The sequence below is a fragment of the Parasteatoda tepidariorum genome, chromosome 2 (assembly GCF_982258835.1).
Source record: "Parasteatoda tepidariorum strain Cologne lab strain chromosome 2, Ptep-v5.0, whole genome shotgun sequence".
Lineage (NCBI taxonomy): Eukaryota > Metazoa > Arthropoda > Arachnida > Araneae > Theridiidae > Parasteatoda > Parasteatoda tepidariorum.
The window spans coordinates 124,957,918-125,018,865 of record NC_141756.1 but is presented as its reverse complement, the minus strand read 5'-3'; the positions used below and the strand labels follow the sequence as shown (position 1 = coordinate 125,018,865).

General features: G+C 31.1%; 1 long non-coding RNA gene across 5 annotated transcripts; it reads left to right on the top strand.

Moving 5' to 3' along the window:
* The first annotated feature begins 19,665 nt into the window (after nt 1-19,665).
* On the top strand, nt 19,666-36,347 carry LOC147816169 (uncharacterized). 5 transcript variants are annotated; one of them, XR_015431851.1, is made up of 5 exons: nt 19,666-19,762; nt 22,217-22,333; nt 25,642-25,838; nt 31,862-31,924; nt 35,842-36,347. It is a non-coding gene; the product is annotated as an uncharacterized LOC147816169 (long non-coding RNA). The 5 variants fall into 5 exon arrangements; XR_015431853.1 differs by having other exon boundaries at nt 19,668-19,709; XR_015431852.1 differs by lacking the exon at nt 19,666-19,762 and adding an exon at nt 19,775-19,955.
* The last annotated feature ends 24,601 nt before the right edge of the window (nt 36,348-60,948 follow it).

Below are 60,948 nucleotides of genomic sequence, written 5' to 3'. Positions count from 1 at the left end.
CAAAAATTATAAAAAATTATTAAAGTGTCCACCATATTATCTCCTTACTACCAGCTATTAATAATAATTTGAATGCAATGGAGAGGAATGCCCCCAGTCGTAATAAACGATAGTACACATTATATGTGGGCTATACAGAAATTGTTTTCCTCCTCATATTGTATTTTAGACCATCATCGATTTTAGAGACACCTGTGCTAACTATTGTTAAAAGAGTGTCGTGGGCAGAATAAAATATTTTTAAAAAATGCTTTATGCATATTTCTCAAAATATGTATATATTTTTCGAAATTTTGCCACCTACCCTTTGATTTGGTATTAGTATGAAAGTTGCCATTTGAAACCAAAAAATTATAAAAAATTATTAATGTTTCCCCCAAATTATACCCTTAAAACCGGCTATTAATAATTATTAGGTGTCAAAATTTCGAAAAATATATACATATATTGAGAAATATGCATAAAGCATTTTTTAAAAGTATATTATTCTGGTCATTAAAAAACGACAGTGTGTCTAATAATTTGGTCTAATTATTATAATTTTTTAATATAATACCTGATATAATAAATATTCAATATATGTATAGCATATCGGCTAAATCATCCTATCGTCAAATTTATATTATACAGGGTGTTTATAAAATCTCCGACTCAATTTGATGTTTGATAACTCTTAAAATGATAAAGATAGATTTAAATTAATAACATAAATAATTAGATAGACTCAAAAAATTTTATGACCCTTGTCAATGAATTTCCACGTGTGCCCCCTTCGTCGCACGGAGAATATCAAGTCAATAGTCAATTTCACGCCAGGTAGCGGCAAGCATATCCACAGAGGCTATTGCTGTTATAATTCTGGCTTGTAGGTCATCAATGTTCGACACGATCCACCGGTAAACATTGTCCTTTATAAATCCTTAAAGAAAAAAGTCCTGCTGGGTTATATCATGTGATGTGGGTGACTCAGGAATTGGACCTCCTCGCCCAATCCATCTTCCTGGAAAATGGTCATTCAAAAAACTACGAACGATGATACCCCAATGACGTGGTGCACCATCTTGTTACAAAAAGACATGTGGCTGAAGCTCTTCTAGTTGTGGAAGTACGAAGTTTTCCAACGTGTCTAAGTACACTATCTGGCCATTAATGACCGGACACCTCTCATTTCGGATACATGAGGTGCTAGTATCAAGTCAGTAGGGCGTAGGGCCGCTACGCGCCCGAATCACAGCTTTAACCCTTCTAGGAAGGCTATCCACTAGGTGTTGGTACACGGCGGCAGGTATTGCCCACCATTCCTCCTGTAACATGGCGAAGAGTTGAGTGGTGGTTTTGGGGCGTTGTAGTCTGGCCCTCAACCGGCACTCCAACTCATCCCAGAGATGCTCAGCTGGATTGATGTCGGGACTTTGAGATGGCCAGTCAAGTTCATGCACCCCCATTTCATCAAACCAGTCCGTGATGGCATGTGCTTTATGAATGGCAGTGTTATTGTGTTAAAACACAAACGGGCCATTACCGAACTGTTTCCACAGGGTGGGAAGCGCCGAATTGTCCAGGATGTCTCTATACCCTTCTGCGTTCAGGGTTCCACTCACTAACACCAAGGGTTCAGGCCAAACCATGAGAAACAGGACCACACCATAATTCCTCCACCGCCAAACTTCACAGTGGTGACAATGCACTCCTGTAGGTACCGTTCTCCGGGCATTCGCCAGGTCCACACCCGTCCATCAGAGAGCCACAACATGTAGCGTGACTCATCACTCCACATAACGCTTTTCCATAGCTCTACTGTCCACTGGCGACGTGCTCTGCAACACTGAAATCGGTGGCGGGCGTTTGATGGAGAGATGTTTGGCTTATGTGCTGCTGCTCGTCCATGGAATCCTTGCGCAATCAGCTCCCGACGAATGATACGTGTACTGGCAACACTGCCAGATGCAGTCCGGATGCTGGTAGCGACAGTGTTCAACGACATTTATCGGTTTGCCTTCACTACACGTCGAAGAGATCGTCGATCCCTGTCGGACATTATTTTGGGCCTGCCGGTTCGGGACTGTGGTTTTATCACTCCCTCTCGTTCCCATTTCAACACGACGTCACCAACTGTTGACCGATGTATCTGAAACTTGTCGGAGATGGCACGTATGGAATGACCAAATCGGTGGGAGCCTATGATCATGTCCTTTTCCGCCTCATTCAGCTCTCGCCGTCCACTCATTTTCACTGTTAACGCTCGTATGGCCGTCGCCTGCTTGCGAATGGTCTTTCCCCCACCACAGGTTGCGTATTTATTCCGCCAGGACGAGTCCACCTGCCATTCAAGGGGTGTCCGGTCATTAATGGCTAGATAGTGTATACGACTGATGAGACTGTCGTCTCTGTAAAAAAGAAAGGCGCAATGACTCGGTCGTGCATTAATCCACTCCGCACGTTAAATTTTGGGGAATACATTTGTGTTTCATGGTATTCATGGGGATTTTCAGATCCCCATATGCGCACATTATGGCGATTAACAATGCCAGAAGCATGAAAGGATGCTTCGTCGGAGAACATTATGCGCTTCAGAAAATCAGCAGCATCTTCTATCCTTCCTACCATATCTGTTGCAAACGCCATCCTTCTAGGCCTCACAGATCTTCTAGGATTGTCTAAAAATGTCTGTATGACACGCTCAACGTCAAAATCACTTGTGCAGGGACGTCCGGAACGTTTGTTACCTGCGATACTTCCAGTTTCTAGAAAATTCTTTTTCCACCGCAAGATCTTTCATTTTTTGGATGGAGGATCTTTTCGGTAAATTCTTCGGTATTTTCTCTGTGCTTGAACTATTGATTTCGTTTCTATGAACCACCATAAAATCTGTGCCTTCTCTTGTGGTGTATGCATTCTCCTTAATATCCGCTCGAATAAAACATCACATAGAAAAGTACAACATAGAACAAACACATCAAAAGTAAACATAACATTGCAATAGTTGCCAAAAACAAAAGAGAGAAAAATGCAATTAATAAGCAGACGATGTTTAGAAAAGTACAGATATTTAGACGGGAAAATGAAATTATCTGAAATTAGCCACACGCGCAGACGTTATTTACAAAAGTAAAGATATTCAATCCTGAAAAGGAAAATATATGAGTTATTCCATCAATAAATGCCATAAGTTTGTTCATATCTTCATTATTTTATGAGTTATTAAACATCAAATTGGGCCTGGAAATTTATGAACGCCTTGTATATCGTCTAATATAACCCATTAATACACGAAAGTAAGCAAGTGTAAACAGTCTCGTAAAAGCAATAAGGCTGTATAGCCTGAGAATTAAGAATTTTCATAGGATCTTAGAGTTCGTCTAATAATTTGACCAGGAACTGTAGTGTCTGATTAAAAAAGAAAAAGAAAAAAAAATCCATAAGGGAGGGTCAGATTTTCTCAACTAGAGTTTTATGAAATTAACTTTAGAACTTTTACAAAATTAAAAGTTTTTCTTTATCGTTATTATCAGAAATGGATGTTTATCAATGATCCGATTATCGCAAGTGCTACTCGTCACGATTCGAACAAAACTGATATAAAGAATGCTCTCAGATATTAAACGCATGATCCTATTTATAGATCGCGCGTGTTAAGCTGATCACGTTCTTAATGATGGGTTGTCTGCTTTTAATGAGGCTACTGTGTTTCTTGATTTCAAGTGATAACTGCTATGCGAATAGAAAAAAAAACAAAATGTTATATGTCATCGATAAAACAGATAATTTAAGTCTTATTCCTCTCATTTATATAAAATTGATTAAAATATATAGATTTTATTATAACTAGGAGGCTTATTTACAGTCCCTGGTATAAACTCGTGCAAATCATGTCATTATTAAAGCACAACAGTGAGTCTAATCATTTGGTCTAATTACTATAATATACTAATAAAGTGCATGATATAATAAATATTCAGTAATTATGTAATATATATTCTAATTCATCCAACTGAAATTACATAATATAACGTCTAATTTAAACCAATTGATACAAGAACGTAAACCGGTTTTATATGCAATACTTTTATGCAATATTCTAAACATACAGTCAATGAGTTTTTATTCAGGACATTTTATATATGCTACTTTCTAATTGTATTTATTGTTAAGCTATTGTGGAGTGGAAGTTGGAAGAGAGTAATCTCCTGATTACGTTTGGAAATTCAGAGAGTTAGGAGTTTTGCAAAATGGCGACTTTATAAAATAATACTTTTTTCCTTTTAATTCTACGAAATTTTACAAATTAAGTTTTATTAGTAGAGGGAGAGGGTGAAACGCGAAACGGTACCGTTTTTTCGAAGCAAAAACTTATTAATTTTTCTTTTTCTAATCAGTTCTGTTATCTTCATTCACGTCTACTTTAAAGCACTCGAAACATGGCTAATTTTTCTTCCTTAACTACTTTTAAAATGACTAAGGATCATCAGGTATATATATTTATTATTATTTTTTTAATATGATGCACGCTCCCAACAATTAAAAACCCTTATGAAAATTTAAGGTATATTTAAGGTTGATTTGAGGTATTTTTGAGGTATTAAGGTTGTTTTGAGGTATATTTGAGGTATATTTAAGGTTGCAGAGAAAACAGAAATAAAAATTATACCTCGTAAAGGTTGTAATTAAGGTGTACGAGGTTGATTTATATATACTTCAGCTTGTTTTGAGGTTGTTTAAAATTCACTTCAAATCATCCAGACTGATAAGGTGATTTTTAAGGTATACCAGGTTTATTTTCTTACATTTGTAACAAAAGAGGTATTTTTGAGGTGTAAAATTTTTTACCTTATTTCAACTAAAAAGAGTGAGATATTTATTGAGGTATATGAAGTCATTTTATTTATACCTAAGCTTATTTTGAGGTTGTTTTAAATTCACTTCAAATCAACCAGACTGATAAGGTGATTTTTAAGGTATATCAAGTTGATTTTCTGATACTTGTAATAAAAGAGGTATTTTTGAGGTATAAAAAAATTGACCTTATTTCAACTAACGAGAGTGAGATATTTATTGAGGTATATGAAGTCCTTTTATTTATACCTAAGCTTATTTTGAGGTTGTTTAAAATTCACTTCATATCAACCAGAATCATGAGGCAGTTTTTAAGGTTCACCAGGTTGTTTTTTTTACACTTGTAACAAAAGAGGTATTTACGAGGTATAAAAAATATAATTTTTTTCAACTAAAGAGAGTGAGGTCTTTATTGAGATGTATGAAGTCATTTTATTTATACCTAAGGTTGTTTTAAGGTTGTTTAAAGTACACTTCATATCAACTAGCTCACTTCCCAGAGTTCCGTGCTAGCCGGCAAATGGCGTGTGTGTTTACAATCGAAAGTTTCTTTAAAATTCGGTAAGTGTGCTTGACATTTATTAATTTAGCTTTGTCACTTTTAATCAAATATGCCTCAACTTTCAAACTTAAATTTCATTATTTTTGTTTTAAAGACGCGTCCTGATCTTACATCATTTAAGTCGGAGGATATTCTTTGAGGCTATTGTTGTAGGCTTAGCAATAAGACAGATCAATCTAAATATTTCTCGTCGCTGTTTAGGGTAACGTTACTGGTGAATCGTTACAGCAGGTTACGCACAGTATATTTTATTGTTTGTAATTTATTCAAATATAACTATTCTTTTTGTTTTGCTTAAATGTATATGTTTTAACGTAGCAGTATGCAAGCTGATTGAGTAAAAGGTTCATAATTTCTATTATAAATAAATCACTGAAAATTGAAAGTTAACAGTTTCTATATATTGCAGGTAATAAAACAAATAAACAATACTATTAAGGAACGAAATGCATATTTGTTGCCTTCAACAAAAATCTAACATACATATTTAACTAATAAAATAAACATATACAATAAAAATTGCAATCAGGGTAAATACATCACACAAAAATTTTAATATTTCTTCAAAAGTTGCATTTTCATAAAAATATATATTTACAAACATGAAGAAAAAAAACAATCCTGTTTTTCGAAGTAAATATTCATTTTTTTAAATTAATGTTTACTATTAACAGGTGATTCTAAGGTAGGAAACAAGTTTACCATATCAAATCAACAAATTTCATTAAAAAATATATGAGAATTCCTAATAAAATCTGAAATTTTTTTTTAATAAAAATATATGTAATATGAGATAAGATTCAAGCTAATTTTAGTGAACTAATTTTTTAACCCCCCTCACAAATTAATAAAGCAAACTTCATAAATTTTCATAATCTGAAAAATATTTTGTTTTTAAACTCCAGAAATGATGAGAAATTGGAAATTCTAACATTATCGCAGAGAAAGAAAAGAATTTATTTTATTTTTAAATGTGCAGAGTAAATAAAAATATAACGCTAATAAATAAAGAATTTTGAAAATTAAATTCTAATAACATTAAATTATGTAAGGATCACAGAAAACTATAATATCAATGAAAAAAAATCATAACCGAATAATTTCGGTAATAATAAGTGATTGATATTAGCAGCGATTACATTATATATAAGCGGGGATTACTGAACTTACATATACATTGCCTCTAGAGAGAAAAAAGTTATTCTAATTCTAGATTGTTCACCACATTAGCAAAATAAATTTTTCCAGTGTCATCGCACTGGATGGAAATAGAAACAGAAGATATATTTGTCACAGGAATTAAGTTAAAGTTGCCAGAATTAGTTACTTGTGTAATATGGCTTAGTTCAACATTAAAATTAAGATTAAGAGAACGCATCTTTTCACCAGAAATCATTTCTTCAATAACACCATAATAATTCCAGCAACAGCATATTGAATTCTGACAAGTACAAGTTACTAAAATTTTTACGAAGAAATTAATGCAGCCTAGTTTAAGTTTACTTGCCCTTTTATACATAAGCTTGGTTTAGTTGAGTATCTTAAAAGTATTTGTATGTGTATCACCTATTAAATAATATCTGAAGTTAGTTAGCAAAAAGGCAACTATAGGTAAAGGAAAACTGGCATCCACTTAAAAAATTCTCATGAAAAATTCAAACTTTTTGTCCGTTTAGTCCACTAAGGCAACGCTCCGCTCTTCCGTGCCACAGGTCCTGGGTTCGATCCTTGGGCCGGGCAAGGTTGACTCAGCCTTTCATCCCTTCAGTGGGTCGATAAATGAGTACCAAGCATGCTTGGGAACTAAACACTGGGGGTTCCGCGTTCGGCTGACCACCTAACCGGAACATCTGCTCCTGCATCCCAGAGCCCAAGGTCAAGAAAACTGAAATGGGCACAGTAGACCTTGGCCCTCTATGGGCTGTCGCGCCACTGTGTTTAGTTTTATTTTAGTTTTTAGTCCGCTAAGGCAAAATCTTGAATATTATTCTAGATCAACATGATGCAGTTTAATATTTTGGAATGATTTTCAATTTATTTTTAATAAGACTCGTGAAGACTCGTAAAGAGACTAAAAGAACATGAAAACTTTTCGTATAAATAGTGTGCTCTAATAAAATAGTTTTTATCTTTAATCCACAAAGAATATTGTATAAAACAAATTTACTGAGACAGCTATTCCAAAAAAATAATTTTATTATTTCAATTAAATATTAAAATCATTTTGGTGAACCTATACTTAATCTGCTTATATTGTAGTTAAAAAAGTTTAAAAGTATTATTGACTCTGGATTTTTGTTGTCAACATTAGTAACTTATCAAAGTTATATAAATATATATTTCAATTTCCTTCAATTTCTTAAAAAAAAATCTCATCTGAAAATTTCCAAATGAAACTTGCTATGCAACTTTTATATAACTTTATTTTACTCAACTTGAACATGCAACTTTTACAGAGCTGCTCCGTAAATGGCATCCAGAATTTCAAGGTTTGAATAAGGCTGTCAATAATACGTGCTTTGCAGCTAGGAGGAAGTGGAGACTAGTAACTGGAGAGCCTTCCCCTGGGAGTAACTCTAAATATACACCAAAAAGAAAAAAGACAAGTAAATTATTCTCCTTTGATTCAATGAAATCTTTTCACCTAAAAAATTACTGATAAAGTTTGCATGATCTTTGATTTTTGAAAACATTATTTTATAGCATTATCTTAAATTATTCCCTCAGGCAAGTAAACATATAAACTTAATGTTGCTTTTATTTCGATGGGGCATGAAAAACACAAAACATTGATGTTCTACATTCTTTTATTAAAAGATGATTGATTCTTGATCACATTAAATAAAAGGTTGAAAATGACCTTTTGTTTTTAAAAACCTTACGTGATAGACAATTATTTTCGGAATCAGCAGCATTGAGAATTGGTTTTAGTACAATTTCTTTTGCGAAATTGGACTAAAAATTTAAACAAGCAGGCCAGTGTAATTGAATTTATTCAAAATTTGCTGAGAAAAAAATTTAAATATCAGCATAACAATCCATAATTAAAAATGGTCGGTTGAATTATTGGAAAATTAAGAATTTCAATAAGCGTGTTATTTCTACAGCAGTTTTTATATGCATCTTATAGAAAAATTAGCTTTTTTAAGTGATATGTTTAAACAGTCAAAATAAAGAATTGAAATATACTGGGAGGAGAGTTTTGCAGGTCATTATTATTATTCATCTGCTGTTACTAAAGAAACCATTTATTTATTCAAAATTGAATAGAAATAATAATAAAAGGTGATTTATGCAACGAAATAAGCTTTAAAATATTATTCTAATCTTTTAAAATTTGTCATTATCAATGTAAATATGACTCTCGCTAATTCAAATTTTTTATTTATAGGTTCCAATGCTCCAAATAACGTAAGCACAGCAAACTTGCAGAAGAAGCAGAGTAACTGTCAAGAATTTTGATTTCTTGAACGAAAAATTAATTTTTTTTTGTTAATAAAAGTTTTTATTTGTAAGCTGGCTAAATTATTTAAATTTGCTGTTATTTCGCTTTTACAAAAAATTAGCGCCTTTAACATCTGTTCTATATAAATGAGTTCCCACATTTTTCTGAAACAAATGTATCCTCTTTTCACGATAGTTTAATTGAAATTATTAAAATTACAGAAACATTTGAAATGTTCTTTTAAGGTTTATGAGTCAGCATACTTAACATTATTCAACTCTACATGTTAATTCAAGATTAATAAATTTTATGAACTATTTAATTGCAAATTAGCACAAGGTTCACAAACTATAAATTAAAGGCGTTAAGTGAAAATTCCTATTTTGAATTGTGTGAGGAAGAATACATTCCAATGGGTTGTATTTCAAAATTAAAGGAAGATATATTCTTTGCATTGCATTTTACTTTTCTTCACACAATACATGGAAATCAGTCGAAAATTCTTTCGAAAGAAAGATTCATCCGTATTCCGCCTATGTGTTTAGAAAATAGTTTCTTAGCATCAGGATTAGCAGTGAAAATTAAGACAGACCGTAAAAAGTTAATAAGTAATTACCACCTAATGTGTAACATTAAAAACTCCATCAGAGTGATAAATACCTCTACAAGTGAAAAGATATATATTTTAGGTTAAAAATTAGCAGTCTAAGGAGAAACATTTTAATTATATTTAATTACCAGCATTAGCATAAAAAAATATAACCTGAAGGGAAAAATGGCATATTTTAGTTTGATTAAAAAAATTTCCTTTACAAGCATAAAAACTTATATTTGAGGTGAAAAATAATACACCTTACGTTAGTAAAAAATCACCTTTCCAACTATCAAAAATTACACCTGAGGTAGATTTGAAATAACCTGAAGAGTAAAATGACATGCCTCAGGTTGAAAAATATATACCTCTACAAGCATAAAATTAGATACCTGAGGTTGAAAAATAATTACCTGAGGTCGAACAACATACACCTGAGGTTGATTTATAATAACCTGAAGTGTAAAATGACCCACCTTAGGTTGTTGAATAAATACTTCCACAAGTGTAAAAAAATATATTTCAAGCTGATAAGTAATAACCTAAGGTCGAACAAAATACACCTGAGGTTGATTTGAAATAACCTGAAGTGTAAAATGACACACCATACGTTGAAAAATATATATCTCTACAAGCATAAAATTAGATACCTGAGGTTGAAAAATAATTACCTGAAGTGGAACAAAATACACCTGAGGTTGATTTATAATAACCTGAAGTGTAAAATGACACACTTTAGGTTGTTGAATAAATACTTCCACAAGTGTAAATAAATATACTTCAAGCTGATAAGTAATAACCTAAGGTTGAAAATGAAACACTTTAAAGTAGTAAATATCTACCTCTCCCAAGATGTAAAATTAAACACCTCAAGTTGAAACATATATACCTCTGGAGGTATATATTAAGGTATATTTGAGGTTGGTTTTGAGGTATTCATTTGCACCCTTTTCAACCTCAACGACGTCTTTAAATAACAACCTCCTTTATACCTTTAAAATATACCTTGTTTATACCTCATTTATACCTCGATTTTTTCATAAGGGAAGTCTTTTCGGAAGATTTTCAAATGCCTAATAAAAATGTTTGTGAAGCTTTTTTTTTTTTTAATATTTCAAGCTAAAACACGATTAAATTGTAGGAAATAGCAAAATGCTAAGTGAGCTGTGTTTAAAATTTTGCTATCCAAAAGATTTTCCGAAAACTTCTGAGCTCACTATAAAGGTTACAGAAGCCCTAAATGAATTTCTTGATGAAAAATGTAGTAAAATAAAAATATAAAAATTTTATTTTAACAAGATGACGTTTTGCGTTTCACCCCTCACTCTACATATGCTATTTAATTTGTAAAATGTCGTAAAATTAAAAAGAAAAGAGTATTATTTTTAAAAAATCGACGTTTTACAAAACTCCCAGATCTCTGAATTTCCAAACCACAAAAAGGAGATTACTGTCTAACAACTTCCATTCCACAACATGCTCTTCTCTACACCAACAAGCGGACTTTCAGTCATGACACTCTTAACGAAGATATTCTGCGTACACGCACCAGATTCGAACTCACTAACTTCTAGCTCTTCAACAGGCAGTGTGTACTATTATAGTAATTTCAAACCCCGATTAAAAGAGAATGGGTTCGAGTACCGATGTAAAGATAGTGGTTTCAAGTTTTAAACAAAAGAGAAAATATTATAAAAGTTGATCCAATGATAGTGGGTTCAAGCACCGATTAAAGGAGAGAGGGTTCGAGTAACGATGTAAAGATAGTGGGTTCGAATATTAAACTGAAAAGAGTGGATTATAAAAATTGAACTAGTGATGGCGGGTTCAGACACCGATTAAAGGGGAGAGGGTTCGAGTAACGGTGTAAAGATAGTGGGTTCAAATACTAAACTAAAAAGAGGGGATTATAAAAATTGATCAAATGATAGTAGGTTCAAGCAACAATGAAAGGAGAGTGTTTCGAGTACCTATGAATAGAGAGTGGGTTCAAATTTTAAACAAAAGAGAGAGGATTCTAAAAATTGATCAAATGATGCTTTGGTCAAGCACCAAAGAAAGAAGAGTGAGTTCGAGTACCAAATTAAAGATAGTGGTTTCAAGTTTTAAACAAAAGAGCTCGGATTATAAAAATTGATCAAATGATCGTGGGTTCAGGCACCGATGAAAGAAAAGTTGGTTCGAGTACCGATGTAAAGATAGTGGGTTCAAGTTTGAAACAAAATGAGAAAGTATTATAAAAATTGATTAAATGATAGTGGGTTATTTCTCTTTATTGGAAACTGCATTAGTATATTGAAAAAGGAAGAAAAAATGCGAAACAAAACTAAAATGTCTAATATATATATATATATATATATATATATATATATATATATATATATAAATAAATAAATACAAGAAAACACTAAGAAAGTTAAGAAAAACAATAAGTATCATTTATTGCGCTTAAGCTGCAAGTAAACAGCACTCATTAGATAAGTTCAAAATGAAGAATAAAACAAAGAAAAATAATAGACATATGAAAAAAAAAAGGGGTTGGGAAATAATAAGTAAAAAAAAAACAAACAACATTTTATTAAAAAAAAAAAAAAAAAAAAAAAAAAGTGAAATGTTAATTAAAAAACCGGAGAAAAAAACCGGAAAAAAAAAAGATATAATCTTTTCTTCAGCCCACACGATTATATCCGCAAAACAGAGTGCTTTCTGATATTGTATCAATAAAGCCAAAGCAAAATATATTAATACAATAGTGTGAGGAGCACTCAAATTTTTTTTTTTTTTTTATAAAATAACTACATAAAAATAGATCATAAAAAGTAAATATAACATGTAAAAACAGATAATAAAATAAAATAAAAAGAAAAAATAAAATAAAAAGAAAAAACATTAAAAAGGGGGGACTATAAAGCGAGTAGCAAAATCATAACAACTTACATGGACGGTTATTTTTCAAGAATGATTTAAAAATGTTTTCGCAGAAAGACTGCCAGATTACAAAATATGAAAACAAAAGATGAAAACAAGATGTTTTCATCTTTGATGAAAACAAGATGTTTTTTCTTTTTATTTTATTTTTTCTTTTTATTTTATTTTATTATCTGTTTTTACATGTTATATTTACTTTTTATGATCTATTTTTATGTAGTTATTTTATAAAAAAAAAAAAATTTTTGAGTGCTCCTCACACTATTGTATTAATATATTTTGCTTTGGCTTTATTGATACAATATCAGAAAGCACTCTGTTTTGCGGATATAATCGTGTGGGCTGAAGAAAAGATTATATCTTTTTCTTTTTTCCGGTTTTTTTCTCCGGTTTTTTAATTAACATTTCACTTTTTTTTTTTTTTTTTTTTTTAAATAAAATGTTGTTTGTTTTTTTTTTACTTATTATTTCCCAACCCCTTTTTTTTTCATATGTCTATTATTTTTCTTTGTTTTATTCTTCATTTTGAACTTATATATATATATATATATATATATATATATATATATATATATATATATATATATATATATATATATATATATATATATATATATATATATATATATATATATATGTATATATATATATATATGTATATATATATATATATATATATATATATATATATATGTATATATATATATATATGTATATATATATATATATATATATATATATATATATATATATATATATATATATATATATATAACAATATTGAATAAAAATGTTTTAGAGAAGGGTGAGCCAAAAGGCGGATTGCCATAGGCACCATTTTCTCTAGATACTCCTCTGACTAATATGTAAAAACTCAAACGTTGAAGGGTTATGTAAAAAATACCAAATATACTAATATAGGTATAAAATATTATATTGCTACATCTGGTGATTAATAAAACTGATAAAGTGATAAATTTTAAATATCATGAATTGGCTTTCAGAAATAGCATCATGCCATGTGATGCTAAATGCATATTATCTTTATACCAATTATATGAATTATAAACAACTATTTTTGCTTACGTCAATAACGTAAAGCCATCATGGATTACACTCTCTATGATATTAAATATAAAAAAATTGAAATTATATTAGATGTATTAATAGAAAAGCATGGTGGAAGAATCAGGTAAGTGACATTTTCAGAATGAAAAAAGAGGTTGTTAATTATTTTATTACCAATTTGGTTTCAAAGTTGGCAATTATTTTGTTACCAATTTATTACAAAGTGTGGCAAATAATTCTTTGCTTTATTTGATTTACCACTTCTCGCTTTTTTAATTTGAAATAAAAATCATGCAAGCATACTAAAAACTAATATGGATTAGTTATGTTAAGATAAAAGTGAAAACGAAAACAGTTCTGATACATTAAATATACCCATATTGACTCAATCACTTTATGTAATTTTCTCTAATTCATTAATTCCCCGAAAAATTTCATTCGCCTGATTCATCCATCAAGCTCTTTAATTGTGTCGGTATTTGTCAGCATCAGACATTACGAAATCATATGCATGATTTCGTAATGTTTCTCAGTACTGATTTATTGATTCTTTGGTTATTTTTTATTCACCTTGTGCGAAGAACGGGTATTCAGCTAGTAATAGATTTAAAAAATATGAATTCCAGCTCTATTAAGCCTTTAATAAAACAATAAACAAATTCCTGAAAGAAAAATTAATCAAGAAAAAGAAAATATTTAACTGATCATCATTCGAGGACACTTTGATAACTGCAGCAACATATAAGTCGCATAAGATTGAATCATATCTGTTGAAGAATTCGGTTATTACTTATTAGATTTGCAGGCTTTTTTGCTCAATTCAGGCTGGTAAGATTTCCGTATCGTTATGTGTGGCCGAATAATAGTCAAGTCTTGCAACTTCAGATGAGCTGACGGCGAGAAACTAAAAGAAACGTCACAAAAAGAGATCAGCTCGAAGGGTGTAACTCATAGCCAGGGCCGTCTTAATAGCAAGCAGGGCCCCCGGGCACAGACATGTTTTAGGCCCCTATTACATTTCATACTGTTTAAAATAGAACTAAAAAACTTCACATGCATAAAATTAAGCATTTTTAAGATATGCAATAATTTTAACAAAGATAAAACACATTTTTATAGCCCCAAAAACTCAATACACATAAAATAAAGCATTTTTGAACTAGGCATAATTTTTCTTAAATAAATGAGATGCTAACAAATTGCAATCCTCAAATAGTAAGTAATTTTCAAAACGAAGAAGCTAATTAAAATAAGTAAATTAAAAAGCATAGGGATATAAAAAAAAGTTTTGTATTTTATTTTGTAACCGTCGCTGAACAGCCAACCCAATTTTTGGGTTTACGTCTACCAATGTTCAATTCCGCAGCCTTGTAATTTTGAACCAATCCAGAAGACAAGGAAACTCCTGGATCAGTACTCCCAGAGGTATGACTTGATATGGGAACATGGAGGACTTTGTGACTCGACAGACTTAACGTGCATCAGTCACCATTTACTACACGGGGAGTTTTCGCCGGCAGAGATCGAACTCACGTACATGGGCTCAGTGCCCTACAAATCAGGCTATCCCGGCCAAAGGTTAAACAGTTGTTTCATTTTTATTATAACCGTCATTGAACAGCCGACCCAATTTTTGGGTTTACGACTTCTAATGTTCAACTCTGTAGCCTTTTACTTTTGAACTCAATATAGAAAACAAAGGAGCTCTTGTATCAAGTATCGGGAGAAATTTTGCATTCGTGGAGTACTTTTTCAGTGGAACTAACCCGTATTTACATTACATGGAGATGAAGACCACGAGAGCCTCCCACGGTTAGTCTGACGGCAAAGGGACTCTAACCCATGATCCGTCTGCCACTGAGGATATTTCACGTCAGAACTGTGGTCTGTGCAATCCGGATGCAGATTCGTATCGACCAGCCATCATTGAATTCGAACCCGGTTCACCTCATTGGAAGGCGAACACTCTATCACCTGAGCCATCGCGGCTAGGATATAGCAATTAAAAAAATTCAAAACGTATGAATTGTTTCGTCAAACTATTAAAAAGTCAGTTATTATAATATCAATATTTAAACATCTTTCAATGCACATCAGACATAACCAGTTTAAAAGTTGCTGTCGTATGATTCGAAACACTTTCAATTATTACTTTAATTAACTATAAATACTAAACAGAGTTGGTTGTCAACCAGATTTAGTTGTTGTTGTAGTTCATTTACGTCACACTGGAGCTGCACAACGGGCTATTGGCGACGGTCTGGGAAACATCCCTGAGGATGATCCGAAGACATGCCATCCCAATTTTGATCCTCTGATGAGGGGATGGCATCCCCGCTTCGGTAGCCCAATGACCTACGCGAAGTCGAGCACTTTACGGAAGAACAGTTTAACGAGGACCCATACCGCACATCTTCGGTCCCTACGCAGACTGATCCAAGTGGTTACCCACCCTCACACTGACCGTAGCCAGTGATGCTTGACTTCGGTGATCTCAAGCATATTAAGAGACATTATCGCTTAGGGAGTTGAGCACCTAAAAACTTCATTTTAACGAAGAAAAATAGATTTCGGCTGACTTTTTATTTTTCCTAGTGATAAACTATTCAAACTATTGGTGTCTGCATGGTAATCAATCACTATTCTTAGAAAAAAAATGCGCACTTTTTACACTAGTATATATCCCAGAAAGCATGCAACCTTACGGCTACCTTCTGTCAGAATTTTCTTCTTATTGTCGAACGAAAGTGTTTCTACTAAAAAGCTTTTTTTAATAGGGCAAAAATATTGCAGTTTTTAAACCTTTCATCCTAAAAGGATTACAAATTATTTTTTAAGACTTTTTTTTAAAATAAGGTCACTTAGGTCCATAATGACGTTTCAGCTGACGTCACACACTAACGATAGGATCAAACTGCATTGCTCATTAAAATTTCATGACAAGGTGGATTTTAGCTGAGCATGCAAGACTTTGTGCAAAGAAACCTTATAATGACCTAGGTTTAAGAGTATTTTCACTTTGAGACTAGCTTTATTAAAGGATTTTTTTCAAGCTTGAAAACTCTAAGTCAACCTCGATTTAAGGTTTTTATATAGAAGGTTGTTATCCAAGGTTTTGGATGAGGGTAATGTGCGTAGAATAGAGCAGATGGCCACTGATCTCGTTTTAAGGTTAGAAGATTTACACGTAAGCCGCATAACCAACCTTTTTAGGTTTACATTAAAAGGTTTCTGCTGAGTGAAAAATAACCATATTTTGCTATTTGGGATTTATTTTAAAAATTATATAATGCAAAGTTGTTTTTTTTTTTAAATACAATTTATAAAAAGTAAGATTCTCAAGGGCCCCTGAGTGCCTGGGGTCCCTGGGCACTGCCCGGGTGTGCCCATGCGTAAAGACGGTACTGCTCATAGCCAGTCTCGAGCAAACATCTACACGTTGTTAATTTTTTTTTTTAAAGTTTTTCCCTTTTAAAATCAATTTGGTGCCTTGGAGATTGTAGGTAAAGATACAGAAATATCCTATATAAACTATATGCTTTTGTCAAACAGAGAGAGATGGTGGAGCATATTGACTCAGGGGATAGAGTGTTCGCCTTCCAATAAGGTTAACCGGGATTCGAATCCCGGCGATGGTTGGTTGATTCGAATTCCGCAACCGGCTCGCACCAACTACAGTGTTGATGTAAAATAACCTGAGGGGTAGATGGATCATGGGTTAGAGTCCCCTTGTCATCAGGCTAACCATCAGAGATTTTCGTGGTTTCCTCTCCATGCAACGCAAATGCGGGTTAGTTCCATCAAAAAGTTCTCCACAAAGAAAAATTTCTCCCACTACTAAGGCTAGGAGTTCCCTTGACTTCTGGGTTTGGTTAAAAATTACAAAACTACTGCGTTAGTTACATTACAGAACATTAGTAGTCGTGAACCCAAATAAATTGGGTCGACTGTTCTACGACGGTTTTAAAATATAATAAACGCTGTGGAAGACGAACTATGGGTTAGAGTCCCCTTGCCGTCAGGCTAACCAAGGCATGTTTTCACGGTTTTCCTCTCCATGCAACGCTAATGCCGGTTAGTTTCATCAAAAGAGTCCACCAAGGAAGCAAAATTTCTCCCAATATTTGATCCAGGAGTTCCCTTGTCATCTGGATTGGGTATAAAAATTACAAGGGTGCGGAGTTGAACGTTCACAGTCGTAAACACGCCAAAGAAATTTGGATTGGTTGTTCAACGACGGCTATAATACAGAGAAGGGTATCTGAGGGGATAGAGCACTTGCCTCCCAATGACCTGAGTTTGAACCCAATGGTAGCTGGTCCATCCGAATTCCGCTCCCTGCTAGCACCGACCACTGTACAGACGAAAAATATCCTCAGTGGTAGACGGATCGAGGGTTAAACTATTCGCTTGCTGTCAGGCTAGCTGTGGAAGGTGCTCCTCTCCATATAACGCAAATACCGGTTATTTGCTTCAAAAAGTCCTCCACAATGGCTATTTCTCCTCAATACTTGATCTAGGAGTTCCTTTGTCTTCTGGATTGGGTTCAAAATTTCAAGACTACGGAGTTGAACATTAGTAGTCGTAAACCCTAAAATGGGGTTGGCTGTTCAATGACGGTTATAAAATAAAATACAGAGCAAAGAATTGCAAAGAAAAATCCAGGGTTAAAGCGGGTTTCGAACCCGCTACTTCCACTAATAGAACTATATTATTATTTAAGATGTTTACTATATAGTCTGCTGCTCAAGGTTATCTTACCTTTTATAAAATTTACATTCCAAAAAAAAAAAAAACACCCAGTGGACTAACTGTTAAGAGATAGTTTCCAGCAGATCACCGAATTCAAGCTTCACTGGCTGCTGTCAGTGTGCTGGTGGGTGATCACTTGGCTCTGCCTGCGTAGGGTCCGAGGGCGTGCGATATTGGTCCTCGTTAAACTGTACTACCGTAAAGTGCTCGACTTCGCGCCCAGGTCGTCGCTCTTCCGAAGCGAGGGTGCCATCCACACTGCAGATGATCAAAAATGTGATGGCATGTCTTCGGATCATCTTCAGGCAGAGCCGGATTATACCTTTCGAAGGCCTTAATAGGCATAGCCGTTTTTGGGCCCTCCCCTCCTTCCCCCACTCCTCTCCTCTTTTCAAAATAGATGCTAAAATTTTCTTGCATATTTTTTTTTACATTTTTATTAATATGGATTTTAATTTACAAATTTGTTTATCGAACTTTATCTGCAATACCGACATACTGCCGATATTGCAGTTGATATCGATAATGCCATTATGATTAGTTCGATCGATAACTATGTAAGCACTTCACGTCAACAATACAACAACAAACCAGCAAAGAAAACAGTGAAATTGATAGTGAGATTAATTACAAGAAATATTTATACTACAAATAGCTTCATAGTTTTCATGATACTACTATGATAACTAATTGAAGGAAATTATCATTGACAAAAGTAAATGTTTTGAAAATATGAAGACTCAAATTAAGATTCTGCAAAATAATTTATTACCGAAAAATATTATATTTTTATTTGTTGTTGTTGTTAATTTACGTCGCACTAGAGCTGCACAATGGGCTATTGGCGACGGTCTGGGAAACATCCCGGAGGATGATCCGAAGACATGCCATCACAAATTTGATCCTCTGCGAGGAGGGGATGGCACCCCCGCTTCGGTAGCCCCACGACCTGCGCGCGAAGTCGAGCACTTTACGGTAGCACAGTTTTTACGAGGACCAATACCACACACCCTTGGTTCCTACGCAGACTGATCCAAGTGGTCACCCACCCGCACACTGACCGTAGCCAGTGATGCTTGACTTCGGTGATCTGCTGGGAACCGTGTCTTAACGATCAGTCCACTGCGGGACTATTTTTATTTGTATCTTCATAATTTTGCGCAAAATACACTTGTTGTTTTTAAAGCTAAAATATTTTTGTCAACAAATTTTTTTCTCCCAAGTTTTTCGTAGGCCCCTGAATTTCGCAGGCCCTAGGCACGTGACTAGTGTGCCTATAGGTTAATCAGGCCCTGTCCTCAGGGATGTTTCCCAGATCCATTGTGCCGCTCTACTGCGACGTAAAAATGAAACAAAAAAAAAAACAACCACAAAACGAAAACCTACAAACGAAACCTACAACCACAAAAAAAAAAAAAAGAAAACCACGAAAAACAAGTAAGCTAAAAGCGTGAAAATGTTTTTTTGCACAATTCTTGGAAAAAGGTTTGATTCCAACAATTGTTTATAAACAAGAAATTTACTCATTAGTAAGAGACAAATTACTAATGAGTAATTAAAGCTGATTCACTCAAAGTCATTAGTAATTAAAGCTGAAATAATTCCTTTGCTAGTTTAAGACAATGCTTAATATTCAAGGAACCAGTTCATTTGTTTATTTATTTCCTTGATAAATTTATGTTTATTCTGTAATACGTAGCTTTGTTAATCTGAAATGTTCTAATGTTTTTCAACATTATTATTTCTCAGAATTCCAATTGCGATTTTTAATTGAAGTATTATTTTTATTTCTTTGCTTTGTAACTTTTATGTTAAGAAACTAAGTTTGCAGTGTTCATTCCTGATCTTAAAAAGGGCAGGGCACTGGAAACTGAAAAAAGCTCTTAAAAAAAGGGCGCCCAACACAAAAAAGAGCATTATTTACAAATATTTGCTTCACTTTTATGACACCTAATATATACAAAATTTTTAATTTTATCAATAAAATTTTTGTTAGAGATAATTAGTTTAAACTAAAAAATAATTCCAAGGTTAAATTGGCACATTCTATAAATTGGTTTTAAAATGAGTGTAATCCTCAAATTTTGAGAAAGTTGTGTATCATAAAAATAACTTATTAAATATATCGAACACACGTTTTTTTTCCTTTTAATATATTGGGGTGCAAAATCAGGTTCAAAAAGCATTTGGGACAAAATTTTTTATTCAAAAGGCAAATGGGACCCCTTGCAAACCTTGCCTAGAAGTTTATATGAACAATAATTTCCCTGATTGGTGTGTTTTTCTTTTAAAAATTGCCATTATGTGCACCAAGGGAAACAATTAATTTGGATGAATATTACAAATGTTGTCTACAATAATTTTATGAATCGCACCTAACAGTGGTTATGTGTTTTTCTTCTTTTTGTTGTTAGTTGCAAACTTTTACTAATGAAAGTTAAATGTTAATAGTTAAATGTAAATGAAAAGTTCAGTAGAAAAAATTTTTGAAAGCAAAAATTTTAGTTCCTTATCTACTACATATCTAATTAATTAGCTTATTTAACAATGATTGCTTATATATTTTTAAATTGTCATTTATATTGGTTATAAGTTTGTAAAGACAAATTTTATTGCTATTGGTAATATTTGACAAAATTATCTTAGAAAACAGTGAATTGAAAATTTATTTCGAAAGCTCAATTCATTTTGTTATCAATTGCATGTACTAATGTTAATAAAATTGTTTTCTTAAATAATAAAATTAAAGTCAAGTTGCCATTTAATGAATTTTACGTTTAAGATTATGTTTTTGTTCTTCTGTGATGTAGTTCATTTATTGTACCCTTATTAAGTAAGTTTGGTTTAACAGAAAATGAACGCATCATTTTTGTTTATTCATTTTCCAAATTTTTTAGTACTGTGTATTAGTTTATTTATTTTCTTTCTTATCTATCATAAGGGTAAAAAAATAAGGAACATTTTAATGCATTGGATTTAATAGAGTTCTTATTTCCTGTAGTATAAAATTTATCCTGTTATTTCAGTCTAAATATCCGATTTACTATTAGTTATATGATATATATTTACAGAATTTTGTTCTAGACTGACCTTACTCTTTGATCACCATAATAGTAAGGCCGCTTTTGTAATGACATTTTTTATTGTTTTCCAGTGTTTAACTATAATGAAAAGATTGCAATACTTTAATAGAAATCCATAACAACTTTTTTAATTCTTTAGTGAAAACAATGAACTTTTCCATCTTCTATACAGTTTGATTATGAGGTTCCTTACAAACCAGACATGTTAATGACAATAATAGAAATAAATTGTAACTAATGATATTTTATTATTGTCTATATGCTTAATGCTAATACATTTACATATTTATAACTGCCAGCTCTAGACAAGTTTTCGATAGTTTACTCGATTGTCCAGTAGGTTTCTGGATTTCAACAATTCATTTCATTGTTTTGTTAAGAAAATTTCGTAAAAACTAGTTCAGTTAACTTTTTGTTCTCTGCACTTTTTTTGTATTAGTTCTTTACAACTATTTAAAATTGATTCAGTATTGAAAACTAGAATTTGTAAAATATCAGCATAATAAATACTTATTGAGTAAGTATTTATTATCAAATCTTGACTGTTCCCTTTCAGTAATCCTTGACACCATTAATTCTTTTAACAACATGCATTGTAAACTTGAGTTTTCATGCATCGTAAAGTAAACTCTTCTCATTTGCATTCTAGGGTCCAAGTGAGAGCAGCATACCTTTTTTTCTCTAGCCATTATTTGTAAAATTATAAGTGCAAGTAATATTTATGTTCATTTAAATACAACTGCAGACTAAAAGCATGCAGCTAATTTAAAATAGCGGTTTCCTTAAATTGTTCATAAAATCTCTAAAATTTCCTTTTTCTAGACAGTTATCTATAAGGTTTGAGAGTTGATGTGAAATTTACATTTTTGTAAAATTCTTAGATTGATTTTCTTTTCATGTTGACAACTATGCTTATTTATGTACTTAATTTAAAATTTTTTTTTTCTATCTAGATGATGAAAATGTTTGAGGTGCTTGAAATCTTTTAGGAAACTGAAGGTTGCAATCATGGATTGATGGTGATATCATTAGTAGTCAAAACAAAAAGCTATCAGCTGATCTGATCATTAGTTAGTAATTAAACTACCCTTCTATATTTAGAAATCTATCTTTGCATGTAGCTAAATAAAATTATTGCTTCTGCATCATCATGTTTTTGGTAAAGAAATGAAAAAAACCTTGTTTAGTGTCAATTTTTTAAAGCTATAAAAGTTAATATTGGGTTTTTCATTTAATGCTCATGTACTTTGATGCCCTACTGTATAAATAATTTTATTTATTAAATAGTGTTGTATAAGCTTAAAAGTAGAAATAAATCTATAAATGTAAAATACACATAACAAAATTAAAATAAGTTAAAATAGCACACTGTCACTAATACATATTTGAATCTTTATTGTTAAATACATAAGACTTCACAGTTTTTAACTCTAGCGTTATAAAATATAAATGCAACAGTAATATAAAAGGAACAAATTTATTAATCTTATCTTTTAAACACACATCTATTTACTATATTTATTGAGATTTATATATATATAAAAGTTCAAAATGTAGAGAAAACAAGGGAAAGATTACAGAACAATGAAAGAAGGGGAAAAAATAATAATAAAAATAACGAGAAACCGGAAAAAAAAAAAAATCCGAATTTTCAGATTGTTTCCCCTACCCCTTCCGGTTTCTTGTTATTTTTATTATTATTTTTTTCCCCTTCTTTCATTGTTCTGTAATTTTTCCCTTGTTTTCTCTACATTTTGAACTTATTTTATGAGTTCTATTTACTTGTAGCTTATGCATAATAAATAAAACTTATTGTTTTACTTTATTTTCTTCGTGTTTTTGTTTATTATGCTATATATATATATATAGTACCCATTATAAATTTATAATCAGTAAAAACTAACAATTTATTTGACTTTTATTTTCACTAAAATTAAACTGAAATAAATATTTAATGGTCTTCCATATTTATATAATAAGATGAATAAAAAGTGAAATTAAAATTACATATAATTATAAAGAGTATCAGTTACTTATCCCATTTTTCAAAGATTTAACCTTAGAAAAAAATGACTTCATTTTTAGATAACTAATTTTAACTTTATATTTTTATTTCAAGAAACCAATTGGTCTATAAAATTATGAAAAAAAGCATGTATAAACATTTTTAGCTTATTTTTTTAAAACTAGAGAATAAAACTTTAAATTTGTTAATGAACCGCTTAGTAGAAAGATAAAAAAATTTTTCAATTTTTTTTAAACCTATGTTTAAAAGAAACAGTATAAATTATATTCAAATGAAATCTTAAAAATAATATTTAAAAAATCTTAAAAACAATATTTTATTCTTCAATTATTTTATAATGGTGATATAAACTTTCTCAAAATATTTAAAAATTGGCAGCAAATGTTAAGAGTTACCATAAAAGTCAAAAAAGTTTTAATTAATGAAAAGGTTACTTTTTTAAAGGTTAATTTTTCTTTATTATTGTTATCATACACCAGATTCAAAGTGTCCACATTTCTTAGATGGCTATTCACTTTTATGAGTTTTGTAGCTTTATCTATTTTATAGTTTACTCCAAATAAAACCGAAAGTTGAAAAGTGTCTTTCAATGGAAGCAGAAGATGCTGGTGCTGAGTGTAAGGAAGAAAAAAAAAATGTCAGAAATTTTGTGTAAGCTTGGAATTTTTTTCACTTTTTTTTTTGCCATGATTTTGCACTATTTTTGTGTTTAAAACTGTTGAATACTGTCAAGATTTATTGATTTTGGAAAGTATTCAGAATCGGAAGTTATGAGGGCCATAACACCTGGAGGAAATTCTGGATGATGATTAGAAAGCCAGTTTTCTGCTAATTGTTCATCATTTAAAAGTTGTCCTCTTGTTTCGATATCCATGATGTATGCTAATAAATGAGATGGCTGAAAGCTCTGTTGAGATCTTTTAACAAAATGTGGTTCTGATTCATCCATATTTCAACAGCTTCTGAAATTGAAGTGTTTTCTGATTGAAGCGTATTCAAAGCTTTAGAAACAATTGATAAACGTTTTTCCAAATTTATAGCTTCTACGTAAAGCTCAACATTATTTAATATTTTTGACATATTTTTATTGAATCTTTTTTGATGTTCAAGAGCAATCTCATGATTTCAATGGTAATTATCGGCAAAAGGTTTTACACAGTCACAATATGAACTCTAACTAGAGCCCCATCCAATAAAACACAGGCAGGTTTTATCAAAGTGGGCCCACTTGGCGAGCCCTGACTTGTATGAATGGAAACTATTAAAATTCTAAAAAATTTATGTTTGTCATTCTTGTTCAAATTTATTACCTTATTAAAGGAGAAGCTGGTAAGTTAGTTTGCAATGAATGTTCATTAAGTGTCTTATTTATCTCATTATAAAATTTGTAATGCTCATAAATTAGAGTATTTAAAGATAATTATAATGCTGTTCTAAACCGTTAAAAAAATGTTTCATTTCCTTTAAACTTTTAAGATTGTTCAACACAAAAAGTTATGCCATTTGACCTGGCTTTTTTCCTTTGTCACTTTCTCTTTATGCTGTTCTATCAGGAAATATTTATGGGGTTGTTTTTCATTCTAACTTGCTTTTGTATGTAGAGACGCCAACCATTAAGATTTATCTATAATCATTTATCTCATTTATCTTTAATCATTGATTTATTATCAATAATCATATATAACGAAAAATTGAAGATTTTTCTTGACAATTTCATCGTTCAGATGACAGTCTTACAATCGAGTAATAAAAATTATGGTTTTTAGAAAAAGTAATCTGTTTAAAATGTCATTTTTTTCTTAAATATTAGTAACAGTTAAGAAATTTTAGTGTAAATAGATATTCTATGATAAATTGCCTCTGCCTCTCTCAAAACTATTGCTAATAGCAAGAAATAGTAAAAAGATATCTAGAAACAAGAAAACAAAAATTGATAGAAGCAAAAAAGCAGGATATCTAATCACCCTTTCACAGCTTTTTTTTTTTTTTTAACTGATTAAAGTAAAAAATAAAAGTGCTTGATGTATCACATGAGACATGTTATTAGTTAAATTCATTTTGTTTTCTAAGCTAAAAATGTCAGTGATATATATTTTTTAATTTGAAACCTTTACTAAAGTGTTATTTTTTTCATTTAATCGTAAATAACAATTTTATAATTCATGTACCCTTTATGTACTTTTATAAACTTTAGTAATAAAAACATCTTAAAATTGTATTAGTGTTTAATTTCCATAAACTTTCAGTGCTATTGTACTTCTGAATACTGATAGCCAGTGTATAAATAATAGCTAGTGTACCTCTGCAAGTGTATAAATAATTGTTTTAAGTAAAATCACATTGATTCAATAGGAGCCTGAAGGAAAAGTTGAATCTTTTGGTTAAAAGAAATTATTATGAGCATCAACAAGAAGGTATGATATGAGCTTTGGAAAAAGGCAAAAAGGATCACAAACAAATCAAGTAAAACCAATCTGCATGCATACAAGATGATTCAACCAGGCAGGCTACCATGTCCGACTACAATTCTATCTTCACTGTTTCATCTGGTAAGTAAGATTTATGCTGATAATTAGTGTAATATTTTTAACATATTGCATTAGTCTATACAATTTAAACATTTTAATTTTAGTGGAAAACATTTAAGAATAAGAATTTTTCAAAGTATTTTTTTTTCAAGAAATAAAAGTAATTTTTCTTCATTTCAAAGGACATGTATTGTCCTAAATTCTTATATATCAAGAGATCGTGTGAAGTCATTTTAATTGACAATCACAAATTTTTTTATTAAGGTTTTTTAACTGTCCAAAAAAATTAGACCGATTGCAAATCTTAAATAATAAAAACAAATATATGAGCAACATAGCCTTCAAGTGAAAGGAAGAAGCACATTATGCTTCAAGTTTAAATGTTTATGAGCTTTTCACACATTCTTCCATGTATACAAATATTAAAATGTATTTATATGTTGCAACTATAAATGTAAAATACCTGGTTTTTTATAACTTGGGGAAGTTTTACAAAACTATGTATATTTTGAGGCACAATTGAGCTTTATTTGCATTGTCAAATAGTTAATTCATTATTAACTTTGAAGAAAAACTCATTTAGTCAAGCCTTTTTTATCTCATTCAGTCAAGCCTTTTGTATCCCATTCAGCCAACTTTAAATTCACATTTCTGTTCATAATTTCCAATATTTGTAACTTATGATCACCAATGATCATCATTGATTTCATCAATGATGAAAGTTTTGCCAGAAATATATTTCTGAACTACAAAATTTATTCAAGTTAAGTAATTTGTTTTGAAAAAGTTAATCATGCAAATCTGTTTTGGAATATGAATTATCCAAAATGCCTTATTTGATTCATTTCTGTTGTGATACCTTTCTGAATAATAAATGTCTGTGTTAAATTGGCTATAAAAATTTTTGAGTTTCTACATCTTTATTACTAATAAATTAAAAGAAATGTAGCTTAATATAAGTATGATTTTCAAAGGGATATAAAATATATGCTACATGTTTAAATATTTCTGTATATCAAGTTTAAAAGAGATCATGAAATTTCTACCCCATTGAGATAAAACTAATCTGGGGGAAAAAAACTTTGCCCCCTATTAAAATTGTATGTTTAGCTTATTGAGTTACTCTAAGCAAGGATTTATATATTTTACTATGTAAATAGCATAATAAATAGTTTTTTATATTTAATTTTATTATTTTATTCCTAATCTTTCAGAAAGAGAGAGAAAATTTAATAATTCTTACAGGAATGAAGAAAGAGTATTTAATTTTTTATTTTATTTAAATACATATCATTTATTGCTTTTCTCTTGAATTTTTTATTTTATTTCATTTCATAGGTTAATTGCTATAAACTTAACTGTGATTAGGACATAAAAAGTGAAATTGCATATAACAAAAGCATTGAAATCAATAATAATTAATTGGAATTAATTTTATTTGCATTAATATCTTTTATGCCTTTGTTTAGAATGAAGTATAGAATAAAAAGATGCATGTTTGCCTTTTCTTCTTATGCTAAAAATTATGAAATAAATCATATTACCAATTACAAGATGTATTTTTAATACAAAACACAAGATATTTTAATTTTAAAAATATTTAATTACAATTTAATATTCATTACCGCAAACTTTATTGAATTTACCATTACATTTCTGGATCTTATCAATTTCTCCTGGTCTATTGGTTTAAGGAAAATTCTCTTCGTTTTTGAATATAATGAAAACTCCCTAAAATTGAGTAAGTTTCCCTAAAAAAATCCTGATGGAAATAGAATTTTTACACAATTCATTGCTTACTTGAATATTCAAATAAGTATTACTTACACATAGTGAAGTGAATCTCATTCTTAAGTATTTTGTTTATTTTAATTCAGAACTTTCCTTTTAAATTAACTAAAAATCTTTTGACTATTAATAATAAATTACTTGTCTATCACTATTTAAAATTCTACTAAAAACATTTCAAGTTCATTTAATATCAATCATAACTGGAAAATATTGTAGACCATTTATAGCTATAAGTATAATAAATTTTTTATATTTTGATGTCAAAATATTTCTAAAATTCTTTATATGTAAAATATTTAGTATCTTATGCAACAGTTATCATAAAATTTAAATTTTGTGAAATCTATTGGATTTTTTTTCTATCAATGTTGGTAGTTATGAATATTTTAAATTGAAAATAGTAAATGAGATTTTAAAAGATACTAGCTGAATTCCCGTTCTTCGCATAGGGATATAACAAAATATATCTTTCTTATAACAAAATATACTTTTTTTCTCCTAAAGGAAAAGAATCAATAAATCAGTACTGAGAACACAACGCAATCATGCTGAAAACTAAATGGCATATATGACACAATTAAAAAGCTTAATGGAAGAACCAGGTGAATGACAATTTTAAGGGAATTAATAAATTAGAAAAAATAGCAAAGTTTTTGTGTCAATATGGGTATGTTTAATGTAACAGAACTGTTTTTGCTTTTTTCTTACGAAATTAATAAATATTAGTTTTTAGTATGCTTGCATGATTTTTTATTTCAAATACTTGGCAATGGTCAATAAAAGGAAGCAACAAATTATTTGTCCATTCATACCATTGTAAACCATACCATTGAAATAAAAATAAAAAGTACTTAGTATACTTAGCACTTGGCATACACTATCTTAGCTACCAGTGGAAAAATATTTTCTGAAACTATTGAAAATCTGTTGTAGAATTTTTATCAAAACCACTTCACCAATCACCATAATACCAGTAATACACATTACCGTCAGTGATAAATATGTATTAAGCCTCATTTGTGAGAGGTTATTTTTTACAATTTTCTTAAATAAGTTTTTCTTTTAATCTTCCCTCCATGAGCTTGACTTTTTTAGCACATAGCTTATTTTATTTTATTTTAATTAATACACATTATTATTAATTAAGCACATAGCTTATTTTATTATAATTAATACACATCAATATTAATTGAGGATTGGTGCCAATAATAGCATGCTGATTTTTTACGGTTGCTCAAAACATGAATAAATATCTTTTCTCTTTATTTTTGCTTTTTAGTTCATAAGTTATTATTTTTTTTAATTTCAGTTAAAACATGTTACCAACATTAATTAAGCAATTATTGTCATCAATGATAGTATGATGATTTGTTACGTTTCTTCTAGAAAGCTAGCAATTATCACTAATGTTATCTTTTAAAATATTTGAAAAATTGAATCGTTAAATTTATGACAATGGTTATTGCTTAACAAATCAAAAAATTCAGTTTTGTTCTTCATCATCCCACTCAAATGGTTTGTCAGAGAATGTTCTAATGTCAACATTGACCTTCCTCAATCTTTGAACTATCTGTATCCCAAGTTTCATAACTTTCGGTCAGATGGTTTAAGAGTGTATAAAGGACACACACACACAATAATTTTTATACATTACAGAACCCATTATCCGGAAGTCAGAAAACCGGTAAACCAAAAAACCGGAATGAAATTCGATAAATTTTCCTACCATTTAAAAAAAAATTTTTTTTTTCCTCATAAGATTTCAGGATTTTTCTTTCTATTTTGAAAGATGTTTACCTTACCATCATTTTGCAAATAATCATTAGTGTATTACTTCATAGTTTTTTCTTCTTTTTAAAATTATTTCCAAATATTTTTTTTAGTAGAGTTTGACAGTAAAAAAACGGCTTTTTGTAGCGATTCAGAAAACCGGAAAAATCAGTTATCCAGAATAGCTATTGTCCCGATCGTTCTGGATAATCGGTTCCCCACTGTATATGCAGATGACTACCTTCAGTAAATTTAACTACCTTTTGGTTAATTTTATGAATTGCCTTTAGTTTGACGAAAAACTCTGTAATATATTAAAGCTATCTTGCATAATACAATATTTCTTTTGACTGAATTGAAATTTTGAAATTTCACAAATATGACTGATGTTTAATAATATAATTATTCTCATTATTTTAATAAAAATAGAATTAATACAGATGAAAGCTAAATATAATCTTGAATTTTTTTCTTAAAAAAATAATAAATAAAAAACTGCAAATTTCTTTTAAGTGAAATAATTTTATGAATAAATTTAAAATGAAATTTATTGTTTTAGTTATATCACTTATATTAAATTTACAAACTCACCCTAAATAAACAAAACCTGTTTAAAAACTTAGTTTCAATGAATTTCATAATTCTCTCTAATTAATTCTCTCTAATTAATTCTAATTAATTCTCTGTGATAATTGACAATCTCTTCCATTTAATAAAATTTATCTAATTCAATTGAATAAAAAAAAATTTTCCTCAAAATGTACCAATTTTACTTTATTACATTACACATTGCTAACCTTTTTACATTACTTTTTTAATGCAAATATGAATCATTTTAATCAACATTGTATCATATAGTCTTTTGAAGTATTTATTCTGAAACTCATATATAAGTTTCAAGTTTATTTGTGAAAATTAAATATAAAATTATATTATTCTCAGAACTATAAGCAAAACAAATCTTGTTTACACACCTAAAAATAAAAAAAATCTAAAAACCCCGGTTTTGGGTATTCATCCAATGCGAAAGTAAATGCTTGGGTAAATACCCTACACCTTAGGTATTTACCCGACCCACATCTATAGTTGCAGCCTCAATAAATCAAACCTCATCTCAAATATAAAAGTATTTTTAAGATTTTTCTTTCAATTTTTTATTACAAAATCAAAAGATTTATCCCTTGTTATAAATTTAAGAAAAAATCATTTATTGCAATTTTTTTTATAAACTATAAATCAGTTAATTTGAAGGAAAAAAAATAATGTAATTTTTTTAATGAAACAAGAGGGAAAAAATATTTGATGTTTCCTTTCATTATTCAATTTAGTTTATGCTTGCTCTATTAATATATTACTACCTAATTCATACACAGTTTCAATGGTCTATTTGCTTGTCTCTATTTGAATTTTTTTTTAAAATTAATAGTGTGAATGTTAAATAGTGTTTTCATCATAGATAGGATAATATAGTGTTTTCATCATAGAAAAAAAATGGGTGAGAATTTCTCACCCTTTCTTAAAAACAGGGTAAGATTTCTAAAAACTAAAAAAACACAAAAACTCTTGAAAAAAAAATCATTTCTTTAATTATAATACATTTTTAACGTCTTCTATTTTTTAAAGCATTGAATATTTTTGATAAAGCATTGAATATTACATGAGGAAACCTAACCTACGGTAAACACGTGGTTGCAGAAAAATGTGTTCTGAAAGGAGTTCTGTGGTTGTGTTCTGTTGTTGGAAAAGGTTCTGAACAATACTGGTAAATAGGGAAGCTAGATAACGGGGCAGATGTTGAAAATAATGAAAGATCCAGGAAGAAAAGTGAAACGGATTATATTCTAAATGGCGTAATTCTGAGCTTTTTCCAAAATGCGAGAAATTCGCGAATTTTGAAATTGATGTATAGAATGCTTGAATTTCTAGCTGTAATAATTTTTTAATGCGAGAAAAGAAAAAAATGCGAGATTCTCGCTTTGTAGTGGAAACACTGTAATGATATACTATAGAATATGGACAATAATAGAATATGGAATTGTCAAGTGGAACTTCATTCCTAACAATGAAGAAATATTCTATTTTGCACTATATGCTATTTTTTATTATTTCAAATCATATAACTAAAACAGCTTACCGTTCGTTAACAATGATTGCTGCTCAGGGAGGCCATGGATTATTTATTTTATGATGGTTGGATTTATGATGATGGTCTCGGGCCATCATTAGTTTTGAGCCCTGGTTGTAATTTTTTCAATTAAATATATCTTTCTGTTAATCTTAAATTGTTGACAATAACTTAGAATGTTAAAAATTTTTGCCTTGTATAATTGGAAACTCTGTTGCTTTGTCTCCAGTTCAAGTTCAGATTAATTTAAATTCTATGGTATTAATTATTTTAATTAAAAATAAAAAAATAAATTAATCATATTTTCATGTTTTAATCAAATGTTTTGGCCTTTTATTAAAATTAAATTTCTTTTCAGGTTCTGCTCATTCAGTGCTTGCTCCATATTGGTCTAAAACTCTACAACAGAATTCTTTTTGTGGTATGTAAAATGTGTATTTGTAAAATTTTTTTTCTTTAGTCTAATTATTGGGGTGCACCACCTGCGATCCGCTGACTGTTGATGTGCGGCCTGCAAGAGCTTCTGAACGCAATAAAAAGTTTCTTTTAATTTGGTTTTTGCTTAAACATTATGAATTTTCTTTAATTAAAATATTTAATTTAAATTTATATTACTCAATAAAATGCATATACTTCTTGATCTTTCATTCTTTAAGCTTCTTTTTGTTTAGAATTTGTATTTCCCCCTCCAATATTTATGTATGCATATTTATTTGATACATTAATTATTGTGAAAAATGGAAAAAGTTTTTTTTTTTTAAAAGTATTAGTTTTTTTTTTTTTAGTTTTAAATAAATTAAAATCGTTAAAAGTATTTAATTTTCTGCAAATATGTTATTAAGTTTACTGATAAAACTATTTAGTGCTTCATAATGCTTAGATTAAAATCATTATATATCATACCACAGGGGGAAGTGTTTCTGAATAAGCGTGAAGTTCGCACACCTCTTCCTTTTGACTTTCGATGAGTTCCTATACATCACTGTCAAGCAGCTCATCCCCTCCCAATCACTACTACCCATTCACCCTTCAGAGTTCCCCACTGACCCCAGTCGGTCGTTAAGTAGTCCGGACTTCTTCAGGCCACTTGGTCTTTAAAGAGTTAAGTAAACTAAGTACAAAAACACCTTGTTTAAATTTTTTTCTAATGTTTTGATTTAAACTTTTTTTTTTTTTTACTCGATAAATTTTCCGGAATTTTGACTTGGGCTCACAATTACCCCTGTGGTCAATAACTATTTAAGATGAATACAAAAAATTATTTAACCCTGATGGTTACAAATTATTGTAGCGATTTTAAAAAATAAAATGATACAAAATGCAAAGGTATTAAAAATACTTAAGTACATTTTTAATGAATTTCCATTTAACATTAAATAAAATATTAAAATTCAAAATTATTACACAAAAAACGGCCAAAATTTTAGCATCTAAAATTGTGTATACAATTCAATGTACTAAATTTAAATTAAGATTGTAAAATAAATAAAAATTACATTGTATTATTCTATTTTCATTTCTGTCATTAGGAATCTCAAGCTGTGATTACAATTCTTATACATATTTTAAGATGTATGCGCTTAAGATGTATTTTCATATGTTTACAAATTTTAAGATGAATGGTAATAGTATAGTTTAAGATGTATGGACATTTTTTTTATTTTACCCTGCAGCATAGCTGCCAACTCTACTGGATCTACCAGCAGACTACTGGATTTTGCCATTTTCTTCTGGCTTTTCTCCTGATTTTTGTACATTTTAGATTTATAATTGAGTTTTCAAAAAATCACCCATTAAAATAGAGATTTTACTCAATTTATTGCTGGGTTGAATATTTTAAAAAGTATTACTAATACATAATGAAATGGACCTCGCAGGAATCAGTTCAAGGCTTTTCTTTTTCTTTGCTCTAAAAATTTGTTTCTTTTTTTCAGAACTCCCTTTTTAAATTAAATCTTTTAACTATCAATAATTATTTACTTGTCTACTACTATTTAAAATTTTGAGTTAACATAAAAAAATTTCAAATTCATTTAATGCCAATCATAAAGAAAAAAATATTGCAGACCATTTATAGACATTATGGTAATAAAGTTTTTGTATTTTGATGACAATAAAAATCCCTAAAATTCTCTATATGTAAAATATTTAGTATATTATGCAGCAGTTACCGTGAAATTTATAATATTTCTTATCCATCTTGATTGCTGTTCTGCAGGAAACGAAATATTGTTACTGTTGTAAAAACTTTTATATATTTTGTACAAAGACTTATCTAATATAAACTAATCAAGAACAAAATTTTTCAATAATGTTAAAATCAACTCATAAAGGGTCAGGATGGCAATGACAGCAATAAAAATAGTTCAACTTACTTTACTTTTTTTGTTCTAAATCAGCTGCTACTGAGAATAAGTGTTATATGAGTTACTAGTGGCCATGAAACTGTTGAAAAGGCTAGGAAGTCAAACTCAGTGCAAAAATATTTTTAAAATGCAGTGAAACATAAGGAAAAGACTTAAAATGTTTAATATTTGTGGTAATCATAGTTTTTTTTTCCTTCATGATCAATTTTTATTTAAAGAATGGATAGAGCATGAAAGACCTTTTAGTATTTATATTTATCCTGATTAAAGGAAGGTAGCATGTAGCTCTGTAAAGTGCATGCAAATGACGAATAAATACAAACAGAAATTAGATGAAAATACTTCCTTCTGTGTCTTCTGTTAACAGGACATTAAATAGCACAATTCCAGAAAAGCCAGCCGTTCCCAATTTTTTTTTTTTGGCTATGAAGCCCTAAATGATTAAATAGTCCGGTAATAATTAGGGTAAAAAACTTTATTTTTATTTTGAACTTTTAATATTTAAAAGGAGAAATAAATTTTTTTCATCGTTTTATATTTAATAATCTTAATTTAGGTTTTACTCGTATGTTTAACAGTTGAATATACACTGTCTTAGAGATGAATCTAGTCTAACTGAAGATTTGTTTTTATATTGCTATTAAAAACTGTTTTTAAATGTTGAAAATAGTTATTAGGGAAACATATTTCTTTATTAAAAAAAATTCTGTTATTTTATTTTGATTTGAAAAGCGCAATGTTAAATACTATTGCAAATTCTTATAAATGCATGTTTTTTTCATACTTTTATAAAATTGTTGTTAGAAAAATTATATATTTTTTTAAAAATTTTCATTTCCCATTTTTTGGCATATTACTTTAAATATAATTACAGATTTCAAAAACTGTTCAAAAAGTCTCAACTGTCAGAACTCTTTCACAGAACCCCTAACATCTTTTGGAAACCGTTGTTCTAGAGTGTGATCCATATATATATATTTGAATTTGCAAACTATTTTTAATGTATTTTAAGATATTTTAATTGAACTCCAGCCAACTGAATCCATGAATTGTATCATTAAGAATGAGCCATAATTACGTTATTAAATAATATTAATTAATTAAAATAACTTTCATCTTGAATCGAAACAAAGATATCTCACTTGTACAATAGCCATCCTTGTACATGAAAATATTCATTTTTATTTTATTTTATTTATTTATTTATTTCAAATGATTGACTGTGAACAATTTTGGTTATGGATAACTTGAGCTGAGATCCTAAAGTATTTGTACTCAGTTAAAACTTTTCATAGTACTGCCCTGATATCTTGTGTCCAGTCATTCTAGACTAGCTCTCTGTCAATTTACATAAAGGAAAGTCTGGCATTTCAATATTGAACAAAATTAGTCGAAATTTCATGATTTTAACTATTTAAAAGAAAAAAAATCATGGAAAGTTCATAGATTTAGGTGGCCAAAAAATCTTATTTTTTAAAACGGAATCCCCCTTCCCCAATTTCACAGATTTCCTATGCTCCAAATATCTGAATTAGTAACAAAATCCCCACTCACAGTCAGATTTCAATAAGATATAAAATGTTTTTTTTTCCTTTCCTGTTCTTTATTAAATTATGGTGTTCTTTCAAAAAATGAAAGAAAGAACAACATTTCTAGAAGGAATTATCTTTTAAACTCCAATGATTCAGAAGGGCTTAAGGATTTTGAACTATAATTTCTTTTTAATAAAAAATAATTAGGAAAGAATAAAATTATTACTTAAGAGTGGTTATAAATGAAATATTTTTCGACTCTTGCTCAGTGATACTGAGATTTTTTGGTTTAGGTATTGTTACAGAAATCTACCTATTAAATTTTAGACCAATTAAAATTTTTTTAAATGATTTAAGTCTTAAAGAAATATTCAATGCTAATAGTTTTAAATTTAGTGTTTTCAATGTAAAGTTTAACTTTTTCTCTCTTATAATTTTAGCTTCGCCTGGGCTGCTGGATAATGCAAATGGAAAATGACATGTGTATATGCTGTTAGATTCTCTTTAAATCTGCCGGAGCTGAAAGTCCTCTTGTTGTTGTGCAGAAGTTTGAAGAAAGGCGTATCTCTGTGTGATTCATCCCTGCTGTGTGTTTGTGTGGTTGCTGACAATTTTATAAAATCTTTCAATAAAGCAGATTCATCAGTTTATTGTTCTGATATATAGTTGCACATAAACAAAAAATTGCAATTGCAGGGAAGAGAACTGCATGAAATAAATTACTGTAAAGTTTTGGAATTCTTTTTATTAGAAAATAATAATAAAAATGATAACACATAGTCCAACTGTTGCTTTTTGCAATAAAAATTATTTTATTTAATGATAAATATGTGTTCTTACGGATTATATGTTTATATTAAACAATGACGGTAAGAATATATTGCTTTTATAGTTGAGTGAAGTTTATATTGTGTTTTGTTTTAAAATAAAAAATTAAATTGTGAAATAATGTTTGTCATGAATTGGTTTGATAAATTTTTTTTATTCTTAACTACTGCATTGGGTAATTTATACAGCAACTTTATAATAAATCTTCAAAATTTTAGAAAATGGGGTAGGCAGATATGTGTTCATTAATAAAACTTAAAAAGTTATAATGTTGGAAATTTTTTTATAGTCATGATAATAATGTTTAAGTATTTTGAAATTGGATGAAGTTAAAATTCGGTTTCTTTAAAATTTGCAACATATCGGAAACAATTTAATTTTAACATCCTTGTTAAACATTAACTCCAGCTTATGAGCATTTATACTACTAGCATTGTATTTTTCACTTAATTTTGAATTATTTAGTTCAAATTTAAGATAAGAAGTGAATATTTTTATGATGTTAAAATAACGATAATAGTAAAAATTTCTTTGGCTTAATATTTAAAATTTAGCTGAACATTTATTTACATTATTGTTAAAGCAAACAATTTAAACCAACGTAGAGTAGAATCTTGTTTGTTTAAGTTTTCATCAGTAAGGTTCTTTGCAAAGCAAGTTTTTACATGCATAATATAGTTTTTTTTATGACTAATTGATCAATACCAGAAAATTGACTCTAGCATCTGCTTAATTTTTTAAAATTTATTTTCTGAAAAGCTCTGTTTAAAATGTTTACATATTACACCTGCTTTTTTCTAATAATCATCTATAATCAGCGAAATAAAAGCAATGGAATTGTTTCAAACAAAAATCTGAATTTGTTTTAATTTGAATTTTCAAACAAAAATCTGAATTTTTTTATAGCAACGTTCTCAAAAGAGTAATGGATTGTAGTCAAATTTTGAATATTCATGCTGAAAGCAACTTTTAAAAAATAATGTAAAAAATTTTATTATATTTTCGTCTTATTCTTGTATGCAAGTATATGTTAGTGCAAATTTAATTTAGATAAAACATAATATTTACTGACAGTTTTGAAATTAAATTGTTATGTAAATTTTTTGCAAAGATTGTTGGTTTAGTACATAACACCTTTAAATAATTATCAAATTGATGAAAATTTCTGAAGTGCCCATAAAAGTTATTTTTACATTATAAAAAAATATTTACAATTTTCATAGTATTAGTTGCTTTCCTGGTTTCTCTCCGTGGAAAAATTTCTAGGTTGCGTTTGGGTTTTGTTTCAGGTGTTTTGTTAAATAAAATTTCAGATACTGAAAGAATAAAGCTACGTAAGTATTTCTACAATTAATTTCTATAAAAGAAGAAGGGACAGAAAATGTGTAAATTTGTTGAAGTAAGTAATTTGAATATTTTTAAATTTTATTCTTTATTGTGTCAATTATTACAAGAAATGACCACTTAAAAATTGAACAATTTTATTTTAATATTATAAGAAGAAAAAAAAATTTAAGTTTAAATTTCCACTCAGTTCAAATGTAAATATATAACTTTATAATTATGTAGTGTGGTTTTTATTACATAATTTCAGAATATAAATAATTAATGTTAATTGTGAGATTAAAAATGGCTTAAGTTACAGCTTTTATAAACAAGTTTTACAAACTAACAAATTCAATTAAAATTTTATTAAGAAGGGTTCATTTCTAAAAAAAAAATTAAGAATACATTTTTAAATTAATGATTTTAAAATTATTAATGATACAAAATTCATCAAAAGACCCATTGTATGAAGAAAAGGAAAAAAATAGCAATAAAAGTTGCAATATAGTATTTCTTAATTAAATTTGAAATATTTAAAAAAATCAGCTGAACATAAGATATACTTTGGAGTAAGAAGGAGGAAAATGGATGGTTAGCAGAATTCGCTACAATTATTTTATTTATTATTTCTGTATCGCTAGGAAAATAATTCATGGAATGACATTATAAAACTATTGTTCTATGCTTTACTGCTTCACAGCAATACAGAAAATTAAGTAAAATTATATCTCCCAATTATTCCACTACCCAAGGGCGCCGGCAGCGGGGTGCGAGAGGGTGCGCTTGCACCCCCTAGCTTTTTTTTTTTTTTTTAAATACTTAAAGAGATACAGAAAAACAATTTTGTTATAAAAATGTTTTATTAAAAATATTTTTATTGAAAAGCAAATAATTAAGTAATTATTGATACGTAACAGTTAAAATTTTTTTTAATCAAACAAGAATTGAAATCGTCTTGTTTGCTCTCCAAACCTGTTTATAACTTTTTCAACAAATTCTGAGTCATCTTTGATACTTTTCTTATGCACACTGAACATGCACAAACTTGGCAGATATCTAAGCTATAATTTTAAATTTCATTTAATGAAATATAAATAATATTATATTTTCTATTAGTTATTTAGTTTAACAAAGGTGTATAACACAAACTGACTTATCACAACTGTAAAACTTCATCAACACAATAAATACCAATGTTAAGCGTGCACAAACAAACACGTTAGTATACGAAACTACTGTTTGTAGTTATTTGTGTTTCAAACTCAGTAGCTAAGCCAGCACCATCAATACAGTTTTTCGCGGCAAAATTTGCAAGTACAAGAAATTCGTACTTTTATTTTAAATATCTTGTTAACAATGAAGAAATGTATCTTGAAAATAATTAACAGATTAAAGTATATGTAATAACAAAACAAAATGTAATAACAGAATATTATAATTTTTTTTGGGGGGGGGGATAGTTTGTTAGAGGGTTGCATCCCCTTTTATATTATTCTGCCGGATCCCTTGCTACTACCTCTTACTTACTCCAAAAAATAAAAAGCGACGCAAGATAATATCAGAAAATATATATTCTAATATTATATAGCATCAAAACTAATGAAAAATAATATTATGGCGAACGCTAGATAATATTAGTTCGCATAGAATCTAATATTATAAGGTAGAGCAAACAGCGACCTCTTGTATCTTTCTAATATTAGAAGTTGTACAAGATAACGTTAGATTTTACCGATTTTTCTGATATTAAATATTAGGTGCTACTTGGGTTGTGATGTCAAACTTTTATCGTTGGCTTCAATTCTAGAAGTCACAGTTTTTCGCGATAAGCTTACAGCCTCAAAATTATTTTTCATATCTGGACATAAAACATCACTAACTTGGAGCATACATTTTTTAACAAACTCCCCATCACCTAGAGATTTACTATTTTTAGCAACATTGTATGGTACAATACAACTTGCATGCGTAGCTGCTTCTTGGACAGAGTTTATCATCGAAAAAATTCTGTCCGCCTCATAATTCTCTAAGAAGACTTTCCGTATTTTGTAGTCTTTCACATTCAGATATTGCTTCGTAAATGGCATTCTTCTGTTTGACTGTAATATGCCGGTCAATGTTGTATTCGTTAAAAACTGCTACATCTTCATTGCAGACAAGAGATACTGGTTTATCTTTTGCAACTGTAGAAAAATATTTCCAAGTTCACTCATCATTGAACTCACAGCACTCTGAATCAACTTTGCGTTTTTTCACAGCCATTTTGGAGTTAAAAATGTTTGCAAATAACTCAAACAAGCACTATTGTTTATATATTTAATAATTTCACCATTATTAACAATAACGTTATATGTGTTCAATCTTTCCACATGTAATTAAGAGTGTTAGAACTCGCGCCGGGAGTTGTTGTAGTTAATTTACGTCGCACTAGCGCTGTACGATGGGCTATTGGCGACGGTCTGGGAAACACCCCTGAGGATAATCCGAAGACATGCCATCACAATTTTGATCCTCTGCAGAGGGAATGGCACCCCCGCTTCGGTAGCTCGACGACCTGCACGCGAAGTCGAGCACTATACGGTAGAACAGTTTAACGAGTTAACATACCGCACACCGTCGGTCCCTACGCAGACTGATCCAAGTGGTCACCCACCCGCACACTGACCGTAGCCAGTGATGCTTGACTCGTGCCGGGAGAAAAATCCACTCGTTGGAGCTTTAACTGCGCAGTGTGCCACATCTGAAGTGCGATTCACATATATTAGATTCCGTATGTTTGCTCATCGATTAAGACAAAAAAAATTCAAAAAATTTTCTTATTTTTTTAAGTTTATTTTAAATTATATTATTTTTTTAATGTGTTTTTCGATATTCAGGAGGGTTCTGAATATTCCCCGAAGAGAATTTTTATAGGCCAATTAGGGGGGTCAAAGTAGGCCCCTCAAGGTATATTACGAAGAAGAGAGGAGAGAGCTTTTGAAGTGAAACTGCGGTAGCCTTCACGTGGACAGGAAGGAAGGCCATCAGACAAGCAAGTTGGTTGCTGGAGGGAGGGGTCCTGGGTGCGAATCCCAAGGACGGACAATTTTTCAATAAATTTTCTTTCTTTTTTTTGTTTATTTTAAATTATATTATTACACTTTATTCGCTTTTAAAATATTGAAAAGTAGTTAAAAAGATAATATAAATTTAAATAAATAAATAAATAAAAATTATCCGAAATTTATCCGATTATTAGCTATTATTCGCAATTTCCCAAAGAAAAAATAGTTTTTTTTTTATATACAGAACACTTGATTCACGCTAAAATATCACGAAATATATTTAAAGAAATAATATAAAGAAAAGAAAAAATTTGAATATCGACCTTCGCAGGGTTTCGAACCCATAGCCCCCGGGACAACAAATCTAACTTGCCACACAGCTTTACCAACTGCGCCATGTATCACATGCCTACCCCGAGAATATTTAGCTTGAAACACCTCCTCCCGGTTAGTAAACAAAACATATTTTGGCAGATTGTGTGCCGACTAATTGGTATATAAAAAAATCCTTCGGTACAATTATTCCATACATTAAATTCTAATTTTGGGCGGAGTTTGAAATTTATAGGGTAATATTATAGGTAGTTACGGGGTGCGATGTGTGCGTGTCTCCTGACATGACTTCTTTCCCTTTTTCAGCCATTATTCTCTCTTTAGCAAAGAAAAATATTTCTTTTCACATATAGAACACTTGATTCAGGTTAAAATATCAAAAAATATATTTTAAAAAAAATAAAGAAAAGAAAAAAATTTGAATGTCGACCCTCGCAGGGTTTCGAACCCATGGCCCCCGGGACAACAAATCTAACTTGCCACACAGCTTTACCAACTGCGCCATGTATCACATGCCTACCCAGAGAATATTTAGCTTGAAACACCTCCTCCCGGTTAGTAAACAAAACATATTTTGGCAGATTGTGTGCCGACTAATTGGTATATAAAAAAATCCTTTGGTACAATTATTCCATACATTAAATTCTAATTTTGGGCGGAGTTTGAAATTTATAGGGTAATATTATAGGGAGTTACGGGGTGCGATGTGTGCGTGCCTCCTGATATGACTTCTTTCCCTTTTTCAGCCATTATTCTCTCTTTAGCAAAGAAAAATATTTCTTTTCACATATAGAACACTTGATTCAGGTTAAAATATCAAAAAATATATTTTAAGAAAAATAAAGAAAAGAAAAAAATTTGAATGTCGACCCTCGCAGGGTTTCGAACCCATGGCCCCCGGGACAACAAATCTAACTTGCCACACAGCTTTACCAACAGCGCCATGTATCACATGCCTACCCCGAGAATATTTAGCTTGAAACACCTCCTCCCGGTTAGTAAACAAAACATATTTTGGCAGATTGTCGGCCGACTAATTGGTATATAAAAAAATCCTTCGGTACATTTATTCAATACATTAAATTCTAATTTAGGGTGGAGTTTGAAATTTATAGGGTAATATTATAGGGAGTTACGGGGTGTGATGTGTGCGTGCCTCCTGATATGACTTTTGTCCCTTTTTCAGCCATTATTCTCTCTTTAGCAAAGAAAAATATTTCTTTTCACATATAGAGCACTTTATTCGCTTTAAAATATTGAAAAGAAGTTAAAAAAATAATATAAATTAAAATAAATAAATAAATAAAAATTATCCGAAATGTATCCGTTTTCTAGTTATTATTCGCTATTTCCCTAAGCAAAAATAGTTTTTTTTATATACAGAACACTTGATTCAGGTTAAAATATCAAAAATATATAAAAAAAAATAATATAAAAAGAAGAAAAAATTTGAATGTCGACCCTCGCAGGGTTTCGAACCCATGGCCAGCGGGACAACAAATCTAACTTGCCACACAGCTTTACCAACTGCGCCATGATTCACATGCCTGCCCGCGAATATTTAGCTTGAAACACCTCCTCCCGGTTAGTAAACAAAACATATTTTGGCAGATTGTGGGCCGACTAATTGGTATATAAAAAAATCCTTCGGTACATTTATTCAATACATTAAATTCTAATTTAGGGTGGAGTTTGAAATTTATAGGGTAATATTATAGGGAGTTACGGGGTGCGATGTGTGCGTGCCTCCTGATATGACTTCTTTCCCTTTTTCAGCCATTATTCTCTCTTTAGCAAAGAAAAATATTTCTTTTCACATATAGAACACTTGATTCAGGTTAAAATATCAAAAAATATATTTTAAAAAAAATAAAGAAAAAAAAAATTTGAATGTCGACCCTCGCAGGGTTTCGAACCCATGGCCCCCGGGACAACAAATCTAACTTGCCACACAGCTTTACCAACTGCGCCATGATTCACATGCCTGCCCGCGAATATTTAGCTTGAAACACCTCCTCCCGGTAAGTAAACAAAACATATTTTGGCAGATTGTGGGCCGACTAATTGGTATATAAAAAAATCCTTCGGTACATTTATTCAATACATTAAATTCTAATTTAGGGTGGAGTTTGAAATTTATAGGGTAATATTATAGGGAGTTACGGGGTGCGATGTGTGCGTGCCTCCTGATATGACTTCTGTCCCTTTTTCAGCCATTATTCTCTCTTTAGCAAAGAAAAATATTTCTTTTCACATATAGAACACTTTATTCGCTTTAAAATATTGAAAAGAAGTTAAAAAATAATATAAATTAAAATAAATAAATAAATAAAAATTATCCGAAATGTATCCGTTTTCTAGTTATTATTCGCTATTTCCCTAAGCAAAAATAGTTTTTTTTATATACAGAACACTTGATTCAGGTTAAAATATCAAAAAATATATAAAAAAAATAATATAAAAAAAAGACAAAATTTGAATGTCGACCCTCGCAGGGTTTCGAACCCATGGCCAACGGGACAACAAATCTTACTTGCCACACAGCTTTACCAACTGCGCCATGATTCACATGCCTGCCCGCGAATAATTAGCTTGAAACACCTCCTCCCGGTTAGTAAACAAAACATATTTTGGCAGATTGTGGGCCGACTAATTGGTATATAAAAAAATCCTTCGGTACATTTATTCAATGCATTAAATTCTAATTTAGGGTGGAGTTTGAAATTTATGGGTTAATATTATAGGGAGTTACGGGGTGCGATGTGTGCGTGCCTCCTGATATGACTTCTTTCCCTTTTTCAGCCATTATTCTCTCTTTAGCAAAGAAAAATATTTCTTTTCACATATAGAACACTTGATTCAGGTTAAAATATCAAAATATATGTTTTAAAAAAAATGAAGAAAAGAAAAAAATCTGAATGTCGACCCTCGCAGGGTTTCGAACCCATGGCCCCCGGGACAACAAATCTAACTTGCCACACAGCTTTACCAACTGCGCCATGATTCACATGCCCGCCCGCGAATATTTAGCTTGAAACACCTCCTCCCGGTTAGTAAACAAAACATATTTTGGCAGATTGTGGGCCGACTAATTGGTATATAAAAAAATCCTTTGGTACAATTATTCCATACATTAAATTCTAATTTTGGGCGGAGTTTGAAATTTATAGGGTAATATTATAGGGAGTTACGGGGTGCGATGTGTGCGTGCCTCCTGATATGACTTCTTTCCCTTTTTCAGCCATTATTCTCTCTTTAGCAAAGAAAAATATTTCTTTTCACATATAGAACACTTGATTCAGGTTAAAATATCAAAAAATATATTTTAAGAAAAATAAAGAAAAGAAAAAAATTTGAATGTCGACCCTCGCAGGGTTTCGAACCCATGGCCCCCGGGACAACAAATCTAACTTGCCACACAGCTTTACCAACAGCGCCATGTATCACATGCCTACCCCGAGAATATTTAGCTTGAAACACCTCCTCCCGGTTAGTAAACAAAACATATTTTGGCAGATTGTCGGCCGACTAATTGGTATATAAAAAAATCCTTCGGTACATTTATTCAATACATTAAATTCTAATTTAGGGTGGAGTTTGAAATTTATAGGGTACTATTATAGGGAGTTACGGGGTGTGATGTGTGCGTGCCTCCTGATATGACTTTTGTCCCTTTTTCAGCCATTATTCTCTCTTTAGCAAAGAAAAATATTTCTTTTCACATATAGAGCACTTTATTCGCTTTAAAATATTGAAAAGAAGTTAAAAAAATAATATAAATTAAAATAAATAAATAAATAAAAATTATCCGAAATGTATCCGTTTTCTAGTTATTATTCGCTATTTCCCTAAGCAAAAATAGTTTTTTTTATATACAGAACACTTGATTCAGGTTAAAATATCAAAAATATATAAAAAAAAATAATATAAAAAGAAGAAAAAATTTGAATGTCGACCCTCGCAGGGTTTCGAACCCATGGCCAGCGGGACAACAAATCTAACTTGCCACACAGCTTTACCAACTGCGCCATGATTCACATGCCTGCCCGCGAATATTTAGCTTGAAACACCTCCTCCCGGTTAGTAAACAAAACATATTTTGGCAGATTGTGGGCCGACTAATTGGTATATAAAAAAATCCTTCGGTACATTTATTCAATACATTAAATTCTAATTTAGGGTGGAGTTTGAAATTTATAGGGTAATATTATAGGGAGTTACGGGGTGCGATGTGTGCGTGCCTCCTGATATGACTTCTTTCCCTTTTTCAGCCATTATTCTCTCTTTAGCAAAGAAAAATATTTCTTTTCACATATAGAACACTTGATTCAGGTTAAAATATCAAAAAATATATTTTAAAAAAAATAAAGAAAAAAAAAATTTGAATGTCGACCCTCGCAGGGTTTCGAACCCATGGCCCCCGGGACAACAAATCTAACTTGCCACACAGCTTTACCAACTGCGCCATGATTCACATGCCTGCCCGCGAATATTTAGCTTGAAACACCTCCTCCCGGTAAGTAAACAAAACATATTTTGGCAGATTGTGGGCCGACTAATTGGTATATAAAAAAATCCTTCGGTACATTTATTCAATACATTAAATTCTAATTTAGGGTGGAGTTTGAAATTTATAGGGTAATATTATAGGGAGTTACGGGGTGCGATGTGTGCGTGCCTCCTGATATGACTTCTGTCCCTTTTTCAGCCATTATTCTCTCTTTAGCAAAGAAAAATATTTCTTTTCACATATAGAACACTTTATTCGCTTTAAAATATTGAAAAGAAGTTAAAAAATAATATAAATTAAAATAAATAAATAAATAAAAATTATCCGAAATGTATCCGTTTTCTAGTTATTATTCGCTATTTCCCTAAGCAAAAATAGTTTTTTTTATATACAGAACACTTGATTCAGGTTAAAATATCAAAAAATATATAAAAAAAATAATATAAAAAAAAGACAAAATTTGAATGTCGACCCTCGCAGGGTTTCGAACCCATGGCCAACGGGACAACAAATCTTACTTGCCACACAGCTTTACCAACTGCGCCATGATTCACATGCCTGCCCGCGAATAATTAGCTTGAAACACCTCCTCCCGGTTAGTAAACAAAACATATTTTGGCAGATTGTGGGCCGACTAATTGGTATATAAAAAAATCCTTCGGTACATTTATTCAATGCATTAAATTCTAATTTAGGGTGGAGTTTGAAATTTATGGGTTAATATTATAGGGAGTTACGGGGTGCGATGTGTGCGTGCCTCCTGATATGACTTCTTTCCCTTTTTCAGCCATTATTCTCTCTTTAGCAAAGAAAAATATTTCTTTTCACATATAGAACACTTGATTCAGGTTAAAATATCAAAATATATGTTTTAAAAAAAATGAAGAAAAGAAAAAAATCTGAATGTCGACCCTCGCAGGGTTTCGAACCCATGGCCCCCGGGACAACAAATCTAACTTGCCACACAGCTTCACCAACTGCGCCATGATTCACATGCCCGCCCGCGAATATTTAGCTTGAAACACCTCCTCCCGGTTAGTAAACAAAACATATTTTGGCAGATTGTGGGCCGACTAATTGGAATATAAAAAAATCCTTCGGTACATTTATTCAATACATTAAATTCTAATTTAGGGTGGAGTTTGAAATTTATAGGGTAATATTATAGGGAGTTACGGGGTGCGATGTGTGCGTGCCTCCTGATATGACTTCTTTCCCTTTTTCAGCCATTATTCTCTCTTTAGCAAAGAAAAATATTTCTTTTCACATATAGAACACTTGATTCAGGTTAAAATATCAAAAAATATATTTTAAAAAAAATAAAGAAAAGAAAAAAATTTGAATGTCGACCGTCGCAGGGTTTCGAACCCATGGCCCCCGGGACAACAAATCTAACTTGCCACACAGCTTTACCAACTGCGCCATGTATCACATGCCTACCCCGAGAATATTTAGCTTGAAACACCTCCTCCCGGTTAGTAAACAAAACATATTTTGGCAGATTGTCGGCCGACTAATTGGTATATAAAAAAATCCTTCGGTACATTTATTCAATACATTAAATTCTAATTTAGGGTGGAGTTTGAAATTTATAGGGTAATATTATAGGGAGTTACGGGGTGTGATGTGTGCGTGCCTCCTGATATGACTTCTTTCCCTTTTTCAGCCATTATTCTCTCTTTAGCAAAGAAAAATATTTCTTTTCACATATAGAGCACTTTATTCGCTTTAAAATATTGAAAAGAAGTTAAAAAAATAATATAAATTAAAATAAATAAATAAATAAAAATTATCCGAAATGTATCCGTTTTCTAGTTATTATTCGCTATTTCCCTAAGCAAAAATAGTTTTTTTTATATGCAGAACACTTGATTCAGGTTAAAATATCAAAAAATATATAAAAAAAATAATATAGAAAGAAGAAAAAATTTGAATGTCGACCCTTGCAGGGTTTCGAACCCTTGGCCAGCGGGACAACAAATCTAACTTGCCACACAGCTTTACCAACTGCGCCATGATTCACATGCCTGCCCGCGAATATTTAGCTTGAAACACCTCCTCCCGGTTAGTAAACAAAACATATTTTGGCAGATTGTGGGCCGACTAATTGGTATATAAAAAAATCCTTCGGTACATTTATTCAATACATTAAATTCTAATTTAGGGTGGAGTTTGAAATTTATAGGGTAATATTATAGGGAGTTACGGGGTGCGATGTGTGCGTGCCTCCTGATATGACTTCTGTCCCTTTTTCAGCCATTATTCTCTCTTTAGCAAAGAAAAATATTTCTTTTCACATATAGAACACTTTATTCGCTTTAAAATATTGAAAAGAAGTTAAAAAATAATATAAATTAAAATAAATAAATAAATAAAAATTATCCGAAATGTATCCGTTTTCTAGTTATTATTCGCTATTTCCCTAAGCAAAAATAGTTTTTTTTATATACAGAACACTTGATTCAGGTTAAAATATCAAAAAATATATAAAAAAAATAATATAAAAAAAAGACAAAATTTGAATGTTGACCCTCGCAGGGTTTCGAACCCATGGCCAACGGGACAACAAATCTTACTTGCCACACAGCTTTACCAACTGCGCCATGATTCACATGCCTGCCCGCGAATAATTAGCTTGAAACACCTCCTCCCGGTTAGTAAACAAAACATATTTTGGCAGATTGTGGGCCGACTAATTGGTATATAAAAAAATCCTTCGGTACATTTATTCAATGCATTAAATTCTAATTTAGGGTGGAGTTTGAAATTTATGGGTTAATATTATAGGGAGTTACGGGGTGCGATGTGTGCGTGCCTCCTGATATGACTTCTTTCCCTTTTTCAGCCATTATTCTCTCTTTAGCAAAGAAAAATATTTCTTTTCACATATAGAACACTTGATTCAGGTTAAAATATCAAAATATATGTTTTAAAAAAAATGAAGAAAAGAAAAAAATCTGAATGTCGACCCTCGCAGGGTTTCGAACCCATGGCCCCCGGGACAACAAATCTAACTTGCCACACAGCTTTACCAACTGCGCCATGATTCACATGCCCGCCCGCGAATATTTAGCTTGAAACACCTCCTCCCGGTTAGTAAACAAAACATATTTTGGCAGATTGTGGGCCGACTAATTGGTATATAAAAAAATCCTTCGGTACATTTATTCAATACATTAAATTCTAATTTAGGGTGGAGTTTGAAATTTATAGGGTAATATTATAGGGAGTTACGGGGTGCGATGTGTGCGTGCCTCCTGATATGACTTCTTTCCCTTTTTCAGCCATTATTCTCTCTTTAGCAAAGAAAAATATTTCTTTTCACATATAGAACACTTGATTCAGGTTAAAATATCAAAAAATATATTTTAAAAAAAATAAAGAAAAGAAAAAAATTTGAATGTCGACCGTCGCAGGGTTTCGAACCCATGGCCCCCGGGACAACAAATCTAACTTGCCACACAGCTTTACCAACTGCGCCATGTATCACATGCCTACCCCGAGAATATTTAGCTTGAAACACCTCCTCCCGGTTAGTAAACAAAACATATTTTGGCAGATTGTCGGCCGACTAATTGGTATATAAAAAAATCCTTCGGTACATTTATTCAATACATTAAATTCTAATTTAGGGTGGAGTTTGAAATTTATAGGGTAATATTATAGGGAGTTACGGGGTGTGATGTGTGCGTGCCTCCTGATATGACTTCTTTCCCTTTTTCAGCCATTATTCTCTCTTTAGCAAAGAAAAATATTTCTTTTCACATATAGAGCACTTTATTCGCTTTAAAATATTGAAAAGAAGTTAAAAAAATAATATAAATTAAAATAAATAAATAAATAAAAATTATCCGAAATGTATCCGTTTTCTAGTTATTATTCGCTATTTCCCTAAGCAAAAATAGTTTTTTTTATATGCAGAACACTTGATTCAGGTTAAAATATCAAAAAATATATAAAAAAAAATAATATAGAAAGAAGAAAAAATTTGAATGTCGACCCTTGCAGGGTTTCGAACCCTTGGCCAGCGGGACAACAAATCTAACTTGCCACACAGCTTTACCAACTGCGCCATGATTCACATGCCTGCCCGCGAATATTTAGCTTGAAACACCTCCTCCCGGTTAGTAAACAAAACATATTTTGGCAGATTGTGGGCCGACTAATTGGTATATAAAAAAATCCTTCGGTACATTTATTCAATACATTAAATTCTAATTTAGGGTGGAGTTTGAAATTTATAGGGTAATATTATAGGGAGTTACGGGGTGCGATGTGTGCGTGCCTCCTGATATGACTTTTGTCCCTTTTTCAGCCATTATTCTCTCTTTAGCAAAGAAAAAAATTTGTTTTCACATATAGAGCACTTTATTCGCTTTAAAATATTGAAAAGAAGTTAAAAAAATAATATAAATTAAAATAAATAAATAAATAAAAATCATCCGAAATGTATCCGTTTTCTAGTTATTATTCGCTATTTCCCTAAGCAAAAATAGTTTTTTTTATATACAGAACACTTGATTCAGGTTAAAATATCAAAAAATATATTAAAAAAAATAATATAAAAAAAGGAAAAAATTTGAATGTCGACCCTCGCAGGGTTTCGAACCCATGGCCAGCGGGACAACAAATCTAACTTGCCACACAGCTTTACCAACTGCGCCATGATTCACATGCCTGCCCGCGAATATTTAGCTTGAAACACCTCCTCCCGGTTAGTAAACAAAACATATTTTGGCAGATTGTGGGCCGACTAATTGGTATATAAAAAAATCCTTCGGTACATTTATTCAATACATTAAATTCTAATTTAGGGTGGAGTTTGAAATTTATAGGGTAATATTATAGGGAGTTACGGGGTGCGATGTGTGCGTGCCTCCTGATATGACTTCTGTCCCTTTTTCAGCCATTATTCTCTCTTTAGCAAAGAAAAATATTTGTTTTCACATATAGAGCACTTTATTCGCTTTAAAATATTGAAAAGAAGTTAAAAAAATAATATAAATTAAAATAAATAAATAAATAAAAATTATCCGAAATGTATCCGTTTTCTAGTTATTATTCGCTATTTCCCTAAGCAAAAATAGTTTTTTTTATATACAGAACACTTGATTCAGGTTAAAATATCAAAAAATATATAAAAGAAAATAATATAAAAAAAGGAAAAAATTTGAATGTCGACCCTCGCAGGGTTTCGAACCCATGGCCAGCGGGACAACAAATCTAACTTGCCACACAGCTTTACCAACTGCGCCATGATTCACATGCCTGCCCGCGAATATTTAGCTTGAAACACCTCCTCCCGGTTAGTAAACAAAACATATTTTGGCAGATTGTGGGCCGACTAATTGGTATATAAAAAAATCCTTCGGTACATTTATTCAATACATTAAATTCTAATTTAGGGTGGAGTTTGAAATTTATAGGGTAATATTATAGGGAGTTACGGGGTGCGATGTGTGCGTGCCTCCTGATATGACTTCTTTCCCTTTTTCAGCCATTATTCTCTCTTTAGCAAAGAAAAATATTTCTTTTCACATATAGAACACTTGATTCAGGTTAAAATATCAAAAAATATATTTTAAAAAAAATAAAGAAAAGAAAAAAATTTGAATGTCGACCGTCGCAGGGTTTCGAACCCATGGCCCCCGGGACAACAAATCTAACTTGCCACACAGCTTTACCAACTGCGCCATGTATCACATGCCTACCCCGAGAATATTTAGCTTGAAACACCTCCTCCCGGTTAGTAAACAAAACATATTTTGGCAGATTGTCGGCCGACTAATTGGTATATAAAAAAATCCTTCGGTACATTTATTCAATACATTAAATTCTAATTTAGGGTGGAGTTTGAAATTTATAGGGTAATATTATAGGGAGTTACGGGGTGTGATGTGTGCGTGCCTCCTGATATGACTTCTTTCCCTTTTTCAGCCATTATTCTCTCTTTAGCAAAGAAAAATATTTCTTTTCACATATAGAGCACTTTATTCGCTTTAAAATATTGAAAAGAAGTTAAAAAAATAATATAAATTAAAATAAATAAATAAATAAAAATTATCCGAAATGTATCCGTTTTCTAGTTATTATTCGCTATTTCCCTAAGCAAAAATAGTTTTTTTTATATGCAGAACACTTGATTCAGGTTAAAATATCAAAAAATATATAAAAAAAAATAATATAGAAAGAAGAAAAAATTTGAATGTCGACCCTTGCAGGGTTTCGAACCCTTGGCCAGCGGGACAACAAATCTAACTTGCCACACAGCTTTACCAACTGCGCCATGATTCACATGCCTGCCCGCGAATATTTAGCTTGAAACACCTCCTCCCGGTTAGTAAACAAAACATATTTTGGCAGATTGTGGGCCGACTAATTGGTATATAAAAAAATCCTTCGGTACATTTATTCAATACATTAAATTCTAATTTAGGGTGGAGTTTGAAATTTATAGGGTAATATTATAGGGAGTTACGGGGTGCGATGTGTGCGTGCCTCCTGATATGACTTCTGTCCCTTTTTCAGCCATTATTCTCTCTTTAGCAAAGAAAAATATTTCTTTTCACATATAGAACACTTTATTCGCTTTAAAATATTGAAAAGAAGTTAAAAAATAATATAAATTAAAATAAATAAATAAATAAAAATTATCCGAAATGTATCCGTTTTCTAGTTATTATTCGCTATTTCCCTAAGCAAAAATAGTTTTTTTTATATACAGAACACTTGATTCAGGTTAAAATATCAAAAAATATATAAAAAAAATAATATAAAAAAAAGACAAAATTTGAATGTCGACCCTCGCAGGGTTTCGAACCCATGGCCAACGGGACAACAAATCTTACTTGCCACACAGCTTTACCAACTGCGCCATGATTCACATGCCTGCCCGCGAATAATTAGCTTGAAACACCTCCTCCCGGTTAGTAAACAAAACATATTTTGGCAGATTGTGGGCCGACTAATTGGTATATAAAAAAATCCTTCGGTACATTTATTCAATGCATTAAATTCTAATTTAGGGTGGAGTTTGAAATTTATGGGTTAATATTATAGGGAGTTACGGGGTGCGATGTGTGCGTGCCTCCTGATATGACTTCTTTCCCTTTTTCAGCCATTATTCTCTCTTTAGCAAAGAAAAATATTTCTTTTCACATATAGAACACTTGATTCAGGTTAAAATATCAAAATATATGTTTTAAAAAAAATGAAGAAAAGAAAAAAATCTGAATGTCGACCCTCGCAGGGTTTCGAACCCATGGCCCCCGGGACAACAAATCTAACTTGCCACACAGCTTTACCAACTGCGCCATGATTCACATGCCCGCCCGCGAATATTTAGCTTGAAACACCTCCTCCCGGTTAGTAAACAAAACATATTTTGGCAGATTGTGGGCCGACTAATTGGTATATAAAAAAATCCTTCGGTACATTTATTCAATACATTAAATTCTAATTTAGGGTGGAGTTTGAAATTTATAGGGTAATATTATAGGGAGTTACGGGGTGCGATGTGTGCGTGCCTCCTGATATGACTTCTTTCCCTTTTTCAGCCATTATTCTCTCTTTAGCAAAGAAAAATATTTCTTTTCACATATAGAACACTTGATTCAGGTTAAAATATCAAAAAATATATTTTAAAAAAAATAAAGAAAAGAAAAAAATTTGAATGTCGACCGTCGCAGGGTTTCGAACCCATGGCCCCCGGGACAACAAATCTAACTTGCCACACAGCTTTACCAACTGCGCCATGTATCACATGCCTACCCCGAGAATATTTAGCTTGAAACACCTCCTCCCGGTTAGTAAACAAAACATATTTTGGCAGATTGTCGGCCGACTAATTGGTATATAAAAAAATCCTTCGGTACATTTATTCAATACATTAAATTCTAATTTAGGGTGGAGTTTGAAATTTATAGGGTAATATTATAGGGAGTTACGGGGTGTGATGTGTGCGTGCCTCCTGATATGACTTCTTTCCCTTTTTCAGCCATTATTCTCTCTTTAGCAAAGAAAAATATTTCTTTTCACATATAGAGCACTTTATTCGCTTTAAAATATTGAAAAGAAGTTAAAAAAATAATATAAATTAAAATAAATAAATAAATAAAAATTATCCGAAATGTATCCGTTTTCTAGTTATTATTCGCTATTTCCCTAAGCAAAAATAGTTTTTTTTATATGCAGAACACTTGATTCAGGTTAAAATATCAAAAAATATATAAAAAAAAATAATATAGAAAGAAGAAAAAATTTGAATGTCGACCATTGCAGGGTTTCGAACCCTTGGCCAGCGGGACAACAAATCTAACTTGCCACACAGCTTTACCAACTGCGCCATGATTCACATGCCTGCCCGCGAATATTTAGCTTGAAACACCTCCTCCCGGTTAGTAAACAAAACATATTTTGGCAGATTGTGGGCCGACTAATTGGTATATAAAAAAATCCTTCGGTACATTTATTCAATACATTAAATTCTAATTTAGGGTGGAGTTTGAAATTTATAGGGTAATATTATAGGGAGTTACGGGGTGCGATGTGTGCGTGCCTCCTGATATGACTTTTGTCCCTTTTTCAGCCATTATTCTCTCTTTAGCAAAGAAAAAAATTTGTTTTCACATATAGAGCACTTTATTCGCTTTAAAATATTGAAAAGAAGTTAAAAAAATAATATAAATTAAAATAAATAAATAAATAAAAATCATCCGAAATGTATCCGTTTTCTAGTTATTATTCGCTATTTCCCTAAGCAAAAATAGTTTTTTTTATATACAGAACACTTGATTCAGGTTAAAATATCAAAAAATATATTAAAAAAAATAATATAAAAAAAGGAAAAAATTTGAATGTCGACCCTCGCAGGGTTTCGAACCCATGGCCAGCGGGACAACAAATCTAACTTGCCACACAGCTTTACCAACTGCGCCATGATTCACATGCCTGCCCGCGAATATTTAGCTTGAAACACCTCCTCCCGGTTAGTAAACAAAACATATTTTGGCAGATTGTGGGCCGACTAATTGGTATATAAAAAAATCCTTCGGTACATTTATTCAATACATTAAATTCTAATTTAGGGTGGAGTTTGAAATTTATAGGGTAATATTATAGGGAGTTACGGGGTGCGATGTGTGCGTGCCTCCTGATATGACTTCTGTCCCTTTTTCAGCCATTATTCTCTCTTTAGCAAAGAAAAATATTTGTTTTCACATATAGAGCACTTTATTCGCTTTAAAATATTGAAAAGAAGTTAAAAAAATAATATAAATTAAAATAAATAAATAAATAAAAATTATCCGAAATGTATCCGTTTTCTAGTTATTATTCGCTATTTCCCTAAGCAAAAATAGTTTTTTTTATATACAGAACACTTGATTCAGGTTAAAATATCAAAAAATATATAAAAAAAAATAATATAAAAAAAGGAAAAAATTTGAATGTCGACCCTCGCAGGGTTTCGAACCCATGGCCAGCGGGACAACAAATCTAACTTGCCACACAGCTTTACCAACTGCGCCATGATTCACATGCCTGCCCGCGAATATTTAGCTTGAAACACCTCCTCCCGGTTAGTAAACAAAACATATTTTGGCAGATTGTGGGCCGACTAATTGGTATATAAAAAAATCCTTCGGTACATTTATTCAATACATTAAATTCTAATTTAGGGTGGAGTTTGAAATTTATAGGGTAATATTATAGGGAGTTACGGGGTGCGATGTGTGCGTGCCTCCTGATATGACTTCTGTCCCTTTTTCAGCCATTATTCTCTCTTTAGCAAAGAAAAATATTTCTTGTCACATATAGAACACTTTATTCGCTTTAAAATATTGAAAAGAAGTTAAAAAATAATATAAATTAAAATAAATAAATAAATAAAAATTATCCGAAATGTATCCGTTTTCTAGTTATTATTCGCTATTTCCCTAAGCAAAAATAGTTTTTTTTATATACAGAACACTTGATTCAGGTTAAAATATCAAAAAATATATAAAAAAAAATAATATAAAAAAAAAGAAAAAATTTGAATGTCGACCCTCGCAGGGTTTCGAACCCATGGCCAACGGGACAACAAATCGAACTTGCCACACAGCTTTACCAACTGCGCCATGATTCACATGCCTGCCCGCGAATATTTAGCTTGAAACACCTCCTCCCGGTAAGTAAACAAAACATATTTTGGCAGATTGTGTGCCGACTAATTGGTATATAAAAAAATCCTTCGGTACATTTATTCAATACATTAAATTCTAATTTAGGGTGGAGTTTGAAATTTATAGGGTAATATTATAGGGAGTTACGGGGTGCGATGTGTGCGTGCCTCCTGATATGACTTCTTTCTCTTTTTCAGCCATTATTCTCTCTTTAGCAAAGAAAAATATTTCTTTTCACATATAGAACACTTGATTCAGGTTAAAATATCAAAATATATGTTTTAAAAAAAATGAAGAAAAGAAAAAAATTTGAATGTCGACCCTCGCAGGGTTTCGAACCCATGGCCCCCGGGACAACAAATCTAACTTGCCACACAGCTTTACCAACTGCGCCATGTATCACATGCCTACCCCGAGAATATTTAGCTTGAAACAACTCCTCCCGGTTAGTAAACAAAACATATTTTGGCAGATTGTGTGCCGACTAATTGGTATATAAAAAAATCCTTCGGTACAATTATTCCATACATTAAATTCTAATTTTGGGCGGAGTTTGAAATTTATAGGGTAATATTATAGGGAGTTACGGGGTGCGATGTGTGCGTGCCTCCTGATATGACTTCTTTCCCTTTTTCAGCCATTATTCTCTCTTTAGCAAAGAAAAATATTTCTTTTCACATATAGAACACTTGATTCAGGTTAAAATATCAAAAAATATATTTTAAAAAAAATAAAGAAAAGAAAAAAATTTGAATGTCGACCCTCGCAGGGTTTCGAACCCATGGCCCCCGGGACAACAAATCTAACTTGCCACACAGCTTTACCAACTGCGCCATGTATCACATGCTACCCCGAGAATATTTAGCTTGAAACACCTCCTCCCGGTTAGTAAACAAAACATATTTTGGCAGATTGTGGGCCGACTAATTGGTATATAAAAAAATCCTTCGGTACATTTATTCAATACATTAAATTCTAATTTAGGGTGGAGTTTGAAATTTATAGGTTAATATTATAGGGAGTTAGGGGGTGCGATGTGTGCGTGCCTCCTGATATGACTTCTTTCCCTTTTCAGCCATTATTCTCTCCTTAGCAAAGAAAAATATTTCTTTTCACACATAGAACACTTGATTCAGGTTAGAATATCAAAAAATATATTTAAAAAAAAATAAAGAAAAGAAAAAAATTTGAATGTCGACCCTCGCAGGGTTTCGATCCCATGGCCCCCGGGACAACAAATCTAACTTGCCACACAGCTTTACCAACTGCGCCATGTATCACATGCCTACCCCGAGAATATTTAGCTTGAAACACCTCCTCCCGGTTAGTAAACAAAACATATTTTGGCAGATTGTGTGCCGACTAATTGGTATATAAAAAAAATCCTTGGGTACAATTATTCCATACATTAAATTCTAATTTTGGGCGGAGTTTGAAATTTAAAGGGTAATATTATAGGGAGTTACGGGGTGCGATGTGTGCGTGCCTCCTGATATGACTTCTTTCCCTTTTTCAGCCATTTTTCTCTCTTTAGCAAAGAAAAATATTTCTTTTCACATATAGAACACTTGATTCAGGTTAAAATATCAAAAAATATATTTTAAAAAAAATAAAGAAAAGAAAAAAAATTTGAATGTCGACCCTCGCAGGGTTTCGAACCCATGGCCCCCGGGACAACAAATCTAACTTGCCACACAGCTTTACCAACTGCGCCATGATTCACATGCCTGCCCGCGAATATTTAGCTTGAAACACCTCCTCCCGGTTAGTAAACAAAACATATTTTGGCAGATTGTCGGCCGACTAATTGGTATATAAAAAAATCCTTCGGTACATTTATTCAATACATTAAATTCTAATTTAGGGTGGAGTTTGAAATTTATAGGGTAATATTATAGGGAGTTACGGAGTGTGATGTGTGCGTGCCTCCTGATATGACTTTTGTCCCTTTTTCAGCCATTATTCTCTCTTTAGCAAAGAAAAATATTTCTTTTCACATATAGAGCACTTTATTCGCTTTAAAATATTGAAAAGAAGTTAAAAAAATAATATAAATTAAAATAAATAAATAAATAAAAATTATCCGAAATGTATCCGTTTTCTAGTTATTATTCGCTATTTCCCTAAGCAAAAATAGTTTTTTTTATATACAGAACACTTGATTCAGGTTAAAATATCAAAAAATATATAAAAAAAAATAATATAAAAAGAAGAAAAAATTTGAATGTCGACCCTCGCAGGGTTTCGAACCCATGGCCAGCGGGACAACAAATCTAACTTGCCACACAGCTTTACCAACTGCGCCATGATTCACATGCCTGCCCGCGAATATTTAGCTTGAAACACCTCCTCCCGGTTAGTAAACAAAACATATTTTGGCAGATTGTGGGCCGACTAATTGGTATATAAAAAAATCCTTCGGTACATTTATTCAATACATTAAATTCTAATTTAGGGTGGAGTTTGAAATTTATAGGGTAATATTATAGGGAGTTACGGGGTGCGATGTGTGCGTGCCTCCTGATATGACTTCTGTCCCTTTTTCAGCCATTATTCTCTCTTTAGCAAAGAAAAATATTTCTTTTCACATATAGAACACTTGATTCAGGTTAAAATATCAAAATATATGTTTTAAAAAAAATGAAGAAAAGAAAAAAATTTGAATGTCGACCCTCGCAGGGTTTCGAACCCATGGCCCCCGGGACAACAAATCTAACTTGCCACACAGCTTTACCAACTGCGCCATGTATCACATGCCTACCCCGAGAATATTTAGCTTGAAACACCTCCTCCCGGTTAGTAAACAAAACATATTTTGGCAGATTGTGTGCCGACTAATTGGTATATAAAAAAATCCTTCGGTACAATTATTCCATACATTAAATTCTAATTTAGGGTGGAGTTTGAAATTTATAGGGTTATATTATAGGGAGTTACGGGGTGCGATGTGTGCGTGCCTCCTGATATGACTTCTTTCCCTTTTTCAGCCATTATTCTCTCTTTAGCAAAGAAAAATATTTCTTTTCACATATAGAACACTTGATTCAGGTTAAAATATCAAAAAATATATTTTAAAAAAAATAAAGAAAAGAAAAAAATTTGAATGTCGACCCTCGAAGGGTTTCGAACCCATGGCAGCCGGGACAACAAATCTAACTTGCCACACAGCTTTACCAACTGCGCCATGTATCACATGCCTACCCCGAGAATATTTAGCTTGAAACACCTCCTCCCGGTTAGTAAACAAAACATATTTTGGCAGATTGTCGGCCGACTAATTGGTATATAAAAAAATCCTTCGGTACATTTATTCAATACATTAAATTCTAATTTAGGGTGGAGTTTGAAATTTATAGGGTAATATTATAGGGAGTTACGGGGTGTGATGTGTGCGTGCCTCCTGATATGACTTTTGTCCCTTTTTCAGCCATTATTCTCTCTTTAGCAAAGAAAAATATTTCTTTTCACATATAGAGCACTTTATTCGCTTTAAAATATTGAAAAGAAGTTAAAAAAATAATATAAATTAAAATAAATAAATAAATAAAAATTATCCGAAATGTATCCGTTTTCTAGTTATTATTCGCTATTTCCCTAAGCAAAAATAGTTTTTTTTATATACAGAACACTTGATTCAGGTTAAAATATCAAAAAATATATAAAAAAAAAATAATATAGAAAGAAGAAAAAATTTGAATGTCGACCCTCGCAGGGTTTCGAACCCTTGGCCAGCGGGACAACAAATCTAACTTGCCACACAGCTTTACCAACTGCGCCATGATTCACATGCCTGCCCGCGAATATTTAGCTTGAAACACCTCCTCCCGGTTAGTAAACAAAACATATTTTGGCAGATTGTGGGCCGACTAATTGGTATATAAAAAAATCTTTCGGTACATTTATTCAATACATTAAATTCTAATTTAGGGTGGAGTTTGAAATTTATAGGGTAATATTATAGGGAGTTACGGGGTGCGATGTGTGCGTGCCTCCTGATATGACTTTTGTCCCTTTTTCAGCCATTATTCTCTCTTTAGCAAAGAAAAATATTTGTTTTCACATATAGAGCACTTTATTCGCTTTAAAATATTGAAAAGAAGTTAAAAAAATAATATAAATTAAAATAAATAAATAAATAAAAATTATCCGAAATGTATCCGTTTTCTAGTTATTATTCGCTATTTTCCTAAGCAAAAATAGTTTTTTTTTATATACAGAACACTTGATTCAGGTTAAAATATCAAAAAATATATTAAAAAAAATAATATAAAAAAAGGAAAAAATTTGACTGTCGACCCTCGCAGGGTTTCGAACCCATGGCCAGCGGGACAACAAATCTAACTTGCCACACAGCTTTACCAACTGCGCCATGATTCACATACCTGCCCGCGAATATTTAGCTTGAAACACCTCCTCCCGGTTAGTAAACAAAACATATTTTGGCAGATTGTGGGCCGACTAATTGGTATATAAAAAAATCCTTCGGTACATTTATTCAATACATTAAATTCTAATTTAGGGAGGAGTTTGAAATTTATAGGGTAATATTATAGGGAGTATTATTCGGGTGCGATGTGTGCGTGCCTCCTGATATGACTTCTGTCCCTTTTTCAGCCATTATTCTCTCTTTAGCAAAGAAAAATATTTGTTTTCACATATAGAGCACTTTATTCGCTTTAAAATATTGAAAAGAAGTTAAAAAAATAATATAAATTAAAATAAATAAATAAATAAAAATTATCCGAAATGTATCCGTTTTCTAGTTATTATTCGCTATTTTCCTAAGCAAAAATAGTTTTTTTTTATATACAGAACACTTGATTCAGGTTAAAATATCAAAAAATATATAAAAAAAAATAATATAAAAAAAGGAAAAAATTTGAATGTCGACCCTCGCAGGGTTTCGAATCCATGGCCAGCGGGACAACAAATCTAACTTGCCACACAGCTTTACCAACTGCGCCATGATTCACATGCCTGCCCGCGAATATTTAGCTTGAAACACCTCCTCCCGGTTAGTAAACAAAACATATTTTGGCAGATTGTGGGCCGACTAATTGGTATATAAAAAAATCCTTCGGTACATTTATTCAATACATTAAATTCTAATTTAGGGTGGAGTTTGAAATTTATAGGGTAATATTATAGGGAGTTACGGGGTGCGATGTGTGCGTGCCTCCTGATATGACTTCTGTCCCTTTTTCAGCCATTATTCTCTCTTTAGCAAAGAAAAATATTTCTTTTCACATATAGAACACTTTATTCGCTTTAAAATATTGAAAAGAAGTTAAAAAATAATATAAATTAAAATAAATAAATAAATAAAAATTATCCGAAATGTAT